Below are 69,595 nucleotides of genomic sequence, written 5' to 3'. Positions count from 1 at the left end.
AGCCTGCAAATGTAACATGACAAAAAATGAAGAAGTGAAAGGGTAAAAACACTCATCCTGAAAGAAAATAGATTTTGACTTCTTCCCAAAACACGGAGTAGTAAACATTTTGTCCACTTGGTGGGGCTTGTGAGCAGAGTTGAACTTGCTCAGCCTCAGTATTCATTTCACAAACATTAGCAATGGTTAGTAGAAACAAAGAAGCCAAAGAGTTTGAGGTGTCAAACAACCCTGCTTTAGGCAGACGTACGTTTTACACTTTCACTTGGTGTTACTTTTACAGGCCGTTTTATACTTATGAACTAAGAAGTAGATCACAGTAAACACTACAAAGCCAGGGAGCAGTCAGTCCTGTTTTCTAACTGCAAAGAAGAAAATAGTTAAGTTTCCTACTAAATAACTCAGACTGTTCCTATTGATGCCAAAATCCAAAACTTTGTGCAGTTTCATGTGACAAAGCAATAGGCAGTTGCTTTCATGCAAGCAATCTGTTTTCTTTGGCCACCTGTGCGATTTGCACAATGGAGTGTGTTTGTGTACACATACAGACATCTTCCTGAGATTCAGGAAGATGTTTATAGTGCTACAATGACTAGGTTTCTACCTACGTGACCACAATAACAAGATGGCAGAGAGGTCGACTTGAATAACACAACCTGCCATCATGCAAACCACACATCGTAAAAACTACCATGCTGGTGAGAAATTCTGTTTATTCAAACCCCTGGTTGGAGTTGTGTTACTGCGTTCCAAAACAACTGAAACTGGCATTTTGTAACGTTTTTGTCAGGAAAAATCTCACAGGTTAGTTTGCAACAGCATTACAAGGAGATACAAAATACATAAATATACATTTGTTTCCTTTGATTTCAATTTTTTCTATTATTATTATTATTATGTTCAGTAAGTCGAGACAAAACAGAGACAAGATAAATGTCACCAAGACTTTCTTGGAAAACAGGGCCCTTCAGTAACAACAGAGCATGTTACAGCTTGCAGGCCAAATCCTCTAAATCCCATAACTTATCTCTAAAATTTTAATGCTTTAGTTCAACAGATTTTAGAATATGTCAATGTAACACTGGTGGCTGAGATATGACAATTCCTGCCTGAGTTCCTTGGCTCTGCCATAGTGAAAACTGTCTTTGGTTATTCTGCAATGAGATGAGTTAAAGATCTTTGGTGGACATTTTTGAAAATGCTTTACAAACACTGCCCATAGTATTATACAGACTGATACATTTAGACTTGATTTACATGTATTTTTAGTCACTTTTTAAAAATGCAAAATATGTTGTTATTCTTCAGTAATATGATGTAGCTACAACTAAGCAAGCTGACTGGAAGATGTATGCTTCAAACAGACTAATAATTTCTAGGAGATAACATAGAATCAGGAGCCATCTACTATCAATATAACAGTGACTGTTTAAACAGTTGCTCCTCTGTCAATGCCCAACATTTATTAATCACTGCCAAATGCAAACAAATTTGACTGATTAATAGTGTTAGACATGTTGAAGCCAAGGCTTCAATATAATCTCCAGCTACATAGCAGAAACTGTTATTGGATTAAACAAAATGGTCACATACAGAAAATAAATAAATAAATAAAAAACATTTGTATGCACTCTCAAAAATGTTTGGTAACCCTAAAAGTATGCCAAAAACTCCAAGATACATGTTTTATTGTGATTTCAAACTCTTACTCTGAGAATAAATAACATTTAACTTCAGCCTTTAATAAAAGGTAGTTATTCAATGGGCAAAATCATGTTTTTTTTTTGTTTTTTTTTACCAAATCACTCAGGGCCACTTCAAACTTACTGGTACCCTTAACCCATAACCAAGTTTATGTAACACTGTTCCCATTTAAACTGTATGATCTGTACATGTATGTTACACAGCAGAAAATGATGGGCCAGGTCACTTCTGGTGTAGCATATTTATTTAGTTTAAACTGTGAACAGAAAGCACAGCGGTTATTGTAGCTGCTCCTAATATCTGCTTTAACCTGTTTTCTCAGCAATGGCGGACTTCTTCAGCCTGCCAGAGCGTCAACCGCTGTTGCATACGGCGCTGAGCGCCCTCTGATGGCGAAATTCATACACTGTTAGTTATAATAAATTCTAACTAGTTTCTGGCTGTAAGTAATATTTTTCATAAAAATAAAATGGGGGGTGGGCAACTATTTTCATGCCTTGTTCTCTTTCATAGTGCCACACATACACAAAAGTTGACAGCTATTACAAAAGTTCCTTATAATTCATTCCAACAACATTCCTATGAAACAGAACTGAACATCTTAAACTCTCAGGGCCAGTTCAAGAAATGTATCCTACTGCAAAGATTTGCATATTCTCCCACAAATAATAAAAGAAGTTCAAGCAATAAGTTTTATTAATTTTATTACAATTTTATTCAGTTTAATTACAAAAAAAAGTGTATTCTGGCAAATCACATATATACACTTTACAGTACACCAGACAATACTTCACAGCAGTGTTCAAACTATTTACTTCATGGCAGACACTACTCAGATTTTTTCTTTGCACCTCTCTTCCCGCAACACTTGCGAGTGCAAAACAAACAGGATTTCAGAGTCACCCACAAAACGGCGACAAAAACAAAAAGTAAAAAGCCGATAACATCCAGGCTGTGGTACTGAAACCAGTTCAAGTCATGTGCAGCCACCCTTAGATGTGATGCTCCCTTGTGTCTCATTACAAACTCAGACCAGAAAACAGCCAGGTCCAAAGGTTCAACAGGGCGGTCCAGATGTATCTGAGACAGCTCCACCATGCGCTCTTTGTATCTACAGAAAAGACATAATAGTTACAACTGGGACGTATAACAGTAAGTTTCAGATTAACCTGTGTGTATTACAGACTCCTTGTTTGTTTGTGAAGCTATGTTGTGAGTTTTATTCAGTGTGATAACTAATTGCTAAGTGTTAAGGAAAAGTATTTTGCAAAGCATGTTCATTTGTCTGAGGTTAATTATTTAGGTTAAGGTTTGCTGATTATTTTGTTTATTCCCAGAGTGAAAGTAAAACCAACATTTAAGTACTGAAGTCCTTAAACATTACAATTTACTAAATTGTTAATACCGAGTACAGTCTGAGACAACTGTAATTTACACTATGTCAGCATAATAGTCCATCCATCCATTTTCTGTACACCCTTGAAACTGGTGGGGTCAGGATGGGTGCTGGTGACTATCTTCAGATAGGCGGGGTACACCCTTGAACAAATAACCATACAAGCACACACTCACACCTAGGGAGAATTTAGAGAGACCAGTTAACCTGACAGTCATGTTTTTGGACTGTGGGAAAAAGCTGGAGTACCCAGAGAGAACCCATGGATGCACAAAGAGAATGTGCAAACTCCATACAGGAAGACCCAGGGCCAGGAACCGAACCCATGACCTTCTTGCTGCAAGGCAACAGTGCTACCAATTGCGCCACTGTGCAGCCCACAGTAGTCTAATTTCTTATACATTCAAAGGGAGGGGGGCAAAGGAAAGGTGGTTTGCCCACAGTGCCAAACGGGCTAGGACCGCCTCTGTTCCTTAGTGCCATACAGTCTGTTGGAGCCTATTAAGGATTAATTTTTTTTTTTTTTGCTAAACTATTAATGTTACAGATCCAAGATTATACAAATGGTAGATCGATTGTTATTTGTTTTGCTTAGACCCTCCTCCTCATCAGTCAGCCTCCTGCTGTGATTAACAATCAGAAGCAGCTGCTGTGATTGATCTGAGTGGTGAAGGAGTGAGGAGTGAAACAGTTTTTCTACCACAAAATTAACGTTTATATTTAAATTTTTTGTATGAGTCAACTCAGAGAATATTTCTGTTATTTTTGAAAGTAAAGAAAATTCTTTTTGAAACCAGAAAACTCTCCGTGAGTGCTTGTTATGTTGAGTGAGTCAAAAACCTCCTTTATTGAAGATCGGAAGAAAAGTCACTTGAATGAATGAAATATGAAAAAAGAACATAATAAAAGGATGGAGGTAGGACATTGAAACAAAGAAGTAGTAAGCAAGATGGAGGTTGGAAGAATGAACTGAAATCATGAACTAAATTAAGGATGACACAAGGAAAACAAAACGGGCAGAAGTAAGGAAGAAAAGTAAGACGAAAGGATTTGGAACTGCAATGGCTGACAATTGTCTGCTTTAGAAAGCCGTTAGTGGAAACCACCCAATAACCAGTAACACCCAAACAGAAGCCAGGTCTTTACATCTCCTGACATTTTGCCCTTGGAAAAATATGAGGATGAATTAACTACTTCTTATGTGATACTGGTGTAAAATGTTGTACTATAAAGTTAAATTCAAACTGTTAAGACATTTTTCATTTGTTTGGGGATTTTCAAAGTCCATTCTCTAATAAGCTGGTGTTGATGACCAGCTATCTTAATCTGCTTTTCTGAAAAAAGAGCAATCTTACTGATGTCTTCTGTTGGAGAGACTCAGATTAATTAGGTTCCAGGCAACACTTCTTTAAAAAATATTCAACTAAATACAAATATCTCTGCATAAAATGTTGTCCATAAACCATTACTCTTCAGTTTTTAGTAAGTTATAGTTGAAGTTTCTTACCCTTTGTCATAGATAACTTTTTTCAGTCCATCTACCAATGTTTCTGTTGTCATGTCAAATATATTGAGCTTCACAGCAACACCACGAGACACCATTCGGTGCACGTTGTCTCGCTGATCTCCAAAGAGTGGAAACATCAACATGGGAACGCCATTACAGATACCTTCATAGACACCATGACTTCCACCATGAGTCATAAAGACTTTAGCTTTGGGGTGAGCTGTAGAGAAAAAGAAACACATTTAGTTCAACTTGTCCCCAAGTACAATACCATGAGATGTTTTTTCATGAATCCATGTGTCATTAAACACACCTAGAAGATCGTTTTGAGGTAACCATTTCATAAGTTTGACGTTCTTGGGTACATCTTTGGGTATTTCACCTGTGTACCTCCAAATCACCTGCAATAAGAATCAGACCATCATTAGCACATGCAAACTGCTTCGGTAATGAATGATCAGCAAAGCAGAGAACAAAGTCCATCAGTTCAACTGGATTCTGTCTGTAGTTTATGCGCAGTGGGTTGAAAAAGAAGGGCAATGTGCTTGTTTTTTTTCTTGTAATCATAAAACTTATCAGTGTCTTTCTAAAGAAGAAAAAAAGCTGCCATATAAAACTTATTGATTGGGAAAGAGCTTTAAAGTGTACATAGATCAAACCAATGAAAATTGATAGGAACCCAGTATTATTTACTGTCGGAAGGCATCAAAGAAATGCTTGGCTTTAGCTTCAGGCATGTTGGACACCCATGAGCCCAGCGTAAAGACAATGAAGCCATCGTCTCCTGAAGCATCCACAAATTCCTCCAGGTCCTGCAAAAATGTTGGAAAAGACAAAAAATAACTGCAAGAAAACTAAAGGAAAAGCAAAATCCAGCGTAAATGCATTACTACATGTTTAAAAACTGTGTCTGTCTTATAAAACCTTAATAGAATTTACATCATTAACACCATGTGCAACTAGCCATTTTGGCTTTATAGCTAGTAAAAGTCATAATGTTTTATGGCCCCAGATCTCCTTCCAAGAACTTTTTTGAACAAAGCCCAGAAATCTGGATTACATTGCTCTCAAAGTGTAGTGCATGAGAAGGTAAACTCATTCTACCACAAACAATTCTTGAAACAATGAACCATATCTGCTGACTTTCATCATGTGTTTCATGCTTTCTGTGACACTTCATTTTTGATCATTTCCCAGGAAATGGTATATTGTACAAAACTTTGTGCAGATTCAAAAAATTTTTATGACAATCTCCATAGCTCATAAAAAGAGTTAACAAGCAAAAACACAATTTTGACTTCCTTAAACTCAAAGATGGTGTTGAACAAATCTGCCTTAAGTGAATCCAGATGGGACACACTCTTTATTTTTTCTCTACACATAAATCGTCATACTCACAGCTGGAAGAGGAGCCGTCTTTGCACAGTTGATCCCACCTATTAGAACCATGTTTGGCATGAGAGGTTTGGGCCAGTCAAAAACAAAGTCATATCTGAGGAGCCAGATAGCTCCTTCACTTATTAGTTCTTTGTACGACATGCCATCTTGGATGCGCTTGCTAACCAGTTCATCAAAGTGTTGGTACATGACCGTGCAGAGGTACGACTCCAAAAAAGACATCATCATGTTTTTAACCCTCTCTGGGAAAGTCATATGGTCTGTGTTACCAGAGAAAGACTTAGGAACGTAGGAAACAGGAGAGGGACACTTGTTAGCTTTAATATCCAGGTCACAGGGAAGCAAACGCATAATATACACAACAGGAATGGAAAAAATATGAGCTAAAATAGAACCACAGGGAAGGAAGGGGTCTGTAAGCATCATATCAAATCCTTCTCTCCCAAGTTTAGTCATCAAAGGCTCATTGTCCAGTAAAGCCTCGCAGCTCACCACCTGTGGAGTTGTAAATATCAACAAACGGTTCACATTCACAAATAAATCTGCTAATCCTGGCTGCTGGTCAAACAGTCCTTCCTTGAACATGTTGAAGTTTTTATCCAGTTCAGCTTGAGTATACGGCACTTTGTAGACCTCCGTCTTGAAGCTGTCCGAACCTTGGATCAACATGCTGCTTTCAGGCACCAGCACCGTGACCTCGTGGCCTCTGCGGCCGAGCTCCTTCACCAGAATCTTCATGCTGAGCCACTGGCTGCCATCCGCAGGGAAAACCAGCACCTTCTCCCCCTGAACGGGCCCCAGACGAAGGCAGCATAGCCAAGCCAGCAGCCCCGTTAGGGGAAACCACACTCTGGTTCTCATTGCCTCCTCGCTGCACTGCAAGCTGAGCTTTGTGTGGGAGCCGGTCCTGCCTGTTGTTGAGGGTTGGCTTTCTGAGTCGGAGTGAGTGTGTGTGTCTAAATTCTGTAGGAAGTGCGGGCTGCATTTTAAGTCAGGGCAAAGCTTTGCAGGGAGAGCGTCAGGATTCAGTGTGTCATCAGTTAATCATTGATATAACTTAACTGTTCACTCTGAAAGTGTTCATCCTTTTAACTAAGCACAGTAAGATTATTTTTAAAGTTTTTTTTTGCATGACTTTCTGCTGCCTTTTTGGTGAAAAGTCATGAAATTATTATGCATTTTAACTTACAAGTCATTGCATGACTGCATGTACTGACTGTAGATTTGAGCAAAGTCCTCTCCTCATTTTACATGTTCCCTCCCTCTGGAAAACAGTCACTTGTACCTCGTAAGCAGGACCACGCAGAAACCTTTGGAGGGGCAGGTGCTCAAAGTTAAAAAGGGGCATGTAGAACAATCTTAAAACAATGTACAATACTAACACATCAAAAATCTAATATTTAATCAGACCATGCTACATCATTGTCATAATGTGAGGACAATGCAAAGCAAATGCAGTCTATGTTTTTCCTGATATGTATAATTTTGCTCTTTCTGCAACATTTACAGGAGGGCTGTTGATCTGAGACTGTAGATTTTAAACAGACCATGAAAGAAGGTCACTGGTTATGAAGTATGTTATGAAATAAGCAAATTTGCTGCCATTTCACTAAATAAACCGTAATAGTACAAAAGGGTATGGCTGTGTAGGAGATTTCCTATGCACCCTGAACGCAACACAGATGTGCAGCTCAGTAACCTCACAGAGAGAAAAGAGCAGCGAAAGAAAGCAGCCGAATGATTGACCGTGTGTGTGTTCATAAACCTGTAAGTTTAACGTCATCATTCATGCAATTATATTTCTGTTAGAGAGGTAATGTACCAGTTTATTTAGTTGTATAGTGTATTTACAGTTTTGCTTTATCTTTATGTTTATGTTGTAATTGTGGTTCTAATTGGTTTGTATTATTCTGCTCGTTTACAAAATCACACACATCTACCTGCTTCATGTACATTCTGGTAATCCTCTATATAAAGAGTAAAAATTGAACTGGACTCCTCCTGATCAGTTCCGCATCCACACAAATCTTATAAGTGTTCTGATCGGACATTCTGAAGCGATTGCTGCCAGCTCAGATCCAGAACTCTTCCCAACACTAATAATATGCAACCTCCATAGCAATTTGGCTGCAGACTGCTTTACAGATCAAACAAGCTCAGAGGGGGTTAACTTTACATAATTTTTCAATGTCAGCACTTCTGAGAGATCTAGAATTGTAAGACAGAGGTATCAAGGCAAAGAAAATTAAGTAGCTGCTGGTAGGCCCCCCACCCCAGCCATTCAGGGGCCCCTATAAATGGTGGAAATTTTAACACAGGTCTAACACTTTAGTACATTTATTGATAATGACAATACTATTAAGTCTTATTTAATGTGCACAGCAGAGATAAAAAAAATAAATTGTACATTTCAGATTTAATTAAACAGCTTACTTTGTAAAAGTGCAAAAAATCATCTTGATAGTTTGTTGTTTGCCATGGCTACATTATGTCGCTTTATGTTTGAACTTGGTTTGTTCACAAATACATTCCAGAAAATAATGCCCAATAATTACTGACTGATTTTAACCTGGGCCCACTCCTACAAACTTCACTAAATCTAAATCTAATCACTGCTAATGATGATGATGTTCTTAATGAGAAGCGGGAGGTGGCTAAAACAGATTCAGAATCCCTTGGTAGCCCCGTATGCTAGTCCGCCGATGCTTTTGGGACATTTGGATTTACATCTCTGGCTTTATGCTGCTATAGTATTTTCGCTGATGTTTTTGCGATATTTTGTAAACTCCAAATGTTATGAGCCGAATCTTTCTTTAGCAGCTGAGGTCCTGCAGTAACTTCTATTCACAGTCGACCCGACACACGTAAAACTTGTATCATTTGCCACCGTCCTCCACATTTACCTCAGTTCTCGCTAGGGGTGTAGTGATACAATAATTTCACGATACGATATGATATACGATATTCTGGTCACAATACGATATGTATCACAATATTTGTTGAGCGATACAATTTGCTACGATTCAGTGCATTTTTACGATTTTCTGAAAGATTTTAGAAGGACAGAGTGATTTTAGTGACATTTTGTGTTCCATAGACTTGAATTTAGTTAACTGAAAACTGATTAAAAGCACCAACTACACAATACCTGACTTTGATTGGACAGTCTAACAGTCTGCAGCTGGACAAAATGAATCAAAGACGCAGTGAGAGAATTAGTTTCTGTCATTTAATTCATGTGGATTTAACATAAAACTCAAAAGTTTAAACGGTAATCCAGGAGCAGAGAGGGGAGATTATCAGCCTCTGTAGACTCTCAATATGCAAATGATTGCACTTATGTTTTTTCTTTTGGACACTGTGGCTGCATTTTGGAGTAAAAATGCAGCCACAAATGCAGTCTTTTGGACTATGGGGAAAAAGGCTTTTCTACCTTGTCTCCCGGAGTTAGCCGTGGCTGTAAAGCTGCTTTCTTCTAACTGCTAAAGTCGTGGCTCCGCCTCACCCCGTAGTGATCGACTCCCTGCAGCTACGCAGCGCCGCTATTCCCCTGCTTGGATCTCTGAGTAGCTGCCTCTCAGACTGCCAGCATCTCATAGTACTCTCAGTCTCTGATACTCTTTGTCTGTTGCTAATAAGAATGATCAATCAGCCATTGTTGTCATGGAAATCCTCACTGGGCCGCGGATTCCGGCTGGGGGTTTTTTCCTCTTCGTCTTCCTGCTCAAAACACAGCGCCACTGCGCGCCCGGATGTTATCAACCCATGTTCATTCTTCAGGTAATCCTTTATATACAGAACAGAAACCGCTAAGCTAAAAACTAATTACGAAGTGAATGCTCCCAGTCAAAATTTGCATTAATTTCGCAATTTCACTGCTTTTGCAGCTGCTCCGTTCGCGCTGCTACTTCTTTCCGCTTCTCTTTTATGGTTACTTGCGCAACTTTACTTCGTTCCTCAGCAACAAAATACAGCCCATTGTTATTTATTGAAGATTTTATATTTCCAAAAACACAGGAATCTGATGTTTCGTTTCGTTTTGTACGTTTGGAAGCTCATTCCCTCTCACATAATCGGAAAAGCCGGGGAATGGTGGCGCTTTTGACATTTCTCTGACATTCGGAAAAATATGGTTTACTAATTTTAGCATAACTCCGATTATACTTGGCCTATTAACACAATTTAAAAACTGGTGTGTAGTTTATAATGTGTGCTTTAATCTCGAGTTGAAAGTTAGACTGAGGGAGGCAGAGTCTCGCTGCTACCGTAACAAACTAGAAGTTAAAAAGAGCTGTCAGGCTATGGACCCCTATGGTTTAACGGATTGATACTCACAGATGAAAAATCGATACTTTCCGAGGGCGGAAAATATCGATATATATCGCCAAATCGATTTATTTATACAGCCCTAGTTCTCGCACACACAAGAGTTAAAGCCTGGATGACGACAGGTGACGATCTGCAGGTGTGCACAATAATCGCCCCTCCAGTGACAGCAGCTCCATGCCTCCATCTTGTGGTGGAACTGAGGAAGTGAAGGAAGATGACAAAAACAACCATACATCATCCAAAGCCCCAGTTCCCAACATTGTTTCATATTTACAGTTCTGAAGTCTGACCTTATGTGTTTCTTACTTTTTTTTTTATTTTTGAAATGTTATACTATGTATTGCATGCTCTACCTTGTTGCTTGTTTTGTTTGACTGCTTTAACTACTTGACAGTTAAGGATCTGATGTAATAAATAAAATGTTTTAAATGCAACATGTCTTTCTGTGTATTTGTAAGGTCAGTTATTTTTTATTTATTTTTTTGTTCCTTTTCGGAAGTCACTTGATTTTTTCATTACTACTTAATACGTATTTTACCAAAGCTAAAAGCCAAATATTTCTTCAAGAGTAAATCAGTGTAAATTTAATGTACTGTGGATATGTATGGGTAAGTTATCAAAATAAAGAACAATAATATAAAATTTGAATAATAAAATGTACATTCACAGGGGACAATCAAAACGACTATAAGCAATAAACACCACATATGTCTCTGACCATAAAAATGGTTTCCTCCAGAAGAAAACTTGTATTTGCTACTCTTTAAAATGGGGAAAAACTAAAAAAAAAAACTAAAAAAAAAAAAGGGGCCAATAAAGGGAGTCAGAGTTGTGCTGGTTTTCATAAATCAGGAAATGGCTTCTCACCTAAGCCTGTGTGTATTTAGTCAGTGCAACAATAAAAACGTTTTGAAAAATGGATCTTGACAAATGTGGCTGGACAATATTCTAGGTAATTTGTTTAAAAAATCTTCACAAATTTGCTACAGGGGAAGCAATAAATGTAAAAGCTTTGTATGATATGTACATGTATGTTACACATCAGAAATTGATGGGCCAGGTCACTTCTGGTGTAGCATATTTATTTAGTTTAAACTGTGAACAGAAAGCACAGCGGTTATTGTAGCTGCTCCTAATATCTGTTTTAACCTGTTTTCTCAGCAATTGCGGACTTCTTCAGCCTGCCAGAGCGTCAACCGCTAAACACAATAATCGAAGAGCGGCACAACAGTAAACACACATACTCACTACTGACGTCACTGTACATCTACTCCAACATAACTTTCATTAACTGAACTCAAACAATACATACATTTAGAAAATATTCTTGCGGCCCCATTGCCGCTGACCAACCGAGCCCACACGAGCGCGGGCCATTAGCATCATTACTTTAGCCTGGTGCTAACTCCGGCTTCACATTCAATTCGACAGTTCAGTTCTGTTGAAGCACTTTTTTTCTGCCAGACGGTACTTATCTTATCAGAAGCTACTAGCATTATAATCTATATATATTATTTATAACTCAGCTTACCTGTGAACAGAAAACACAGCAGTTATTGTAGCTGCTCCTAATATCTGCTATAAGCTGTTTTCTCAGCAATGGTGGACTTCTTCAGCCCGCCAATCAACCGCTGTTGCATACGGCGCTGAGCGCCCTCTGATGGCGAAATTCATACAAAGTTAGACATAAATTCTAACGCTAGTTTCTGTCTGTAAGTAATCTTTATCATAAAAATAAAATAAGGGGCTACTATTTTTATGCCTTGTTCTCTTTCATAGTGCCATATATACACAAAAGTTGACAGCTATTACAAAAGTTCTTTTTAATCCATTCCATCAACATTCCTATGAAACAGAACTAAACATCTTAAAGTCTCAGGGCCAGTTCAAGAAATTTATCCTACTGCAAAGATTTGTATATTCTCCCACAAATAATAAAAGAAGTTCAAGCAATAAGTTTTATTACAATTTTATTCAGTTTAATTACAAAAAAAAGTGTATTCTGGCAAATCACATATATACACTTTACAGTACACCAGACAATACTTCACAGCAGTGTTCAAACTATTTACTTCATGGCAGACACTACTCAGATTTTTTCTTTGCACCTCTCTTCCCGCAACACTTGCGAGTGCAAAACAAACAGGATTTCAGAGTCACCCACAAAACGGCGACAAAAACAAAAAGTAAAAAGCCGATAACATCCAGGCTGTGGTACTGAAACCAGTTCAAGTCATGTGCAGCCACCCTTAGATGTGATGCTCCCTTGTGTCTCATTACAAACTCAGACCAGAAAACAGCCAGGTCCAAAGGTTCAACAGGGCGGTCCAGATGTATCTGAGACAGCTCCACCATGCGCTCTTTGTATCTACAGAAAAGACATAATAGTTACAACTGGGTCGTATAACAGTAAGTTTCAGATTAACCTGTGTGTATTACAGACTCTTTAGTAGTGCCACATGGTGGCTAATTGTCAAAACATGTAGTATGTAGCATACAAAGTCATTAGGAAAAGGACAGCACAAATTAAAAAAAAAACTAGTGTGTTAAAATAATCAGCAAGGGAACTGTGTAATCGAACAAAATTGTAAGTATTTGTGCAGAAAACTCCGTTATGAAATGTCACTGGAATCCACAAAGCAGGACAGCTGAGTACTGTAGACATGCCCACACAGGTCAGGAAGTTTTATCACGCAACAAAGTACAAACAGACAGGATGACTGATTCAGTACCCAATGTTTGGGTAAAAGTATCATACTTTTCTTGAGTTCTCAGTCCTTTACTTTCTTTTAGGCATGAAATATAAAAGTTAATTGTGACTTTGTTTTGAAGAACAAAAGGAAGGTTCACTGAATGAATGACTGAAATAAATAAACAAATAAATAAATAAAAGACACATTTAAAAAAGGAGGTAGGACACAGAGAAAGGAAAGGAGTGCTTTATGAAAGCTAAGAAAGGAAGGAAATCAAGGGAGGACACCAGAAAAGATGGAAACAAATAAGAACCAAGCAAGTGAAACATCTAAAAGAAAGAGATGGAGGATGGAAGAATGAACAAACAGCATGACAGAAATGAAGGAAGAACAAAAAGGGCAGAAGAAAGGGAAAAAAAATAAGAAAGAGGGATGTGGAACTACAATGGCTGACAATTATCTGCTTTAGAAAGCTGTAAGTGGAAACCACCCAATAACCTGTAACACCCAACAGAAGCCAGGTCTTTACATCTCCTGACATTTTGCCCTTGGAAAAATATGAGGATGAATTAACTACTTCCGATGTGATACGGGTGTAAAATGTTTGTACTATAAAGTTAAATTTAAACTGTTAAAACATTTTTCATTTGTTTGGGGATTTTCAAAGTCCATTCTCTAATAAGCTGGTGTTGATGACCAGCTATTTTAATCTGCTTTCTGAAAAAAGAGCAAGCTTACTGATGCCTTCTGATGGAGAGATTCAGTTTATTTAGGTTCCAGGCAACAAATATCTCTGCATAAAATGTTGTTCATAATCCATTACTCATTAGTTTTTAGTAAGTTATAGTTGAAGTTTCTTACCCTTTGTCATAGATAACTTTTTTCAGTCCATCTACCAATGTTTCTGTTGTCATGTCAAATATATTGAGCTTCACAGCAACACCACGAGACACCATTCGGTGCACGTTGTCTCCCTGATCTCCAAAGAGTGGAAACATCAACATGGGAACACCATTACAGATACCTTCATAGATACCATGACTTCCACCATGAGTCATAAAGACTTTAGCTTTGGGGTGAGCTGTCGAGAAAAAGAAACACATTTAGTTCAACTTGTCCCCAAAGACATGAGATGAGATGTTTTTTCATGAATCCATGTGTCATTAAACACACCTAGAAGATCGTTTTGAGGTAACCATTTCATAAGTTTGACGTTCTTGGGTACATCTTTGGGTATTTCACCTGTGTACCTCCAAATCACCTGCAATAAGAATCAGACCATCATAGCACATGCAACCTGCTTCGGTAATGAATGATCAGTTTGGCACGTGGACAGCAAAGTAGAGAACAAAGTCCATCAGTTCAACTGGATTCTGTCTGTAGTTTATGCGCAGTGGGTTGAAAAAGGGCAATGTGCTTATTTTTTTCTCTTGTAATCATAAAACTTATCAGTGTCTTTCTAAAGAAGAAAAAAAGCTGCCATATAAAACTCATTGATTGGGAATGAACTTTAAAGTGTACATAGATCAAACCAATGAAAATTGATAGGAACCCAGTATTATTTACCCTCTGAGGAATTTGTCGGAAGGCATCAAAGAACTGCTTGGCTTTAGCTTCAGGCATGTCGGACACCATTGAGCCCAGCGTAAAGACAATGAAGCCATCGTCTCCTGAAGCATCCACAAATTCCTTCAGGTCCTGCAAAAATGTTGGAAAAGACAAAAACTAACTGCAAGAAAACTAAAGGAAAAGCAAATTCCAGTGTAAATACATTGCATGTGTAAAAACTGCATCTATCTTAATAATATCGTAATAGAATTTACCTCATTAACAGTGTTTGCAACTACATAAAACCATTTAATTCTGCAAGCATAACCGTCTCTGTGCCTATACAAACAAACCTATTGTTTTTGCAAATTACTTGATCCCTGTTGACAAAGCAGGGCCCCACACTTCCTTTCCAAGAACTTTTTTGAAGAAAGCCCAGAAATCTGGATTACACTGCTCTCAAAGTGTAGTGCATGAGAAGGTAAACTCATTCTACCACAAACAATTCTTGAAACAATGAACCATATCTGCTGACTTTCATCATGTGTTTCATGCTTTCTGTGACACTTCATTTTTGATAATTTCCCAGGAAATAGTATATTATACAAAACTTTATGCAGATTCAAACATTTTTTTATGACTGTCTACATAGCTTATAAAAATAGTTAATAAGGAAAAACACTGAAATTAAAATTTTGGTCTTCAAAATTTCACAATTTTGACTTCCTTAAACTCAAAGATGGTGTTGAACAAATCTGCCTTAAGTGAATCCAGATGGGACACACTCTTTATTTTTTCTCTACACATAAATCGTCATACTCACAGCTGGAAGAGGAGCCGTCTTTGCACAGTTGATCCCACCTATTAGAACCATGTTTGGCATGAGAGGTTTGGGCCAGTCAAAAACAAAGTCATATCTGAGGAGCCAGATAGCTCCTTCACTTACTAGTTCTTTGTACGACATGCCATCTTGGATGCGCTTGCTAACCAGCTCATCAAAGTGTTGGTACAAGACTGTGCAGATGTACGACTCCATAAAAGACATCATCATGTTTTTAACCCTCTCTGGGAAGGTCATACGGTCTGTGTTACCAGAGAAAAACTTAGGAACGTAGGAAACAGGAGAGGGACACTTGTTAGCTTTAATATCCAGGTCACAGGGAAGCCCACGCAGAAAGTACACTGCAGGAATGGAAAAAATACGAGCTAAAATAGAACCACAGGGAAGGAAGGGGTCTGTAAGCACCATATCAAATCCCTCTCTCCCAAGTTTAGTCATCAAAGGCTCATTGTCCAGTAAAGCCTCACAGCCCACAGACTGTAGAGATGTAAACTTCACCAAACGGTTCACATTCACAAATAGATCTGCTAATCCTGGCTGCTGGTCAAACAGTCCTTCCCTGAGCTTGTTGAAGTTCTTATCCAGTTCAGCTTGAGTATACGGCACTTTGTAGACCTCCGTCTTGTAGCTGTCAGAACCTTGGATCAACAGGCTGCTTTCAGGCACCAGCACCGTGACCTCGTGGCCTCTGCGGCCGAGCTCCTTCACCAGAATCTTCATGCTGAGCCAGTGGCTGCCATCCACGGGCATAACCAGCACCTTCTCCCCCTGAACGGGCCCCAGACGAAGGCAGCATAGCCAAGCCAGCAGACCCGTCAGAGGAAACCACACCCTGCTTCTCATTGCCTCCTCGCTGCGCTGCAAGCTGAGCTTTGTGTGGGAGCCGGTGCTGGCTGTTGTTGAGGGTTGGCTTTCTGAGTCGGAGTGAGTGTGTGTGTCTAAATTCTGTAGGAAGTGCGGGCTGCATTTTAAGCCAGAGTGTTATGTAATAACAGGAAGACAGAGCAGATTCCCAACGCTTTGCGTGGAAAGCGTCAGCACTCAGTATGTCCTCAGTTAATCATCGTTTTACATGACTTTGCTGTTCACTTTGAAAGTCTTCCTATATCCCTTTAATTAAGCCCATTAAGATGCTTTTTTTGTTTTTTGCATGATTTTCTGCTGCATGTGTGGTAAAAGGCTATGAAATTAATATGTATTATAACTTGCAAGTCATCGCGTGACTGCATGTACTGACTGTAGATCTGAGCAAAGTCCTCTCTGTTTACTTTACATGTTCCCTCCCTCTGGAAAACAGACAAACTCGTGCCTCACAGGCTTTGTAGAAAGAGGTGGCGTGCAAAGCCTGTTGTAATAGGAAACCAATTCCCCTGTGTAAAGAGGAAGTTGATACTATCAAACCAGTAATTCCTGAGATTAGCATTGGTTGCAACTTGTTTTAGTCCACTAAACTGATTTATGTAAGTAACTGATACAGTTTTTAAAGGTGTCCAAAACTCAATCGAATACTAAAAGAGAAAATCTTTGAGTTCTGTTTTTGTGTTTTCATTTCCCTTAATGTCAAAAGTAAGCAGATCTGTTGTGCAAAATATCTTAATATATAATCTAAAGACAAAGCAGGAAGTAGTTCAGCGAATGAACCCTGCGAGAGTTCATTCTTTTACCCCTGCCACCTGCATGAGATTTTTTGGCAGCCGAGCCAATCCTTTTGGGACAGTTTGTACTTTTGAGCGGGACAGACAACTTCTGTTTAAAACTAAGCAAAGCAGTCCATGCAAACTGTACCTTCATCATTAGTTAGTCTTTTCTCCAGTGTTCATATGGTTTCCGTATGTGAGGAATCTCCAAAAGATTAATATCATCCTGGTTGAAATATATTTGCTAAGATATAAAAATACCAATACAGTGTCATGACTTTTTTTTAATCCTTTCATGGAAACAATGCAATTATTGGACATTAACATTCATTTGTTGCTTTCATTTTTTACTTTAAAATTTCTGTTTTCTGACAGGCAATAGATATCTGTCTATATGATCAACAAATAGATTGTAGTGTTTTCGTCAATGTTGTAGTCTTTCTGTTAATGGTGTAGTGGTTTCGTAATTTGTAATTGTGCTTTGTTAATGTTGTAGTGGTCTACGCACCTCAGGGCCGCTGTAGTCCTGACCTCTGAAAACACTGATAACTAGTAGGTATGGACTGGATTTCTGCGATTTACACACAAAACACAATCATGCAGCCACTGGACTGAACTTTGCCTATAGTATTGCAAGAGTTAACAGACACTACCAGCCCTTCTTTTGTTCTTTACTTGAATGTCCTTTCAGTGCAAACAGTCAGTATTATAAAGTGTAGCTGTGTGAACTCAGCCCCACTGTCCTGACCTCTGAAAACACTGATAACTGGTAGGTGTGGACTGGATTTCTGCGATTTACACACAAAACACAATCATGCAGCCACTGGACTGAACTTTGCCTATAGTATTGCAAGAGTCAACTATCAAGTACAAAGTGAATACATATGATACAAATAATCAAGGATAAGATATAATTTAAGTGAATATGTATGGAACCTCTGTAGAAAAGTCTGTGGCCCTTTCCACCTGCATGTACCCTGTGGTGGTTGGTTTGAGAGCCTCTTATTAGACGTATTACATCTGTTATGAAATTTGGAAATCGGTGACAAGAGAAATTCAGGCTTCTTACTGAAATATGCCATGGTGCCGTGTAGCAAGTTCACGTGATGAAATGTGCTGGAAAGTTCCATCTGCAGCTATAAACACTGCAGGGATGAGAAATTGTTGAAAACATTATGCAACGTTTTAGTTAGAAAAATATGAGGCTATTGCTGTATGATCGTCGTCATTCTGAAGCCAAGTCGGATTAAAGAAACATGAAGAAAAACCACAGAACTGTCAAATGTAGTGTCAATATACAGATTCTGCCACATGATGGCGCCAAACAGCAACAAAGCAGAAATTCTCAATTTTTAAAATTTTCTCTTTCTTTTTGGTTTAGAACCATTTTGCTGAGCTTTACAAATGCATATAAGGAATAAGCCAAGAAACTCCGTGATGTGAAACCATTTGTTAGGGTGTTTGAGTTTGCACTGCTGGCTGAGGTCGAGCTCGTGTGAAAGGTTGAGTCAGCCTGACCTGTAAAGTCTGATCGTATTCATGCGCAGTCATACTTATATCAGCAGTTCTGCAAAGACAGATAATCAAATTTGTTGGCTTAAAGATTGTTGTACTTTAGTTATATTAAAGAGTGATAAGACAATGTGTCAAAAGTAACTTTGTGTACTTTAAACCTTTATTCCCTCGAATAGGTTATTTGTCAGATTAAATGTGAGTGAGTGATAAATTGACACTTGTATGGTATTATCATATAACCACAGTTATTGTGCTGGCCTTTGATCGTCTTATCACTGTTTCTACAATAGATCTGGGTCAGTTAGTGCAGAGTGAAAGAAGATTTACTAGATATTTACAGATCTGAACACTGAAATTGTTTTAATTTTGCAGTTTTATACTATGTATTGCATGATCTACCTTCATGCTTGTTTTGTTTGACTGCTTTAACTACTTGATAGTTAAGGCTCTGATGCAATAAATGAAATGTTTAAAATACATCCTGTCTTCCTGCGTATTTATAGGGTCAGTTATTTTTATTATTATTTTTTGTGTGCCTGCCTGGAGGTCATTTGTTTTTTGATTAATACTTCTTAGTAAATATCTTTATCAAAGCTAAAAGACAGATAAGACATTATCTTTCCTAACATAAATTTATTTTGCAATAACTATTTTTTTGGAGAGTAAATCAGTGTAAATCCAATGCACAGTGGTTATGAACGGGTGGTTACATATCAAACTCAAGGAAAATAAAATTTGGGGAAAAAAAAGGACATCTGTTGACAAAAAACTATCAGCAATGAACACCATAAATGTGGCATTTATGAAAGAGTGGCAAGAGGAAAGGTTTTTGCTAAAATGCTTTGTACCAAAAAACATTTAACATTAACCTGAACTTGCAAATATTATGGGGGTAAAAGAAGCAGTGACAGCATCATGCTGTGGGAATGAGGTAAGGCAAGGAAGTTGATCAGAGTTGCTGGTACAGTAGATGGAGCTCATACAGGGGAAACCATGAAAGTAAAAATGCTTAAAACTTTTTAAACTGAAGTTCAGAGACACTCTCAAAACAATCACACACAGTTCAACTAGTCACCAAAGAATACAACCCATCACAAGTTATACCTGTGAAGTAAAACGCTCAAGAGTTATAATTTTGGATCCTCTGTGTAAATCAGTTTTTAATTACACACTTGCTGTAAATGTTTCTGCATGCTGTATATACCGTAACTTATAGCAAAGTTAAAAGTAACTTGAAAATAGCATGCTTTTCATTAAGCTCACATTTCGTCATTAACGATGTTCTTAATGTTTGATGTCCTGTTCTAATCTACAGTGTCATGTTTTCATTAACTTCAGTGGAAAATCTTCAGAAATAATGGAAATGCAAGTCGGTGTGAAGTTACTCTATGGAACATGTTTCACTTTGTAAAAAAAACTTCAATAATCCATTTATTTACCCTGTATAGAGTTCATGTCTGTTGTGTGGTTGTAACCACACGGTGGAGCCAGAATCTAAAAAAATGTCATCGGTCCGGTCTTTGTCCACCGTGGACAGAGTAAAAAGGCTTTTTACCTACATGCAGTTTGAAACCATTTGTTATCTTTTCCTGTATGATCGGAAATGCATCTTCTGTTGCTTCCCAAACGATAAACTTTTACTCACCATCTAAAACAAATATCCCAGTTTAGGGAGATACATTTATAAGGTGAAAACAAAGAAGAACCTTCTAAGTTTTATTCCAAATATGAAGAGCTTCCTTTAATATCGCCATAAATCAGTTTTTACGTGCTTCTCAAGCGATTTTGGAAATGCGACATTCTCCATTGACGCTTTCCTAAAAATTTGAAGTTAATCGCTTCTATTTACTTAAAGGGTTAAAGAGAGAGGGGGGAAAAGAGCGATTAACTGTGACATCAAGCCTCTTACTTATGTCTTTAAAAAGGAGAGAGGGAGACTTCCAGAGGTAAATCTTCAGGTACTGAGACTCTGAGCAGCTGCGCGCCGACCTTGGAGTCTCCAGGCGCGCAGCGCAGGATTTTGCGCACTGGAATCAAGTAGAGCTGAAGGAACGGTCTGCTTGACTGGCCGCAGTCTTGGCACCGGCGGTACGGGACTCATTTGGTAGAATTTCACGGCGCACAGAGACAACTTCTTGCTCAAACCGCTCCGGATTAAAAAGAAGAAAACTGTTCGGCGGGATTTGAAACTTAGACAACTAAGTCGCTGTTTGAAGACGCCTCATTAGAGGAAATTCCAGCATCGTGAGAGACGGGGACGTTTAAAGAGGATTGTAGAACTCTTTGCTGGATTGAACAGGAGGGATTCCAGCGCGAGGTATCTGTAAATTTGCAGAACAGTAAGGACAAGTTCTTTTTTTCTTCTTTTCAACTGTACGAATAAAACCCTCTGTTGCTGAGGTTTTTTGGTAAATCTCTCCACTTTCGTTGCAGGTGATAACAGCGATGTTTCAGCGGCATGCGCGTCTTCTCCTCTCCAAGTCTTTCAGAGAGGATTTAACCGTCGCTCATCTCGAATAAAACTGACGAGTCGCCGAAGATGAGAGCCCTGCAAACATTATTGTTGTTTTTTCTCCTGCACCAGGTGAGTACTGGGGTGACTGAGTAGTTTATTTCTATTCTGTCTCTTGAAGTTGCACTTTGAAACTTAGTCTAGGAAGCCCTCATTGGGTTTAATTGCAATTTATTGAAACTGCATCGAATAGATTTTTGCTAAATAACACTTAACGACGTCAGACCACAGACCTCCTCTTCAGTTTTACAAATTGAGCTGAATTTTACTGACTTGCTCAAGTCTCAGCATTTTCGAAGGAACGTAAAAGAAACTAGAGGAAAACTACACACTTGAGTACCATGCTTTATAGATACTTTATTGTAGTCTTTCACTTGCTACAAAATATCAGACATTAAAGTAAACTCCCTATACCTCACACTGCCATTTCTGTAAAAATAACATATAAATGCTACATATTTATAATTGCTTTCGTAACATTTATTCTGTGGATTTCTTATTTTTCATCAAGCTGACTTTCATGTCCTTTTTCTCTGACTTGCGGCCTGACCTAAAACACCTCCTTTATTTCAGTAAGATTTATTTTTGGTCCCAGCTGTGAGTTGGAACCCTTGTGTGGAACTGGTAACATTTGGTAATTATATTTGCTCCAGCACAAAACAAAATAAGCCAGAGTTTTAAAAAGGACACATTCAAATAAGAGATTAAAGTAAAAAAAAAAAAAAAAAAGGGGTGGGGAAGATTTCTTGTAAAGCTTTTGCTACTTCTTCTTTGTAACTCACATAAGGCTTACGTCAGTGCAAGGAAAATTATTTCGGCTTTGCTAGAAATTCATTGTGCTAAGCTTTTTTTTGATATAATCTTCCTTTAGTGTAATTTTATTTTTATTGCGTTAATCTCTATAAAGAAAGATTGTGATCTTTGGGGAAATTCAAAGGGTTTTCACTACTTTGATGAACATCTGCTGATATGTGTCCTTTCTAGAGATTTCCTAAATATATTGTATTTTTTTTTCTTCATTTTTTTATCATTGTTGGTTTTATCCTGATTATCCCCTTTCCATGATCGGACTTGAAGGCGAAATGCCATCGGATTGAAGAAGTTCTTCACATCTGTGCTCAATCCTCAAAGAGGGCTTCTTTTAAAGATAGCCTTGAACCGTGCAGCTGCAGCTGCAGCAGCAGCAGCAGCAGAAGGCTGTCTGTTCTGTTGTAATCAGCACTGAGCCTGTTGGGAGCTGCGCCTCCAGAGAGAAGTAGGCAGGCCACCTCCCTGGGGAGGCTTCTCTTTATATGCCTCGGTGGCTTTCCTCCCAGGACACCCACAAAACGTCTGACTGGGGAAATTTTAGACTTTATCAATATTACTTCAACTTTGTAGGCTAAAACTGCTGAAATTCACTCAAAACATAAAAGAAACTGAACTTTAAAGATGTTTATGTATAAAGATGATAGAATAGACCAAACAAAACGTAGCCAAAGCTTTAAGAGGATGCAGCAATGCTCAGTTTAAAATACTTAAAATTTTACGTTGCGTCTGGAAAACTAGGAATTCATCCATTTCCTCCCACTCACTTTACGTACACTTCAAGTGGTGAAGAAGTAAGCCCAGCCCCAGCATCTCTGTCAAACCCCAGGGACAAATAAGAGGGTCAAAGCCATCCTGGGAGAATGGGTTCTACCCTGTGACATCTGCTGCACTTATCCCCAGCTCAATGACAACAGGACAATGTAGATGAAGACGAAACTTATTAAAGCCTCTCCGCTGTCTTCCCTCTGCCTGCCCTGTCGTGACTCTACTCCCACAGAGTTTCTCACAGTGGAACGTGTAGCTTTTAAAACTCAGATTAGGATTAGGTATGAAGAGACATTGACAAAGACTTTACCAGCTTGAGACGTTACAGCCAGGATAGCGACTCTGTGGTCGTATTATGTTGGAACAAAGGCTCAACGAGGCCCATGCTGATGGGATCGGTGACAATGTTAACCTCCTGTGTCACCTAAAGGAGATTATATATATATATACACACACACATGCACACACGTCTGTGGTTAAAAGTAAATAAATAAGGTTAGATCAGAGTGAGGAAACGAGCCTGGATGCGTTTTGTTTTCGGAACTGTGACATGCCTGCGGTTCTTCCATCGAACTTTGATGTGCAGTGATTTAAGGGATTACAAGTGATTTCTCAAAGCTTTTGGCAGTAGTTGTGAGCTTTTATTTATTTATCTATCTACGTGTGTTGCATGCAGCGACAGCAGCTCGTGCAGTAATTGGCCCCGGGCGAGCCCCTTTCTTCTGCACCCTTTAACCTTTTAGGGTTTTCATGCTTCTCATGCTTGTCTCAATCGTCGTTACGTTAATGCAAAAATAAAAAATTAAACTGCTGTTTTTTGTTTTCACAAATCAATCAATGTTTTCATGAATCTTAAATTAGATTTTTAACCCCTTGCAGATCATTGTTGCGACAGTCACCTCAAACTGCAAGACTGCATAGTTGCATAAAATTCATGTCTGTTAATGTAATTTCAACACACTGATTATCATGCTGCCATGTGACAGTTTTACCCAATTATGTGAAAGTTAAACTTAAAACGAAATATCTAAATCTTTCTATTTTATGCACTATTTTCACATGAATCTACTTAATTTAGAATCTGTTTGAAAAATAACATTATCTAGTTTCCTATACAACTGTAAATAAATTCAGGCATTAAGAGAAAAACATATTAAGTAGTGTAGAATTATGCAAACCGGTATTATAGATTTCAATGATAAAGTGGGCATGTTACAGAAACACATAACTAAAGAATATAAATTTAAAAAAATAAATAAAATGGTAAAGTAGCCCTTGAATCAAAAGATCATTTCAGTGTACAGAGTGTTCATGCTGCCCCCTGACAAAGTGGCACCCTGGGTACTGAGCCACGTCAAAAATGCCCCTGGCTGTTTGATGATTTATCTCTCCGCCAGGAGATGAAGGAGGACAGCATTCGAACCTAAGGTAGTATTTGCCACTAGTTTATTTAAATAAAAGCAGCTTGTGCTCCTTATTTTCTCTGCAGCGGCAGAGAGAGCGACGCTCCTTTCAAAGTCAGAGTCGGCTCCAGCAAGGACAACACTTTTATCCATGTCTTCGTAACAAAACACAAATTCCACACAAATTCCCTCTCTAAGGACCTTTTAACCCTCTTTCCCTTGCCCATGCTCAATTAGGTTTGGTTTTATTATTTATTTACTGTATATTTAAAGGCAACTTAACACTGGGAAGTGTAATAAAATGTACAGTTGGGGGGATTAGGAGCAGCTCTTTAATCTCACGCTCCTGATAATGCTGCACGGGCTGATTGATTAGTTTTTCAGGAAGCTTATGTCAGAAAAACCTAATCCGTCTTTGGATTGTGCCAGCCTTGTAAGGTTTTCCGCGCTGCCACTTTATCATGGTGGCGAATTACAGAGCTGCTGGGCTGTGATAAGGTCCTCGTCTCTTTTACAGACCCCACCGCCCAACCCTTTTGCACACTTGCACTGCACACAGCCCCCCTTCCTCCCCCTGGACAATAAAAAAAAAATGTGTTTATATTCTTCACATCCCTGCTCTGCCTGGTCTTCACATCAACCTCTCCCAGGATTTGCCTTGTAAGAAAGAGAGCGGGGAGGGGAAAAATGAGAAGAACTTAAGTCTTCAAAAAGCCACCAGAGAAATTGGGTGGAGAGAGAGAAAAAATGTGAGCGAAAACGGGCAAGGCGAGGCCAGTGAAAATTTCTGTGGAAGTGATTAAAACATGGATTTGACGGAGTTGAAGAGGGCATGTATGCATGCGCAGCCTTCCAGGAATCATTTCGGAGCTTACATGGTGCTGATGTGTATCTGTGCACATATTGGGGTCACAATCTTTCCAGCCAGAAGGCTTGACTTGATAATCCCTCATAAACAATACCCGTCTGTGGCATTTGCCATCCTCCGCCCGCATGTTGCTCATCACCTCTGCGAGGGAAAAGGTTGTCGTTTCGGAGGCTTAAATCCCTCAAATGCAGCCCGCAGCCACAACAGGTTGCGCTTTTACTGTATGGATCCCTGCAAGCTGTTCCTTTCTCCATCCTCATTTACAACCAGCGCCGCGATGAATCCTCACTAAAGGTCTCCGAATGAAGAGACAGAAGCTCTGAATGATTGATGGCTGTGACACAATTGCCCTTTGCGCTGACAAAAACGCTAATCTGAAAACTGGAAGGCCCATTAAAGACTTGAGCCAAACAGTTATTAAGACAATGATTATTTTTGTAGCTGCTGCTCTTTTGATGAGAGCCGTCTGGGAATTATTGTGTCATTTATCGTTATCATTAAAAAAAAGAAAACCGGTATTCTGATGAATAATTAGTCTTCTTGATCTCTAACTAGAGATGTTTCCAAGCTCTGATTGAATGAAATAGTTCAGGTGAATATTACTGCTGTATAAATATATAACACACTATAATATAACTGGTAAGCTTTATTGTTAAAGCAGTGTTTGATTTTACGAGGCTCTGTCTGACTAAAAGTCCTGTCATGAATTTTAATTAAATTTATCACCATCACAATAAAAGTCACAAAATATCCTGGCAAAAATTTTAAGGCACATCGTTGACCCCTATTCAGGATGAACTGAAATGCAGATGATTCTTTGTTTGAGCCATTTGTGAGCTGGTGTTCCTGGTGCAGGAAACATTATGTTAAATGTGTTGTTGAGATTTGTGGTCTAGGTCCAAAGCTATGAATTTTTATAGCCGTTGTGCAGCCTCGGGCGACTTAAACCGGGAGCTTCTGCTACCTTATGGCTCCGTCATTACAGCTCCGCAATATCAAAAACAGACAGGATGTTCTGATGTGGAACGACTGCCGTTTAACACACTGTTGACTGGGTTTTTAGTTTTTATTTTTTCAGTCAGGCTGCAACAAAATAAAATTTTCATTTTCGTCATTTACATTGTATACCTTTATCATTTATGTGACCAAAACAAAGTAGTGCATAATTTGAAAGGGGAAGAAAAATAAAAGATTTTCATTTTTTTTTTATTTCCAAATAAAAATCTAAGAAGGTGGCATCCAGTGCAATTAACTGCATTTAGAAGTTAAGCTGTAAAAAAAACAAAAAAAAAAAAAACATCCCCTCTGTAGTTTGCTATGAACAGTATGTAGTCAAATTACAACGTCAAATGACAACTTTCTGGTAGATACATTATACAATGCAATGTAGAGAATTAACACCATGAACATGCCATCCCTACCATGAAATTATGGTGGTGGCAGCATCATTCTGTGGGGGTGTTTTTCTTCAGCAGACAGTGAAACTGGTTGGAACAGATTAAATAAATGCATCTCAATTCTAACAGGACAGCAACATAAAGTAAAACCTAGAATAGAAGGATTTATATCAAAGCATGTGTCTTAGAATGGCTTAGTCAAAGCCCAGAGCAAAAACCAAAAGAAAAACGTTGGTAAAAATTCACAGATGAGCTCAATCAAGTCTGAACTTGAACAGTTTTGTTAAGAAGAATTTGTCACAATTTCTGTAATTAGATTTATAAATCTGGTGGAAACGTACAGTTAAAGTTGCTTCTACAAGGTAAACAGAGCACTTTTCAGATTTGGATTTGTAAAAAATATTGCACAATTTCCTTCCACTTCACAATTATGCAATAGTTTGTTTTGGTCTATCACATAAATTTAAAGAAAACATACAGATGGTTTAGAATGATCAGAATTTTCAGTGAATCATTTAGCAAGGCTCAGTGTGTACCTGTTCAGTCAAGGACTGACAAAAACAGTACGATGTATTTAGATTTTAAAAATTATTTAAAACTAAAGTTAAGGAACACAAGACTAAGAAAACAAGATATTATAAGAGGAAAAGTACTAACCTGTTCAGGCCTAGCAAACCTGGATCTGGGTTCACATATTTTCTTTCTTTAAGATATCGTTTTGCCTGAAAGACAAAAAAAAAAAGAAGTAAAACCAGGTAGCTTTTTTATTGTTGGTCCCAATGTATTTCAGTCTGGATTCCTTTAAATGAAAATATTTGCTTCCTGATCGTCAGCACGACAGAACAGCCTGCCTTGTTATGATTTCTGCAGTGGCTTGCTTTAAAACTACTTTGCTCATCAAAAGAAAGTTGTATGAAACTATGAAAGCTTAGGAGATTAGTAGTTTTCTGAATTTCATAAAAATTCATAGAAATTTGACTCCAATCTCTTCCAGAACTTATTTGTTAGATGTTTTAACTTGGCCCCAATTAGTTACAGAATAGAGGTGTGTAAAAAAAAAAGTGTGAAAAGTTGGAATCTGGACCAATTTTGTCAAAATCCATTCTTTCATTTATAACCGTTCTCTCACTTATTGTGACTCAAACAAGCAAACGGTTTCTCCTTTTTACTGTCTGACGTGTAGAGTTTTTAATTACCACCCGCTTCAGTCCTGTAGCAGGCAATCACACCACATGTCAGAGCTCAGGAAAATGATTGACCTCTTTAATTAAAAAGTGCATGGCTTCCCTGTAAAAAGGCAAGGTGTGACAGCCTCAGAATAAGTACAATAAATCTCCCCCTCTGATTATTCCCACTTTTGCATTTCCTGCTGCCGCTAAGCTTTTGAGGCCTTTCTTTTGCGGCTTGTCATTTTCAGCCCTAACAAAGCTCTGTCAGCTTCCCAGTGTCTTTGTGTATTTCTTGTGATGTACCTGTCTTCAGAGCGTCTCGGAGAGAAAGGAGGCAGCGTCTTGCCAGTTCCTGTTTCTTCTTCAAAGGGAGCTGTTTTCTGTGAAATCAGACGCGGCGCAGTCAGCTTTGAGAATGGAAACATTTGCTCTGTCAAATTTAGCAGATGTACGTTTGAGCAAATCAAGCAAAACGGCCCCCTATTTTTTTTTTTCCTCTCTTTTTTTTCCTTCATTAAAAACTTATCATTTTCGGCACAGTTTTGAAAGGAGCAAAAACGATAAACGGTAGTTGTCACAGAAACACGAATAAGAACGGCTGAAATCTGAAAACCAGCGAAGTAACAATAAAAACACACTTCCTCCTCTCGTATTAACTACAAAGATTTACAAGTGCTTTTACTATTGTTGCAAGGTGTTAAAACTGGCCAAGAGATAATTACACCGAGTCCTAAATGCTTTGCGGTATTATCCCCTTCAATCCCCGCTATCAGAAATCCAGGGGTGTGCGGCAGGTGTCAGGAGCCTACACGCAGAGTTTAGTGCTCTGACCATGTAAGGGGATTATGAAAGTGATGATGCACTGAAAGGTAACGGCTGCCTTAAAGTGAAGTGTCGAGGGCTTTGCCGCTGTCGCATGTGACAAGTGCCGAGATAACGGCGAGTATCCAGATTACCTGGAGGCTCTCTTCTCAGACGCGCCGCTCGCCGACTCCTCCTCTCCTGCCAGGATCTTCGTTAACACTTCCCCAACATCCGACAGCGTCGCCACATTTAAATTTCCAACACTGAGCAACGCTGGGTAACATCTCATTTTCACCCCCAGGGCCTTTCGCAGTTAATTCACAAATGGACGTGAAGCAGAATATCTTAAAAGTGTGTTATAATTAAAATTGTAGTCAGTTGTCATTAAGCTGGATTACTTACATCATCAGCATAGGTATGTTTTTATTTTAATAGCATAGTTGTGGATGCCTGTAAAAAAGTTTTTATTTCAATTTGTTTTGTAGAAATGTATTTACAATCTAGATGCAATGACAAATTTGCTGAAATCTTGACAAATATTGCATTGCAAAATTAATAAATATACATTTATTCAAGAAAATTATGACCATTGCACCATTGTGCACATCAAAAGTAAAACTAAAAGTGACTGGGCACTAAAACATCATAGTGCACACATGAACACATGGCTTCACTTATCCAGAGTCAATGCAAACTTCTTATCCACACAGGGTCCGACCTGCAGTCTGGAAACCTGAGGAATGCAGCAAAAGCTTAATTTGCCACAGTGTCAGAGTGTTATACTGGTATAAGAGAGACATGTCAAAGTCCCTATTATGCCAGTATTATTATTTTACTGATTTAGAAATGCAGAAAGCCATAAATACACCCTAATTTAATATTGTTTGTGAGTATGTGAGAAGCACATCTATGTTTTACTTAGGCAGCTTTATTAATGCAGCAAATTTCAGCAGCAGGCAATACGAGATGTTTTACATGATTAAGACATGAACAGCACATTGCATTTTCTCAAATGCTCACATCAAAATCATCAGAAATATTGGAATAAAGACTAGGATTAGTGAGGATCCCAGATATCATTAATTAACGGCAACTCTAAGCGAATGGGTCAATCAATGTGTTCATCTTTTTTTTTTCTTTTTTAAGTTTCCAGAAGTTTATTCTGGAAACCTATAGTATGCTTTTATGGAGCATAAAATAAATGCTGCTTCTCCACGTTTGGTTCTGATTTTGGAGATACAGAGCAAACTAGAACCAGAACACCTGCATAGTCTGGAAGTTTGATACAACAACAACGGGTCCTTAATATATTTCAGCGCTAACCCATTCAGTGCTTTATAAGCTAAAACAAGTGTTTTGATATATATTTTTTCTGAGATCCAGGGAGCCAGTTTTAAGACTTTGGAACTGGTTTGATGTGCTTCATCATTGGCTGTTCTGATAAGCTAATAATACAAATTTCTGCATGGCTATGTTTTGTTTTCCTCCAGTTTTACTGTGAAGAATCCTCTAGTTATATAAGGGAGTTTCCTTTGGTCGAATGCTTTCCAGCCATTTTGAACAGCATTCTGTGTGACAACTTCTTTGTTAACCAAACAGGAAAACAAATGTGATTTAAAACCACACACCTGCAGAGATTCATCATGTTTCATAGTTGGTGTAAGACCTCGGTTTGGACCAAAGAAAGGTTTTTCCTAATGTAGCTGTTATTCGATTCTGAAAGTTTGATAAGTCCAACTTAGTTCTGAAGATCAAAAACCTTATTTTTCCTGCCTTTGGTTTAAAGTATAGAATAAAACTTAGAACTAGGCCATAAAGTCACTTTCCTTAGGCCGAAGGTGTCCAAAGTCAAGCCTCACGGGTCAGTGCCTGCATGTTTGAGTTCTTTCCCTTGTTCAACACACCTGAATCAAATCACGGTTCATTTGCAGACCTTTGTAGAACTTTGACATGCAGAGAAGATACTTGGATCATTTGAATCAGATGAGTTGGAGCAGAGAGACTCCGGCCCTCTGGGAATGGAGCTGGACGTTAGAGAGCCGGAAAATACATTTCTTTATTCATTAGATTACCAATTTAATTTCCAGGCTTGAAAATGTTACCCTTTTAATAATTATTGCATAGGTTATTTAGTCAGTTAATTAGCATTGTTTATCTTTGTTTGGTGGCAGAGAATGTTTCATTTTCTTAAATAATCATTAATGAGGATTTGTTAATTAAAAATAGATGTAATTTCTGATTCTACTAGTGATTAGCTCTCATCAATCTTTCAAGTTCAAGTGCTGAATAATCTTTGCATTTGCTCTGCATAGACTCTTCTCCTGATACAAACACAGAAGTTTCCCTAATTCTTCTGTTAGTGTATCATGAAAATCCCTCAGCCGAAAGTTAAAGAATTGATTCTTTAGATTGATTTTTAAGGATTCAATAATATCGGCTGATTTACTACAATAATAGAATTTGACACAAGTTAACATCATTACAACACCATTACGTTAGTGAAGGTTACCGTCTCTTCCTTCTTGTTTAGAATATTTTAATATTTTGACTACAACTTAACATCTGTACAACAAAATGACAGAATTTCATTACAGTTTTGAAACTGTGTTTGTATTTGCCAGCAGTTTCAAAACTCATTTTCTGCAACATCAATAAACTCATATCAGCTGTGTTTTCTCACCCGTTCTGTTTTCCGAGAGCCGGTTGACACACACACACACGCACACGCACACACACGCACACACACACACACACACCCCTTCACTGCAGCGCCCCCTCCCTGTCTCTTCTCACTCGCTCACTCATTTGGTGCCGTTTTATTTATGTCACCCGTCTCTTTCACTCTAGCTAAACATCAGTTAGTTACGGTGTGGGGAATATGATGAAAGCACCGACAACAGAAGCAGTTTTAGTTCTTAGCACCTGGTGTTAGAAAGTTTCCTTGAACATTTTTTTTCTATTAGAATTAGAATTTAAACATTATGTGAATTTACTAGCACAACTGAACAAATTTGATCTCAAGTCTCGGCATCTTGCAAGTGTGTTTTAGCTCCTTCATTTTCAAATTTACATTTAATCTGACCAAAGCAGTCTCAAAACACATATTCTAATTTACTGAATATAAGTGCATTCATGCTGCAGTATCAGATGCATTGTAAAGATGATGCTTGAGCACTATTTACCGAGTAATGAGTATCTTTGTTTACTGCTGAAGCCCAAGATACATACAAATTAGTGCGACAGGGTCACAAAGGGAGCAAAAAACACCTGCTGTACTGTTAGCTTTTTATCATTGAGAGTTTCCACAAGCCTATGCATGCAGCGTATTCAGTGCGAGGGGAGAAACTGAGCAATTTGTTCAGTTTAGTGCATCACTTCTTGAAGGGAGTGGCTCTCTAATGATACAGAATGCTTCAGTATGAAGTCGACACCCATTGGGGCAGTCGAGTTTGTCAATGTCCAAATGAGATGAGGCTTGGCATCGTTTGAGTCAGACTGCTCTGACACAGAAGAAAAATACTGAATTCTGTGATTGAGCTAGAGCAGAGCTGCACTGACACTGTAAACATGACTAATGACTCACATTTTAAGATTTATGGTAGCCAGAGGAGGGTTAAGTTACATGCTATAATTTATGCTAATCACAGAACAGCCTTGAGTGACAACAGGAGGGCACAAAAAGCCCTCTGCAGAAAATGCTGCTTGAATACACTTTTTGACACCAGAATAACTCAGCCGGAGCGTACACACTTTTTAAATTCAAAACTTAAGAACGAAATAAGCATACAGAAGGCCTCAATAAAGAATGTGAACCTGACAACCTTTTCAGAAGAGAGTGAGATCAATAACTCTGGAAGATACAGAAACAGAATTTTGCTCAGGCCTGCTTGCTCATGTTGATGGTTGACTCAATTTTTAAAGGGCACATATAGTCATTTTTTACAACTTTTCCTTTCAGTTATGTTCAGACATGCAGCTCTCGACACTTATATTCGAGAAATATGTAAAAGAAAAAGAAAAAAGTCAGCACACGGCAGGAGGGAACAATGCTGAAAGTGTAACGTGGTCGACGACTTTATGTGCAGAAAATCAGACTTTTTCTGAAACCACTAAGAAAAAACTTAGTGGTTTCAAAGTCTTCATTTTCAATGTGTACACTTGAACAAATGATTTGATGGGCATCAAAATAATCAATTTTTAATGAACATTTTTAACCCTTACTTTCTGAAAAAATAAACTACAATAATAAAGCCTCCAGTTTCTAGTTTTATATTTTATGCATCGTCTTTTCCAGGATGTACTGGTTCAAACCGACGCTTAAGCCTCAGTGAAGAAAAAAATAAGGAATTTCAATAAAGTTAGCGTTAGGTGCGAAATTCATTTAAATGTTGATAAAGGCTGAGAATGAGGTGCAAGAATGGAAAGGTGAGGCATGATCTGCTGTGTTTGAGGTGTTAGGAGAAGTGGCACTCTTTACTAAAACGAGTCTTCAAGAGATTCTTGAAGGTGGAGTGAGGCGTAGCTGCTCAGAAAGGAACATGTAGCATCACTGGGAACCACAAATAAAGCCAGTCTGGACTGCCTGGTGGGTACGGGCATACAGTCAATTTATATTCCTGAGACAAACACTTTGGTTAAAAAGGAGCATATGACTGAGTATGAAAAGTAGAGTGTTGTAATAAGGCACTATTTGAATTACAGGTACCTATTAGCAGTGGATGTTTTGCCTTTTAAGGGCCTTGTACTTTTGGTTTGGTTCTCAAACCCCAGATGAGCTGCTAAGTTCTGGTTGATGTTCTTATTAGTTTTGTGTGTCTAAATTTACTTGGACACAAAATCTCCACAATCAAGCAAAACCATATGTGCAGTTATTTTTTTTAAAGTCAACATACACGTCTTTTTTTTTATATATAATTTATTTTTAATCACATCACTGTGTTTTGTATTAAATTATACCCCTCTCATCATTTATAACACGTTACATGGTAGTTGCCATACAGCTGGCTTAATAAGGCCCTAAGCAGAATGTATTATATTTTATTTGTATAATATATTTTTATATTATCCATATTTTGTCACGTTTGCATGTTGCATTTAACAACTATTTTTACAGTTGCAAATTAATGACTTAAACTGACTGTATGACACAATATGTTCTGAGAGTAGTAGTGTGAAGAACCAGCACCCAACAGAAGGATTTAAAGGGCTCTGTTGGAAACCCAGTCTGCTTGACTGAAGCTGTGAAGTCATTAAAATCCTGGCAGCATACAGATGGGTCGTAAATGATGCTCCTGTTCTGACCAGCATTGATAGTCTGATCTGTGCAAACATGTCAGGGCAAAAGTCCAAATAAATATCACTACAATGGTTTATTTTATATTAGTGTGTCCTACAGTATAACAGTGTCAATGTCCAGTTGACATTAGTATACCCAGTACATATTGTTTAGCTCTAAAAGGTTGTGGGGAGGTGACATACTGTTATACATCCAAACACGACTGCAGTTAAATGCTTTCTCATTCTCATTATTATGGCTAGACAAGGCTGGGGAGATGTTATAAGATTGATTTATTGATTTAACATGTAATAAAAGCATGTTCCTACTTAATAAACTTTATGGAAAGACCAATTTTGTCTTATACTTCAAATATTTAGGTTATAAAATATAACATTTGCCCTTTAAATACCAAGTCTTAATGTAATTTATACACTGTGAAGGTTTTACTAATATGTACATAACATTTCTAAAACTGTCCTAATTGATTTCATATTTCATTTGGGTCAGCAGGGAACCTAAACAACCATAAAATCTGGCACCACCTAAGGCTAACACTGATATTTTACACAAGTTAGACACAGATCAGATGTAAACAAATCAAGTCTGATTTAACATTACAATATTGATCTCAAATTGATCGCATATCAGTATGAATTAGGATTTATAGGTTGAGTGCAGACACTAAGCTGTCTCATTCTCAGAGGTCAGGTGGTAATGGCCTGACGGATCATACTGGAGGGCAGCAGATATGGTGCATGCTCACGCACACGCTGACGGTAGCCGTCTGTGATTGGTAAGGCGCCCCCCGGTGTGGATTTGCTGTTGCGATCCACCACAGTGCTGAAGCACCTGCCATGTATTTCCCCGGCCGTCCTCTGATTAAAAGTGATGGCTCTGGAGCGTGAGGCTGTTCCAGCGATCAGAGCACCAATCTATTCTTCGGCGGGGTGGAGGCTCTTTGCTCAGTGCTCCCAAAGCGCCTCAGGGGCCTCCTCTGCTGGAGCCAGCTCTGGATGTGAATCATTACAAATTATATGCCCCGTAACATCAGCAAGAAGATGGCACGGGAAGGTGGGAGATTGTGGTGGTTTTAATGTCAGCTGAGCCGTTTGTCATGTCGGATGCTTGAAAGCAAGATGCTGCAGTCAGTCTGTGGCCTGATGCTAACAGCACCGTCCTGAGCAGCTGACAGGTGTTGTGTTTCGGTGGTGCTGGAAAGGGTATTACCACAGGCGATGGTGAAGGTGGTGCAGTTTTACTGAAGTGTCCAGGTTTTTACAATGCAGAAACACATCAAGTTAATGAAGCTTTGGACACAGAAAATTAGCAGAGAAATGAATTGCACTACCTAAGTGAGGTCAATTTGCACAGATCAATCCATGAAGAACAGCGGGGTGCATGATTGGGACTACTGTGCTTGCACTGATGAGCAGGTTAATTGCCCATTTTGTTTATTGTGAGAAATTCCTGAAACCAATTTCCCCTAGACACATATCCCCGCCTTATGTGCGGGGAAAAAAAAAATCCAGTATGAAAAATTCAAACTGATTATTTTTGTTACAGAGGCAGCATCTTAATTAAAAAAAAGCAGTTTCTTGCATACCAATCACAGGCCAAACTGTTAACTGGGCCACACATTTTTGTGGCTGCCATCACAAGCAGCACCACCGCTTCTCCCGTTGGCCTACACCCATCACAGCCAAGCGCAATGTAGCCAGCTTCTTGTTGCAAATACACATTAATGGCATCTTTTCACATGATGCAGAGGCCAGATGTCACTGGCCTCTTAATAACTTTCTAGAGGCTAGTTCTGGTCGCTGTGGCAATTACCTTTATGTCAGGGCTCTAAAAGATATGTCTACCCACGGGACAAACAGGCAGCCAGCTCCTTAATGCTTATTACAGACAAACGTCAGAGCTGATTCATCCCGACTCGCTGTGCGAATCTTTGGTGCTCAGGCAACTGTGTGAATTTTAGTGCTTAGGTCTCTAAATCAAACGTGAACAGAACAGCTTTCAAATTTAACAAAACAAATCAAAAGCGAACAGAAAACGGTTTTCGAATTTAACAAAAACACATTCTATGCATTCTGCATTTGCTTTTTTTTATTCAGTAGGAAATGCCTGACTAACACAGAAAATGCAGCAGAAATGTTTAAAAGTAATATGCACCCTCTAAACATTTAATATGATACACATTTCATAGAATTATGTTAGGATTTATGCAGTGTTATCTATTTTTGTTCGATGCAAACAGTGGGAGCACTTTAAAACACTCTGTATAAGCATTATCTTGAAGATAATCTAAAACCAAAGCTGCACTAAACAAACTCTTGTTCAGCTGAGGATGCACTTCTGACCAACATGAAATAATTTAAAATAGACCTACTACAATAAGTGCTTGTGAAGATGAAAGCCTGTTGATGCAACTGGAATTGAGCAATAAACATGTATTTTTCTTCATCTAATACAACAAGAGAGTCCCTGGCTTTGAAAGTCGTCTCTGAATGTTAAGGAAGATTTGTTTCACCTTTCCGTGTACAAATGCTCCACATTTTTTCCTGTTTCTGTTCTTGTTTGCTGTAGATGCCACTTTCTCTGAAAGTTAAAGAAATAGCATTTTGTAAATTAATAAATCCAAATTGGCTATCGGGGTGTTAATGTGCATTTTTATCTTTTGGTTAAAGTCCATTAATGAACTTTCTGTTTTTGGTTTACGGCTGAAGCCCTGGTACTTTTTAGCATAGCTCATCAATGGTTAATTTTGTATTACCATAAATGCATAAAAATTGCAACTAACTTATGAAATGTACCGAGCCTATCTCAAGCATTTTCTTATTAAAATTTATTTTATAAATTTTATTTATAAAATAAAATTTTATTTTATTTTATAAAATAAAATTTTATAAAATTTTATTTTATAAAATAAAATTTGTAAATACTGAGAAATCTATAATCCTTAATATTGACTGAGATGATAAAATAGCCACTTTTCTTGGTGACCATTCAGAAGCTGTGAATCAGATACCAGCTTCAGTCTCATTAATGAAAAGCATATGAAAATCTTTTCTTATACTACTTCTATAGTGCAGACCACTGAGGGATGCACACTTCCCACTGACTGTGCAAATTAGCTATAGAAAACAAATTTGGCTCGTAACACCAAGATAACTGTTTTTTTTTACCCTCCCATCCCCCCTTTTAACATTCTGAAAGTTTTTTTGTTAAAAGAAACTGGATTCACAATTATTTAAAGACCTATCAGTGCCTATGAAACCAAAGTAACTGAGTTTATTTATTCTTCTTTTTTAAGTTGTTCAGAGTTTCTAGAAATGCTTAATTAACAGACCCTGACCTACTCTCTCCCGGTGGTATAAATATAACGTGACACAGAGGCCCATTTCTCATAGCCACGGGCCATAAGGCTGTACAAGGACTTGTGCTTTTGCTGCACACCACACTCACTCAGTGGGGAGATTAAGATTGAGATGAAACAATTTCCTAAGCTCACAGTTAGGAAACTGCTCCAAACCAAGTCTCCATAGCAACCTATCTTCATGCCAAATGTTTGTATGGGAGGGATACAAGAAGGCCTTTTCTGTCCTAATATCATGAACTTAAACATGCTTGCTAAACCTAGCTGAAACTTTAATTGGGACTTTGGTCCAATACAACTTAGACCTGCTGATCAGAAAGAAGTAGGTGAATAGGCATGACAATTTATTACAATTCACACATAGCATTAAAGTCCATCCAAATGACTGGATTGCAGTTATTCACTGCACATACAAAGTCACATCACAAAGTGGGCTGTCAGCTCAGCAATCAGTGGGTCCACTGATGTTTTGGTAGCATCATAAACAGTCAGTCATTACTTTATTTGTTAGACATCAGCATTGCTGACATTTGTCTGAGTCGATTCTTTTTTTTTTAAGTACCTCAAAAACAACAAGTAAACAGCAACAAAGGTGAAATTAATTTACACACACTTAGTCCTTATGCACAGTAATTACATATTTTTTTATATATTTTCTTTCACCGATTTCAAATCTAGCAAATAAAATCTCAATTCTCAGTTTTCAGTCTATAATTTGTTTTTATGCAAGAGTCTGAGTCAAGTTTGCCATAGTCAGGTCAAATCAGTGGGTGTCAAACTAATGCAAATACAATTGTTTTAGGCAACCTCTGACTATGAGGATAATAAAACTGTCCTTAATACATCCATATAACATTTACAACTGTACTTAGTGCTACCTGGACACGATAAGATTAGTCAGAATTCATTTTAATCTTAGTATAAGCTGAAGTCCCAATGCAGAGGAGCTCCCACCCCACAACTGTTGCGATGACACGCTGAAGGGGAGTGTGAAAAAGAGGGGAGGTTCTTAAAGAGACAGACCCTAACTCCATAGGTGGAGCGAAAGTCTTAAGGGAGTTTGCTCCAGTTGGGCTGCTGCCACTAAAAAGGCTGGGTCACCCCAGTGCTTTAGCCTTGGAGCATCTAATAAAAGTTAACGTTATTATGGCCCGAGAGATTTATAAACAACAACTTAAAAATTCAGATAAATGAAATGAGGCATGGCTTTAAAAACAATCAATAAAACTTTAAAACCAATTTTAAATGGACAGGAATCAAACAAATGCTCTCACGTCTGGAGGTGTTGGTTAAAAGACTGGCAGTTGCATTGTGGACACATTGAAGTCGTACCAAGAAGACTGAGGGACACCAATACAAAGTCCATTACAGTAATCAAGTCTAGAGTTAAATGTGTGAATGGCCAAGTCGATTTAAAAAAGATTTAAGTTTGGTCAGTAGATGCAGATGGGAAAAGCTGGATTTTGCCATAAAATGGCCTTATGTGACCAGAGAAAACAGGGCAATGAAACAGATATAAATATTAACTTAAAGCTCTTGATTTTTCTACATTTTATTTTAAGCTTTTGTACAGTTTTGACAGGGATTGCCAACAAAACCAGAGGATGCAGTAGCTGAGTGTGTCTGATGAATCTGTTGTTTTTTTTAACAGAGAATCAACATGCGTGCCACCTGATGCTAAATATTACCTTTAAATGCTTGCTAAGGATTCACAATGTGTTTGTGGCTCCGGTATAACAATGAATGCAAAAGAGAAAGCCTTTGCTGGTATGCATGTTTCCATGTGTTTCTGTTAGACGTACAGGGAAAGAAAGAAACCAAACCAGAGACAGATATCCACCACCTCTTTGCCTCGTACTGCTGAAATGAAGTCTGCAGTTATTATCATAATAATGTCTTGTTTCAAGTCGCCCTGAAATGCCTCTAGCACGCCTGCACCGATTAAGAAATCTTAATTAAGCTTTTGTAGATTCTCCTTCATCAGACCTTGCCTCGTTTTTTTTTTTTTTGTTTTTTTTTTAACAAACACTCGTATTCTTTTCGTCAGACACTCTCACCTAAATGAACAAGGTGTTAGCAGAGAAAGTGAGAGAGGAAGAGAAAGCAAAGCCTGTGTTTTCGGCACACGCTTTCAAGTTTCCCGTGCTTCATCTCTCCCGAGGCATTTAAGTATTAGATATCCCTGCGCTGATCCGCTTGTTGTCACAGCAATTTCCCCAGTTGCTCATCATACTTAAAACTCCTCTCTCATTTCCATTATAATTATCCAAGACAAAGCTCACCTGAGATTCGCAGCGAAAGACAATTTAGTTTCACCTCTGGAGCAGCGCAGCACGTAATGGATAAAACAGTTTGAGGTTGCTGGCGAAAACGAGAGTCACCTCTCCGTTTTGTTTGCAGGGGTGAGGAAACGTTCCTATTGGGAGTACACAGATTTCACGACCGGGCTCGAGTTTTATTTTGGTGTCGTTAGAGTCCAATCAAATTAACAACAGGGCTCACTTGAGGTATTACTGAAAGAGGGGCATCCGCTGGGAATATTGCCACTGGTGGCTGGTTGATTAAACGGCCGTGGCCGTCGTGAACTACACAGAGGAACATTATTACAGAGTTGCCTCATTCATCCGTGTTTACAGGGAGCAACTGTCTTAATTAAGCATTGTGCAGGCTGATGGATTGGCCAGTCTCACTGTCTGTAGCAGACGTATTGATTTCACATTCCATACCCAAATAGCCAAGTCGTTTTCCTCCCCTTTAGGCGTTAAGGTGCCACCGCAGCGTGGGACATTAGGAGCATTTAAAAGAAGCTGTAATTATAAAACATGCGGCCCTATTACGTGTCAGATGGAGAGGTTTGTAATGTGACTGCGACAAAACAAATTGAACCAGACGACCTACTTTGTTAGCTTTGTACACATGTGTTTCAGTTAGGCTTACAGCAAAATTATAATTAGTCTGGGAGTAGTGCACAGCGTCTTCAGTGAGGATTCAAACAGCCGCTGCCGTGTGCTCTCAACATCTGCTTCTCTCAGTGATCCCTACAACAGGGCCTGGGGAGAGAGAGCACTACTAATTACTAATAAAACTAGCTAAGCCTATTGCTGTGAATTACTGCAGCTTTATCTGAAGTGGACCAGAAATCACTCCCGAAGCAAGAACAGGGTTGGAGAGATGCGAGGAGGGATCGCAGTGTCTGGATTAGCACAAAGCTTGGTGTATGTTGTGATGCCTCTACAAAGGAGTGTTTTCGTGCCGGACATTAGTGCGAGATTCAAAATTCTGGCCGACTTGAATCATCTTGAAACACCTTGACTCAAAGGCTCAGGATTTAAAGAATATTTATACAGACATACTGTCGGACTTTTTTGAGAAAATTCAACATATGAGTGAATAAAATGAATGGTTCCTACTATTATGTGAATATAATTGGACTCCCTACAGTGGCTTGAGTTTTTGCTATGTATACATTTTTTTTATATCAGGTTTTAAAATACTGAGAAATTAAAGAGATCTAAAGACAAAGTGTACAAAAAACATTGCATTTTGGGGGGAAATGTGAGAAAATGCACTTTTTAGTGAGGAAAATTTCCCGGATCCCATATTTATTCTCACAATTGAAGCATATTCACAAGAGCTGCAAACATGTCTCCTCATCTGAACTGCTTCATCTCAGAAGCACAGCACAAGACACAACAGGAAATGTCCAAAAATCCTTAAATATCACGAAAGTACATTCCTGTACAAACAAAAAAGATTTTATACCTTCAACTTTTAGGCAAGGTGTGCAAGGAGAAAATCTTTGCTCCCCAAGACATTAAGGCCAGACTAAAGTTTGCCAGAAAGAAAGTAGACAAACACCAAGACTTCTGGGATAATGTTCTTTTTACAAATGAGTTGAAAACTGACCAGAAGACCCTCAGGGTACCCGAGTGTCAGGGAAAAAAATTAAGCTGAAGTAGAACTGGATCCTTCAACATGAGAATAACCAAAATCACACTGTTAAATCCACAACAGATTGGCTTAAATATAAAACTGGAAAGCCCTTAAAGAGCCAAAGCAAAGCTTAGACCTTGATCTCATTGAAATGTTTAACATTTGATGGCTGAAAGTGACGAGTCTGGCAACTCTTCATCAGACTAATGTCAGAGACTGGTAAATGGCTATAAATAGTGACATATCACTGAGGTGTAACCTACAGTCACGGTTCTTCTGCTTATACTGATCAGTTTGGGTTAAAGATAAGCTGTAATCCCCTCAAAGAAAGTCAGGGGTCGCCATGCAGTACTAAGATTTGTATCTAATATAGAATGCAAAAAAAAACCTGTTTCAGCATATTAAAACTAACATTTAATGAGAAACTGATTATGGATTATTTGGGCAGATTGATTATTGCTTCCTCTAAATCTGTAACAAACTCTTGTGAAGTTATGCTTAGAAGTGGTTTTCATCTCACTTAAAATTGTTTTTTCTCTCTACCTCTCCTTTCGTGTTCTGTAAAGGTCGCATGCAGGAAAGTCCATGGAGGCGCCACAGAACTCATCGAGTGGAGGGACAGTGATAACGAACAGAAGATTTCTCCCACGGGGGTGAGACCACGGATTCTCAACCCCCTGCGTTTGTTTGCCAAGGGCTCCCCTGAGCTCAAGAGCAACATGAGGGAAATGACATATTTACAGAACATGGAGGACTTTTGGGACTGGTTATCTAACCAGACAGATGTTCAGGGTGCACAGGCCAGAACTAAACGCAGACCCATCGTGAAGACTGGCAAGTTCAAAAAGATGTTTGGGTGGGGGGACTTCCACTCAAACATCAAGACAGTCAAGCTCAACCTACTGATCACAGGAAAGATCGTGGACCACGGGAACGGCACGTTTAGCGTTTACTTCCGCCACAACTCCACCGGAATGGGGAACGTCTCCGTGAGCCTGGTGCCACCTTCCAAAGTCGTGGAGTTCGAGATCGCCCAGCAGTCGACACTGGAGACCAAAGACACCAAGTCGTTCAACTGTCGCATTGAATACGAGAAGACGGACCGCAACAAGAAGACCGCCCTGTGCGGCTTTGACCCGTCCAAGGTGTGCTATCAGGAGCACACACAGAGCCACGTGTCATGGCTGTGCTCAAAACCCTTCAAGGTCATATGCATCTACATTGCCTTTTATAGTGTGGACTATAAACTGGTGCAGAAGGTATGCCCTGACTACAACTACCACAGCGACACACCTTACTCCTCCACAGGATGACCTAGCTCTTAGCTTGCAGCAGCCTTAGTTTCATCTCCAACCGATGTAAATGTCAAACTCTAAAGTCTCTGTCCACAAAACAACCCTGAACACCCGAGTCTGCTGAAAGAAAGTCAACTCGATCAGGGCAAACACACTTCAAATATTTGGATAAAACCTCTGTAAATATAGCAGTTGTATCCAGAAAAGAAAAAAAAAAAAAACCACAGACAGTTTGGTCTTTTGAGACTTGGTTTTAGGGGTTTGACAAAGTAAAAGGCAGCGCTAACTCCCAACCCTGCGTAAATCCTCATCACAACAGCACATGTTCGCTGATGTAATTAGTGTGTCGTCCAGATGTTTTCTTCAAGGCTAGACCATGGGCAAAATGTTGCACCAATTAAAAGTGCAAACCTGGAATCTGGCAGTGCTGGAGCCAAAAACTGTGTCACCTAATTGAGATAGTCATCATTTAACATATGACAAGATTTTGATCCATCTTAAAAAAATTATCTAAAGAAACAGTTATTTAAAAAGGCATATAATAATGAAATGTTAATGTAAGAATACTGTATTAAAAAACAGAGAATGGATAAAAAGTTTGACTTTGAACTAGAGCGGATATCCATTTGTGCATTTGGAAAACTCAAAAAGGATAGTCTTTTATTTCAAAATTTTTCAATAAGTGTCTTGAAGATTTGAATAATTATTAATATTTAGGAACATCTTTTGCTAAATTTCTCATATGTATTAATATGATCAAAATGACTAATTCAACTTATTTCAGTGTACACATGACAAAATACACAGATCGATTTACAGATTTCTGGAGGTTTATAATACATATAATGCCCTGCAAACATTCTCATACTGCTTGACGTTTTCCACATTCAGCAGCCTTGGATCAATTCCTTCTAGAACCTTCTTTCAATGCAGTAGCAGCTGCAGGTCTTTTGGAGCGTCTACAAGCTTTGCAAATCTAGAATTCTTTTTTCTGTGCTTAGAGCATTTCTGGACCTTGACTGAGGATTTCTAACATGAAATTGCTGTGATCCACGTCATTTGACTGTAGATCTGATTATATGTTTATGGCACTTGTCCTTCTAGAAGGTGAACCTCCACCCAAGCCTCGTGTTTTTTTCAGCATTAACCAATATTCATCTCCATCCATCTTCCCGTCAACTCTGAGCAGCTTCCCCACAGCATGACGATGCCACCACCTTGTTAAATAGTGTTATTTAGGTTTCTGTCAAGATGACATTTTGCATGTAGATCACAGCATATTTTTTTGTTGTATAGCCCAAAAGAGCTTCTGTCAAACTGTGCATGGAACCTCTTAAGGTTTTATTTCAAAAACGGCTTTCTTCTAATTGCTCCTCCATAAAGGCCAAATTTGTGAAGCTAATAATAATAATAAATCCATTTCCTTTATGTGGTTAACCTTAAAGTGGGCTTGTGGTCGTCAATCCATCACACAAAGATAACCCTGCATGCATACATTCACTTCTGAGGGCAGTTTAGAGCAAACAAATAACCCTATATGCATAGTTTTAGACTGCAGGAGGAACCCAGAGTATCCATGCAAAACCCACACACAGCTGCACCAGTGTTCAGCCGAATACTAATACTAATAGTTTTAATGCTTTTAACATATTCTCACTCCTGAGCTGTGGATCTCTGAAACCAGTTGCTATGTTACCACTGGTCTGTCCTACTGTTTATGTAGCATCTGAAGCAAATTGGTTGCGCTGGATTTTTTTTTTTTTTAGGGGTATTGGAGTAAAGGAGACCAAATATAGATGCAGACAATAATTTTCAGAATTCTTTTTAAAAACAAAATACAGTTTCTTTCCTACGTTAGTTATGCACTGCTTTTTTAAGATGCTACTGCACTTAAAATCTCTATAAAATACACAAATATGTGTCTTTACAATGTGAGAAAATGTGGAAAACTCCAAGGGGTATAAATACTTTTGCCAGGCACTATTATGTATTTCAGTTCTCCTGTGTTGATTGCCGCAATTATCCCAAGGCATGTGTGTGCTAAACCAGTCTGAAATCCAACATCTGTGTTTGCAGGATGCACTTTGAGGCAGCAGCCTGCCGAGCGAGCCATGCAGTGGATTAATGTGTCAGGAGAGGAGGGGAGGGAGACGCAATAATTGCAGGACAGGTGGATTTAGTGAGTCTGGCAGACAATTATCAGCACTTTGTTATGGTCCTGCTACCAGCCCTGACATTACCTGTCTTTAATAGGCTTTAATTAGCCTGGGAATTTCTATTCGCCAAGAGGAGAGAGACTGAAAAAGGAAGGAAAATGGGCAGAAGTTGGGAAAAAAAAAAAAAAAAAAAAAACTTGTCTCTGATTTCAAGAAGTGGGAATATATTTGAGAAAAAAAAATTTGGCTTTTTCCCAAATGTACAGCAAGCCTAAGCTGGCAGACTTAAAGTGGAAAAGAAGCAGTTTAGCAGTACATGGTGTAATGTGCTTTGACATTGCAATCACCCAGACAGTTTTAAAAGGTTTCGTTGAAAAGCACCATCACACGGAAAGCCGTAGATTGCATTGCTTGCACACATCCCGGGTTTTAGGTTAGGGCATGTGCCACAGATGACACTGCAATTATTTCAGTCGATGCTACTTCATGGTCCCATCATCTGTAAATGATCCTGTCACCTTGTTGGTGAGGTGAGTTGTATGATAAATCAGAGTCAATCTACAGTGAAATGATATTTTTAGTTTTACTCCTCGTGTCGATGCTGTGTACTATTTGTAACTACAACCAGACGTGTTTAATTATGGCTTCAACGTAAATGATGTCAGTTTATTTCAGTTTTTTTCCTTAGGGATATTTCACAATGTGTACCCCTCCTCATTTCTGGTGTTTTATCATGATTACCATGTACATAAATGTTTGAATTATTGCCAAATGTTACATATTGCTTTATTTCCCCCATTTCTGTGTTTTACATTGTTCCTGTTTTGATTACCTGCTCGGGTAAACTTGCTTAAAGATTTCTCCTGTAAAATAGGGATAAAAAAAAATGTCAGTGTGTAGTGTGATTGCACATGTTCATTTTCACAGGAAGTTCATTTTGTTAACATTTAATGGTTGAAGATCACTTTAAATCTTTATGACATTAAACCTTATAAGAAATTGGCTCCCCAGCATCTTGTCACAGAGTCTGCCCCGGTCTGTTGGTGCTCAGAGTTGTCTCGTTTCATTCCTGAAAGGCCTTCTCAACAGGATAAACACACCATTTTTAAGAGGTACATTTCGGTGTAGCTTTTTAATGGGCAATAAATCTGTGTCCACAGGCGTGGATGATACCAGAGGTACACCTCAGGGAGCACATCCATTTTGCTGCGGCCATCAGGGACAGGGGTCTTTTCATTCGCTTCCATTACTCTTATCTGATCAGGATGAGGCACCTACTCCTTCAGCATCAAGTCACACTAGGCTCCCCCCGCTGCACTCGTCCAAATCCCTTAAAACCATGCCGATATGTATTTCTGTTTTCATACTTTACCTCTCACAGTATTGGCGTTTAGACTGCACACTTATGAGACCATAAAATTAGTTTGCATAATTTATAGCTTCATTTAAATACCACTAACACGTGGAGGTGTAGTGACACCGATCGCAAAGTTTGTTCTAAACCACAAAACAGTAACTGAACATTTGGCCAACTTCGCCAAGCCACTGCCAGAGATAAAATAGATTTTTAGTGCCTAATGCTACAGAGAGAAGGGAGATATAGTGTGGGCCAAAGAATGTCAAAAAAAAAAACGTGTAAAAAAGTATGACATTGTTATTTAAAGCTGGGATTTGTATGTTGTTTGTCAAGCCTCAGGAGTTTTTTTTCTTTCCTCCAGGAGGCTAAATGAACTCACAGCAGACAGTTCATACATTTAGCAAGGTAAATAAAGCAACTGATGCATTGTATCATGTGTCGCTACACATAGCTAACGCAGGTGAACCCACATCAGTGAAATGTGTGAATGGAAAATCTACCAACAAGTTTACAGAAATAATAGCAATAATGTAGTTTGAGGGAGATGGATGCAGTTCATTCTCTCTCAGAGAGGGGGCTAGCTTTGTTGCTCTTTGACAACCATTTCACACTTAGAAAACCCCCGCTCCAAACCAAAGGAAAAAAACGATTTCAGATGAAAGTGATGACTCAGAAATTAGGTTTTGTTAAAAGATCATAATACATAATATCTTACCTGTAGTAGATAACTCTCCTGGTGTCTTCTTAGTGTAGTAAAAATCCAGATTGGTCCTGGACGCTAATCATAAACGTATGAAAAAAAAAATAGCGGCGGAAAATGGAAAAATATTGCAGCGAATAATTGCCATTAAATATTCACTAAACTTTTTTCACTGGGATGTTTCACTCAGGAAGAACATTGAAGATGCACTGCCTCCAACCTCCAATTCCGCCATATCAAAAACCGCAAAAATCAGGAGTAAGAGACAATATGGAAAAGTTACAAACCCAGTTCTGATTTCCTGCTTCGGGCCTTTTGCTGCATGGGTTCCCCTTCTTACTCCGCCCTTCTTCCAGTCCAGTTACTAATAAATAAAGGCCGCCAGTGCCCCGAAGCTACATTTGAGTTGTTTTAAAAAGGCACAAGCGCACTTTGGTTCCGGCTATCCTTAAATTAGCCATTACCTTCAGCCGGCAGAACCGACTGATTTGGATTCATAGCCAAAGAAAAGCAAAAAAACGAATACAGCCAACCTTTCTTTCAGTGGAAAGAACGTTAACTTGATGGTTGCCAGCGGTCAGTATCCAACACTCCCCACAAACAGGGTAAGTCACAAAAGGTCACTGGTAAAGAATGTGCAATGTGTGATAGAAAAAGATGTATAACCAACTGTAATAATCCAAGCCTGGAAAGGATCGTAAAGCTAAGAACATTCATGGTCCAAAAAAAAGAAAGCTTCAAATGTGAACATTTTAGAATTAAAAGTCATTTTCTACATTGGCATCATGAAATATAGAACTGTAACTTTATTTTGGGTTTTCATCAGCAGTAAGCAGAAAGCATTAAAATCAACATGAAATTCTTACCTTGGATTAAATTACTGAACTAAGTTTACTTTTGAGTGACATTCTAATTTAGTGAGATGCATTTGTAAACATACACACCAAAAATGATCAACAGCAGGTAGGTTCAGCACTTGAGAAATACTGAAAGATCCCTTTAGGTTTCTCCTGGCGTGGCATCATCCAGTGCATATTTGCTGCCATCGAAATGACAGGAGAATTTTTCAATTTTGACAGCACAACTGCAGGCTTCTCTTTCAAGCACTGCAGTTAGTGGAGGAAAGCGAAGGAGAAAGATAAAAGGTTGGAGAGGCATCCCGAAGCCGAGATGGTATCAGGCCTTTTCGAAGGATCTGTGCTGAGAGGGGCGGACGTGGATCAGCAAGCCGCTGATGAAGACGTCTCTTCTAGCAGGAAAGAGCGGCCGCACATCCACTTTAATTAGAGCTGGGGCCTCGCATTCACATAAAACAAGAGGGAAAAAGTCTTTTATGTGTTTTTTTTTTTTTTTAAAGGTGGTGGTGGGGGGGAGTTGTTAACATTTACAATGGGACTTTAACAGTGCAGTCTCTGAGCATTTCCTTTTGATTAGTCCGGTTAAGCGGTTTTGTAATTATAATTGAAAAAGACATGCAGCAGAAAAAAAAAAAGAAAAGAAAAATCACCGCAATATAACATCCACATCCATTAACAAAACCATAAAAAGAAACGGTAGATAATCATCACTCTTCTTCTATAAGCTGAGATCTGTGGTAAAACAGACTAACATTCAATTGAGCACAGAAAAAAAAAAAAAGTAATGAAGCCGAGTCACTTCAGACTGCTGGAAAATGTTTTAATGGGTTAATGCAGGCATTCTTGCAGACAACAACTTCATAATTTTTTCCAAAGTTTTCAACGTGGCGTTGATTGACGAGTAATATCATCGAAAAATGATGCTACTCTCACTTTACAAAATCCTCCGAAGTGTCTGTCACACCACACTACATACAAGACGGACTGAATAACCATGACAATACCCCCCTATTGAAACACAGAATAACATCACCAGTAGAAGTGATGCTCAGCATCCTACAGATATCCAAGCATGTTAGAGGAACCTTTTACTCAATTCATGTACTTCTGCACAGATGTCGAATAATTGCAGAAAATAAGCTGTTAAAAGCAAAACTGGAACTTTTGACACTTTCTTTTGACAATAAAACAACCATGCATTAGTCTCTCCACTTTTAGTTCACCACAATATACTGAGCATATATATTTGAAAGTTGGCAATACTAAAAAGGAACAAATTTTCTTCTTTTTTTTTTTTAGTAAGAGTTCACAGATGTATGATCTGGAATATGTAATTTGAATGGGAGACGGAGGACATATTTCCATAAATGTCCAATGTTTTCGTAGATTTGGGCCAAACAGACACTTTTCCATCTTACATGGATTGACACTTGCCTTCAAAATAGCAGATTACTACCCCCCTCCCCCTGACAAATACACAATAGAACACACTTTCTTGTACATTGGTCTTCTAAAGATGGTTCAATTGTCATTTACATAGAAATGGTGCCATCAATATGGGGCATACGCATATTTTCAAAAAGTGTAAAGAACTGACCTTGCACTGAGTGTTCATGCTTTTTAATGTCTAGTCACAAAACGGGCTAAACATTACAAATATATAATATTTCCCATTTAGTTAAACCTTTGTTACGTTCCTATAGAACTCCATATCAAAATGACTATACATGGGAACTAGTGCAACCTGGAGGAGGCCTGGTCTTTGTGACAAGGCAGGCACGGAGTAAAATAGACGAAGTGCTCTTGAGCAGCTCCAGAGCAATGGCAGATATATTAAGGCCATTTTGAAAATTACAGGAAAAAAAAAAATGTAGAAGAGAACTTGGCTTGCTGCCCGCGCTAAACAGAGTTCAGCCGGGGCAGCAAAGCAAGCAACACCGATTGAATCAATTGTTTTTCAATCCACAGATGTCAAACTTCCATGTGCCAGCCTCCCCCCTCAATGTCTCTGGTCAGAAAGCTCCACTCCTCTTTATTCAAGTGTGTTCAGTTTTGGTGGAAATAAAAGAGTGGCACACTCACTAGTCCTTTTCTTTGTAAAAACCTCCATGCTTCACACCCTTCTTTATAGTCCAGGAGCAAAGTCGGGCAGTCAGGACTGTTTTAGGCGCTTCCTCGGAAGACCAAAGGGTGGGCACTGTGCGGAAGCCAGGGCACGGAAGGCTTCGGCTACCAAGTGAGGATGGGACTGGATCATTGACTTCCAGCCTGCGGTCTCCATTATATCTGTGGCGTGACTGTAAGCACAGGCAAAGTGAAGTTAACACCAAGACGCCATGATCGGCACATTAAAAAGCAATAAACATAAATGAGATTGTAATGCAGGAGAGCGCTGACTCAGCAGCTGCATCTTCATCCAGAAAAGGACCAGAAGTGCTTTTCGTCACAAAGATAAACAGAAAATTAATTCTAAGAGACGCATCAAAAAAAAATAATAAAAGAATAGACGGTTTCAGCCTGGCCGTGATCAGTGATTGATTAGCAAACACACCCTAAAATAATGCTAACACATCGTCATAGCAACACTAATCTTTTGTGTGAATGTCGCTATTGAGAGAAGAAAACTTAAAAGGTGTCTACTTTCATTATCACTTAAGTGTTTGGAAATTAAATCAAAGGAAGGTTCTTTTGAAAGAAAACCATTTTATCAAACTGTGAAAAGTGTTAAAGGACACTTGAGGCGGATGATGTGAATTCTGAACTAAGTGTGGTAAAAACTGCTTTGAGTGTTTTGAGATCTGTGTTTTGAAATGTATTTAGAAATGCTGGCAGCCTTTTCTAAATTTCAGTTAAGTGCTCTAAATTCTCTTGTGAATCCATCCAGCTGTCATTAATGCTAGCTCCGCTAACTGGTAAGGCAGTTTAAAAGTGCCAAATACACCTTAAATGTCATCATTATTTCAAGAAAGTAAAATCCTCTTTATAAAGACTGATTTATCGATCGGTGGGGTGTCACCTCAGCACCTCAAAGCTTTACAAGAACCAGCAAAAGAAAAAAGAGCCATAAAATTCTGCTCTATCCAGGACCCACCACTGCATGCATAAAACAACCAAAATAAAGTTCTTCATTTCAAGGTGTCCTGAAACACTGCACTACATCATCGAAAAGAAAAACTTGCTTCCTTTCTTTAAAAAATAAAACAAATATTCCTTTTTGCGGGGTTTATCCAAGTATGAGTCTATTAATAACTTGGATCCAAAGATAAGGGGCTTCAAACTGAAAAGGCAAACAGCACTCTGTCTGCCTAAGCTAAAACAATGAATTCTAATGCATCTGGTAGGGGGAAGAGATAAGAGCGTGTTATTAATCTTGTGTCACATATATCAGCTAATTACATACTTGCTATTCCAGTTCTTTCCATCTTTACAGCCCAGCTGTCTCAGGACACTGCACCTATGGCAAGGAGATAAAAAGGTAAGCATTCAAGGCTGGTAAACAGAAATGGCAGCAGGAATTTATCACTTTGCCTTTTTTTTTTTTTTTTTTTGCAATACTTGCCTGTTGATAAAATCTATGGCTTGTGCTTTGAGTTGCTCGGCACTGTGCAAGTCAGCCAAGATGAGGGTGTCGGCCACATTCTCCACTGAAAGGCTGTTGCACAAGGCCTCCTCACACATGACCTTTAAACGCTCCAGAGCATACTGGAGAGGGGGCAAAGGGGGGAAACAGGATACAGCCGTGATCGAAAGGTTAGGAAATACATTCAGTTGGTTTGGGGATTTTATTATTTGAGACTGTCCGCAAATCTGTTTTCAGGTTAAAATGTGCGTAGTGCACCTACGATCATTACAAAAAGCTTGATTATACTTCTAATATTAGTAAAAAAAAAAAATGAATCTTTTATTAATGAAATGACTGGTTCTGCCTTTTCATCAGCTGCAGTTATAATATAAATGCAAACAAGTCTAAAACCTTTTTATTGTCTCCAGGAACACACCTTTCCATCATATGACAGATACAGCTAAATCACATGTTGCCTGTATCCCGTGTGCTTACAACCACCGGTTGTATTCTGCCAGTAGGCTCCACATGTTGTTGTTACATGTGTAATGTGTCTCACAAATGTGCCGCATTTCCCCTGCGTTTCCTGTCTCTGTTACAATGAAACTGACAGAGATGAAAGAAGAGGTGCCGACTCCCAGAGCGCTCAAAGAGGCGTGTCCACAAAAACGCAGCATCATCAAAACTAATCAGGCAGCAACAAATCATTACAATAACATTTAATATGACACAAGAGGTGCCTGTGCTACAAAAACATGTCAATAACATTTAATAATGCAATGCTTTGAGCAGAAGGCAGAAGATAGAAAGAATGCCTCCTGCTCAAAATGATCAGGAGTGTGCAATATTTAAAGGGGGATAGTACACATGATGTATTTTGCCTTATTTTCAACAGGAAACATGCTAAATTTCAGAATAAAATCATCCATTTGAACTAATTCAACATGGGAAGACAACTAAACATGACTACAGAGTTGTCAAGTTGCTTTATTTTCTAACTGTAGAATTAGTTTTTGTTTAAAAACTTAGCATTGCTGTATTAGTTTCTGAGAGACTAATGTTTTTCCAACTAGATGTGAGGCAGTGACTTTCAGATGCTGCTCAAGGGAGTTACACAACCCTTCCTCTGTGTTCACAGGACAGCAAACAGTTTCAGAAACTGACAAACATTTTTGATTTTACAAATATCACGTTAAATTGAATCTAAGAATTTGCTATAACACAAAAATTACAATTTGATATACTAAAAGGATGACTTTCTTGTCAACTTGCTTTTTACATGGCCTGCCACACTTTCTGACAACTCCTGGTGGAATTATAAAAATTCCTAACTGTAGTGGAATCATTTCTAATTGAAAGTTTTAGAAAAATTTGACCTTTAATTTGAAGTCTTTATAACGGATTCATTTCTAAAATTTAAACTAACTTTTAATAAATTCATCAGTAGTCTAAGAGCTTGGTGTTTTCCTGGCATGGGCTATGAATAACTTCCCTAGGGCACTTTTTCCAAAAATCCCTTTTTCTGAATGCTCCTGAACACAACCATGTAAACATTTAACAGGACAAGACTATGCATCATCTTACTGGACAGCTGGAATGGCAGTCTGAGATGTGAATATTTTCCACATGAAATAAATACTTTTTTATTGTTATATTATGCTGCTATAAAAATATATAAGAATTTATTTTTAGGATCTTCTGCAGGGATGCGCAAATGTGTAATATGCATTCCAGGGTCAAATCCATATATTGTAGGTGTTGACCCATTGCATTAGAGTAATAATCTCAGCAGTCGTCAGTAAATCCAATGGGATATTCTAACCTATTTTACATTTCTAGTGGAGCATATGAGAGTTCATAATTATGCTCAGGACTATATAATGCAAAATGTACTGTTTTATTAATAAAGATTTATTTAAACTAGCTACTTTGTTTAAAGTAGAATCCTGACATAAAGACGTCTTTAGAATAAGAGGCGAAATGTTTTCAAGCAACCAGTCGTCCTGTTTCCTTCCACTTAAGCACTTAGATTTTCAGTCACCCACTTCCTGGGTAACTGAGAAACTACACAAGTGTTCTTTGTGAAAATAAAAATACATCATTCAGATATAATTACCGTATGTTTTTCAAATTATTAACTGATAACCATCTAGAAATTGTGAGGATTGGCCATACTAGGGATTCCAATTAAGAAAAAGTTAAAGGAAGATAATGATCGGATACAAATGGAGCTGACAAAGCTAACCTTCCACAGGTACTTACTTTATCAGCAGCTGCCAGCAAATTGTCTGCCATTTTTTCCAAGTTTGGCGCCTTCCCTGTATAAATGAAGCCCATCATTTCCCTAAAGACATCTGGATCCACATCACTGATGTCAACTCGATTCTGCAGATGAAACAAAAGGTTTGTTTACTGTCAGTGGTGGGAAGTAACAAAGTGCCAGTACTTTGTTACTGTACTTAAGTACAATTTTCGTGTATCTGTACTTTACTTAAGTAGATTTAATAATGGATACTTTCTACATTTACTCCACTACATTTTACAGTAAGTATCTGAACTTTCTACTTCACTACATTTCTACAAAACTGTCGTGTTACTCGTTACATCCAAGTCGCGTTGCGCTTTTTGTCCGTTAAAATGTGAAGTTCAGGGTCTTAAGGTGGCGCCGTAAAATCTAAGCAATAACGTGACTTAGTGTCTGTTGTCACCCATCGCCTCCACCTTTACTCGCATGCGGAGCTCCAGACATGCGCGGTGGTTTCCTCTGACCGGGAGAAGATGTCTGTCTGATCGTCAGTAATATAATAGCGCTGCATAAATCATAAGATATGGCGACATGTAAAATCAGCAGCGCTTCGCTTTCACAGACGGTGGGGACTTCGTCCAACTTTTAGCATCACTTGGAAGGAAAGCTTAAAGAAAGGTAAGATCTGTGGACATGATGCTAGCAAAGCTAGCTGTACTGACTGAGACACATGTAGCATCTGCGATGTAAAAAAGTTGTCACTCATGCGCTGAATTATTGTGTAGAGGTGTTGACTGAGGTGTCGCATATATGGGACAACGCTGTCACCAAAGTGACCGATTCTTCTGGACAGATCTTTACTGATTACATTTATTTCAGCTCCAAGTATTTAATATCCATGTGTTTTATGGGAATGTGGATCTTTCAGATCAATTTGTGAAGCAATTTTGAAGGTAAAACTTAATTTTTTTTGTGTCACATAGCGCAGGGTGCTGGTGTTGACTTGGTCTTGGGTAGGTGGTCTTGACTACGACTCTGCTACTGGCTCCTTGGTTGCATGTCCTCCCTCACCCACCTTCTTTCCATCCCCTTTCTGTTGGATTTCTTTCAAAATAAAAGCCACTAGTGGCAAAAAAAGTGAAGTTCATGCTATGTTAGGACAGGAGACAAGATGTTTCCATCCCTGAAATTATGATGCATAGAATCACATATCCAAGTCTAATCTATGTTACAGAGAGTAAACACAATAAAAACATGCTTTATCTGTGGCATTGTTCATTAAAATGGCACATTGCTAATGTGTTAAAATTAAATACGATCGATTCACTTAATGATATTGTATTAGCGATTCAGCAAGTACTTTTATTTTTAATACTTAAGTATTTTTAGAAGCCAGTACTTTTTTACTTTTACTTAAGTACACATGTTAATGTGGTAGGTTTACTTTTACTTGAGTACATTTTTGTCTGTGTATTTGTACTTTTACTTAAGTAAATTTTTTGAGCACTTTCTCCACCACTGTTTACTGCACATAAAATTATGATGTCATGGATTACAGTGCTTTGCAAAACTTTTTACACCCTTAAATTTTTTTTCCCACAATCTGAACACAAAGTTGATACACATTTGTTAAGCAATAGAAAAAAAGAAATATTTTTTCAAAAGAATATTTAAAAAAAACAACATGGTTTTTTTGAAGACAGAAGAGAAAGACAGAAAATGAATAAAACAAAGTGTTCTGATCAGATAAGACCAGACCGAGATGTTTTTGGCTCACATGAAGAGCATTATTAGAGTCAGAAACCTAAACAACATGAGCACAACATTTTGAAAGAAAAACAAATGGCCCAGTCAAAGTTAAGAGCTAAATTCAATTGAGAATATGGGGAAATACTTTAAAATAGCTTTTTTACAGTGAATCCTCATCAAACATGCTTTCTGCAGGCAAGGTTTTATTTAAATGCAACAGACTAAATAGGGCTAGCAACATGTGCATGCCTCGCTTTCACTGTCTTCAGGGCTTTTTTTTCTTCCACAAATAATGAACCGTTTCTTTTGAAGGATCACATAAAATGTTTTGGGGGCACTTCAGTCAAAACAAACTGAAGTTTGAGGGTATAACTAGACAAAACACAAAAAACTCTAAAAAGTGTGAAAAGAGGCACTGTAGAGCTAATACCTTTTGGTGGGATTTTGTCCCCAAATGTAAGAACATTTGGGGAAACGGCTTCCTGATTGCTAACACAGCTGCAGCATTTTGGCAATCAAGAACCAGTTTGTGTATTGAGGACACAGAAGAAGAAGTAAGTTGGTGCTCTTACCTTTTTACTTTCCTCCATTTCATGTTCAAACATTGCATTAAAGACCGGAGACCTCGCTGTTAAAGTAAACACAGAAATGAATAAATAAACCTGCATGCAAAAAGGATTAGTCAATGCTTCAGTACACTTAAAGGTTTCTCTTTTTACTCCAACAATATCACATGCCTATTTTGCACATCTTTAAACATTTTCACTCATCTTCTCTCCTTTGAACAGATTCGGTTGGTAATACCTCAAGCCAGAGTTTCCTCCTGTACTAAAACTCAAATGATGTTGCTCACTTGTTAGTCACTCTGGATTAAGGCCCGTGTCCAATGAGCAGAGAAAATCTACATTTAACGTTCAGAGCGCCAAAGAAAAAAAAAAAAAAAAAGAAAAAACTGCAGCGTAATTCCCATAATAGTCACGTTGTAAGCACTTTTTCCTTGAACACTTCACCAGCCACCATGTCTAATCGAGATAAGTGCAGAGAGCCAGCCTCTCAATCTCCCGGATCCTCCAGTCATCTGGGTCAAGCAGAGCCAAGCAGGAGCGAAGTTGTGGATTAGCAACCACTGCAGAACTGGGCCACAACAAATCAAGTCCAGCGCACAGAGCCTCCTTAGCCTCTCAGGTGCTTATGGCTCTCTATGAGAGGTCATCCACAAGAAGCATTGATGTCCTTTTTTTTTTTTAAGTGCCTCTTGTGACGCTGCGCTCCTGAATGTTGCGTGTCAGTTCTGATGGGGGATGAAAATGTCCTACCTGCAAGGATGGATTTGTGGGCTTTGAACTCTTGGCCTCCCACGTAGAGGCTGCAGTCTGTGAAGCGTGAACACTCCCACAGGTTCCCAAGGTCATCAGACAGCTGACATTCTGGTACTTTCAGCATGTTCATGTTAGACTGACCCGAAATGTTGACAGAGTCCTGGACGACACTTACCTGTACACGCATAATAGAAGAAGCAGCAATGTGAAGCATTTGGATATTTATTTATATTTCAATTACTTCTTTGAAACCAAAGAACAAAAGACCAAACTCAGCAGTAGATTAAGAAACAGAGCATCTTAGAACAAAAAATTAGTCAACTTCTTACAAGGCTGTACAAATGTACTTATGTGCCTTTTACTTATTCACATTTTCTACATTTACAACCACAAACTCCAGAATTTTTCTTTGTACTTTACATAATAATCCAACACAAAGTTATGCATAATTGTCAAGTGGAAGAAATAAGATACATGGTTTTCAAAACTTCTTACCAATAAAAATCTACACTATGATAAGCTTTTTTATTTAACTTTGCTGATACAGTTTGTTGTAAAACAATATGACTATGTTTTCATCTAAACCACAAGTATTAAACTGCAATTCTCAAGGGCCAGTGCTCTGCACTTCTTAGGAGGATCACATAAAATGCTTAAACACATCAGATTTAAATAATCAATCGTCAAAAGAACTCTAAAATATTTAGCCACATGATGAGAAGGCAGCTGAGCCATTTGATTCAGGCGTGCTGGACTAGATGCGTCTAAAAGTTTTTCTTCTTTGTTTCTGTGGAGGAAGCAGATCCCCACACAGTGTTGTGCCGTCACCATGATGTGTAACCGTGGTAACAGGTTTCCAGGTAAACACATAGCATTTTGAATATAAGCCAAAAAGTTAGATCTTGGTCTCATCTGATCAAAGGATGTTCTCCCACTATGTACTTAGTTTATTTAGGATCCACATCTAGCTGCAGCTATGGTGCCTTTACGCTTACAGTGGTCCAGACATCACCAAAACAATTTTTAGAAATTAAACAAAAACAAAAAACAACATTGAAGACAATATGGCACAATACGTGTGATATTATGTCAAACACATAATTAACTGTAACGTAATATAGTATGTGTGTATTTTTGATAATACAGGAATTGTGCCAAACGGGACTTTATCTCAGTCAAAGAGGCTGAGTAATAAAAAGCATGCCGCACCTTTTAGATTTTATTCCACAGACTCTGTAGTGGTCTATCAGTTGAAAAGATATTCCAGTTTGTGGTTGTAACATGACAAAAAGTGAAAAGGTTTGAAACGCAGGGATACCTTTGCAAAGCAGTGTACATATAATTTATGACAAGTCTTACTCTCTTTATAGAAAGTTGCGGTTTTTCACCTATCATGGCAGCATTAAAGCAGCTGCACTGACATCAAAGCGCACTGACACCTCATTTAGCTTGTCCCTCGAAAGAACATTTTCCAACATACTCACTCTTCTTGACATTCTGAATTTAATTATTTTGAAAACAAGCATCAATTTAAATGTAAGATGTGAGAAACATTTAGCTCTGTAGAAGTAAAATGTCATTCAATGCAAATTTAAACTGTGAGCCATAATTCAGCATCTCTCAGAAGTAAACCAGCCATGACATAATTCTGCTACTCTTTCCATTAAAAAGGCGAGGCACTGGATGGAAAAATCAACACACACTTTTTTGTGTCTTCACAACACTCTGAAGAAATTTTAACCAGAAAAAAAAAAACAAGAGCAAATCCACTTAATTATTTGTAAAGATAAAACAGAACAAGGAAATAGTTCAATCACATTTAGTAATTATTGACATGCGGCTTTGTTTTAATGGATTTAAAGTCACAACAGCAAAACAACTTAATATACCATTTATTAAAAAAAAGCAAATAGAATCACATTTACCTCACAGAAAAGTGTGAGCTTGTCATCAGGTAAGAGACCATTAGCTTCATCAAGGAGGAAATCTCTCCTTATAAATTTTTTGAAGCCCCAGTCTTTGCCTTGGACAAACCTATACGCTCTTTGGCTCTCTATAAACAGAAACATAATGTCAAGTTTTACAACATTCTTCAAACCTGCAGCTTAATAAAAAACAACAAAAATAAATGTAAAGTTTGTATGAAAATATCTGTAATTGTTACTACTCACCCATTGCTTTTGTTTCCTCTCTTTTAGCATTCAACAAAGAAAACTTAAACTTTGCTCTGACTTCACTTTTTGGACAACTAACAAGAAGTAAATACAGTGATAGATAATCTTTGCTTTCATCATCAAGTCCCTTTGGATTAACTCTCAGACACCTGGCACACAACAAAATAATGAAAATTAGCATGAATATATGTGTGCAATAACGTTTTTTATGGCCACAGAAACCTTGGACTGAAATTTAGAGTGAAATACTTTCATACTAACCATTTCATTTTGTCATTAGGGCCAGAAGAGAAGGTTGAGCTCTTCAACACCTCTCCCATTTCTTCTCTGCAAAAACTAAAGTTGTTTATGGTCCACATGTAGGAAAACTTCACTACTTTGACCTGAAAACCAATAAAAATCAAACAGTTTAGGTTTTTTTATTATTTAAAAATTACTTGATTTTAACAAATATTATGGATTGGAAGTTAATCAATTCAAATAATTGCTTTATTTTACTGACAGATCCAGTTTCAATTCAAAAATATATTGTCCAATCAATCCAAAACAGGCTCAAAGTCAATAACACGAACTCCAATTCGATCCCAGTTATAAAGAAGTTTTATGTCAAATGACAAACAGCATTTTTACAGCAACCCTTCGTGTAGTTTAAGGTTGACAATATAGAGTTGAGATGATAGATTTTAAAGACTGAAACAATACCAGAATTTAGAAATTCACTAACACTTGAAATAATCCTCACATTAAAGTCCATAACACATCCTTACAAACTGCAGCAATGTTATCACCACTCAGGCTTTAATACAAGTTTCAAGCCCATGCTTAGTACCGGTTCTTTCCATTTTCACAGCCAAAACACAGGACACACACCTGCGAGTCAGTATGACAGAAACAACAACTCTACTTGAACAAAGAGCGGCTGATCTAAGGGGCGAACTGTGACTAGCTTGTTTATGAAAACTAAAGTCATTGCATATTCATTCAAAGGAAAACTATAAAAGCAGAGCTCCAACACTGATCTGAAGCTCAATCAAAGGTTTAATAACATATGCTTCCATATTACCGTTTGATAATATCAAGAGTCACATCATTCATATTGGACGCTGCGCTGTATTAGAAAGTAACAACCATTTCCAGCTACATTTATTAACAGCCACCTTTACATTCATTACCAATCATTTTAATGTGGTAAAATAATTGGTAAGTTTTTTTGGACACTTCATAAAATAGACCTTTTGAGGTCAATTTGTTACCATGTAGAAATGCTGGTAACAGGGTTGAAATGCAAGTCAGCACTGGTAAGTCGCATTTCTTTTTTTTTTTAAATCATAAAATAGTGTTTTTAAATTTGAAGGAGACGTCAATGGGTGCTGGTCATTCTGCCCCTTTGCTATTTTTGTTGCTTTTGATACAAAACAGATCCATCTGCCTCCAGACGCAGACAAAACTTTTTGTGCTCTCTTTAACAACTGATGATTACCAGTAATTCTTAAATTACATTTAAGGATTATAAGAAATATGGTCATATGACTCCATTAAATAGTACTTGCATGCTCAAAACTATTATAGTTTGACCAGGGGCATTAATCTGTCAAATGTCATTAATCAGTCGACCCCAATGTACATGGGCACAGAACTGTTTCTTTAATTTTAGTAGGTTTAAATTGAATTGAAAAAAAGTATTCTGTAGTGGCTTTCCAATTAAATCAAAAAACAACAACAACAAAAAACAATTATAGTCATTTCCCAAGTCAATTAAAAACATGGAATAGAGCCAGAACTGGAAGCATGAGGGCATTTTACAGAACTTGGGATAAGATGCCTTTTTAAAATAAAGTTTAGTATGTTGGTTTGTCCCCTACCTTCTGCAATATAACGAAATGAATTTTATACGATTTCTCATCAACGTAAAGTACAGTTAAAGATAAATATCCATAGAGCATTCAGGGTGTCCTATATTATGAGCTAATTTCATGCCAACAATACAAGCTGCCCTATTAAATCTAAATGTATGCGTTTCAAAACAGGACTAAATAATTTCTCATCAATATAATGCCCAAAAGAGATAATTTAGTAAATGAATTTATTTCTGTACCTGTGTGTAACACCAGCTCTCTGCCACAGGTCCACTTGACATCTCCCCAGGAGGAGGAGGGGTGGGAACCCGTGACATCACTGGCTCGGATGTACCACTCACTGACGTCCTTAAAGCTCTGACAGTTTCAAGAAAAAAGAAAACACAGTGTTATTTCTGGAAAAATTACCACCAGCTATGATCTCAACATTTTCTAATATTAGTGGAAAATGCCTGGCAAAATACCCACTTACTGGAATTAAAAGTATTTAACAAGTTACATTTGATTGGAAAGTTATTCTGCTTAAAACGTAAACAAAACCCAGACAAGATCCATCTTCTGTAAAAACAACGCCACAGATATTTTGGTTGTTGAAAGACAAAATACTGCCTCCATTTCTACGTTCGTCGCTATTTGAAAAAAATATCTTTGGAGTTGGAAACAATTCATTTCACAATTCAACACTCAATAGACATGTTTCAGATTCTAGCATCTCTTGATAACTGAAACATTTTTCCTTTATTTACTGTACAGACTTATAATATGTAGTGTGACAATGGCATCATGACAATGTTTATTGTTCCTGTGTTTATCAAAAGTGAATTAATTAATTTAGTTATAGTTAATTCATTAAAATCAATTATTTTCCTGTATTACTTGAATTAGTTACTGCAAAACTTGCTGGTTCTGTAATACCAATGGAAACCCCAATGGAAATGACCATATAAATAAAATACATTGAACTGTACAATATTTTTTTATATTGTAAATTTACCCTGACAGTTTTTTTTTTCTTAATTTTCTTTTACATGAATGTTTCAGTTAGTTTTTACCTTATTGCTGGCACATCAGAATTTGCACACTGAGACATAAAGGACATTCCTACCCTACTCTAGAACAAATTGCTGCAATTATATCAATTGTATTTTATAATAAATCCAAATTTCTAAATTATAGTAAATCAAACACATAGTAATTCTGTTTTTGTCACTTATAGACACTAAGTTAAAGTGTTTAGTTATTATCAACACTTAGCATTATTCCAACGTCAGGACATCAATGACCATGAAGAAACAAGAAATTAGTCTCTGTTCTGTGTGTGAACTGCTGCTGCTCTAATTAAGATTTAACAGCTCTTTCCACATGAAAACTGAAAATGAAATTCCACTTAGTTCAGCTTAAATATGCCACACCCAACTCTTCAAATTACCTCCAAAATCACATGAATTTTAAGCCCCATTTCACTGATATGAGTTTCTGAAACATCTGACTGTCAATGTTTTACTAATCACTGCCATTTATGTTTATGATGCTTGCTGTGATAACTTATTGACTATATAGTCTAATGTTTACATCATAAAAGTCATTGTCCAGTCACTGCTAATAAGCTACAGCAAGGCTTTAAAAATTAACGGCTTCAAAACTACAAATTGTACACCATGCAATTTCTATATCAAAGTCACTGTAATGAGACGCGACCTGGAGAGAAAGTCCTGGAGTTTTCTGCAGCTGTACATCGGAAATAACCCTCCCTCATCTGCTACCGTGTGCTGCTAATCCAAAAACTTAAAGAATGGTACTTCACATTTCCCATGCTTACAAGAAGCTACCAGAGCAGAAAGCTCAGCTAATTATTCAGCAAACTTAAAATACATTTTATACTCAATGAGTACTTTGGAACTATTAAGAAATTTAGCAGGTCGTCATTCTGTTTCTTTGCTTCAGTGTATGTATCAAAGTCAGTTTATATAAATGATCCCTTATATATATATATATATATATATATATATATATATATATATATATATATATATTTATATATATATATATATATATATATTTATATATATATATATATATATATTTATATATATATATATATATATATTATATATATATATATATATATATATATATATATATATATATATATATATATATATATATATATATATATATATATATATATAAATAAATTTATCAATATTTTTCATTATTTTTGCACAAGTCCAGTCCAAATATTTATCACTTTTGTGTTTTAAATTTAAATAATTTATTCATGTTGCACATTTCTGTGTTAGGGATTATGTGAAATATTGTGGTATTTTTACTCAAAGTTATCATGTGGAAATCTCAGCATGATACCTTTATGCCTAGTGTTTAACTTGAGGAGCTCCTTTAGTGATTATAGATTTCATGTTTAAGTTTACATTTACTGATTAAATAAATCTACATATATGCATTTTTAAATGCAAGAATATATGCAATACCAAGCAAAGCAGAACATTTGAAATAGGATTTGCCAAACAGTAATGAGATCTCATACTGAGAACACATGTATTAGCATGCATAGGCTTGCTACTCAAAATCTGTTTCGAGTATGTTGCAGTACCTGTACCCCTCTCACTCTTAGCTTACCTACAAAATCTGAGTCATGCAACATAAGGAATGAATGAAAAACGTTTGCATCACCTTTTGAATTCTTGAAAGATGTAAAATATGGAGTTTTTCCCTCTATGTATTTATAGAGTCCTTCATTGTCCCATCTTCCTGTAAGAAATAAACAAATATAGATTAGGGCAAGCAAATTATCAAATTAATGCTGTATAAAAAAAACTAGACTGTCAACAAATCATAGCATTATCTATGAAAAAAGCCACCAAGATCAAAACGAACTAAAAACTTACACCATTAAAATGTATTCCCCCCATTAAGTTGAACGTTAAGTTCAGAATTACTGCAACAATATTAAATCTGGACATAGGCTCACAACAGGAAAATCTGTTCTACACTACGAGTTATAGAGAATTGAAATAAACTGGAATATTTCATCTTATGGTAAACATAGTTTTGAAAAAGAAAAAAGCTTTTGTGAAATCAATTTGATGAACTCAAGAATTCACCAGAAACTACTGTTTGGCTAACACGTTAGCTAGAGTTTTGCAATAACGCCAAAAATGCAACAGAGGATGCAAAGCGGACAAACATTTTTTCTAGCATCGTTGCATTATCTTCAACTGCTGTTACTAAAGTTGCGGAACAAAGCTCACAATTCTCGATATTCAGGATGTAAAACGAGTGCGACAAAAGATGAAAAGAGAACTGTTAGCGAACACGGGTTTCAGTTAGAACAGTCATTTCCGATCGTCATCTACATGGCTTCACTGTTCAGTTATTACACATTTAACCCTGCTTAAGAGTTGTTCAAAAACGATATTCATAACTAGACAGAGAGAAAACATGATGTAATAAACGGTACATATTTGGCTAACCCAAGCTAATGTTTCCACTAGCAAGATTAACTTCACTTTAGCCTTCACAGTGCAAATGTAGCGAATTTATCTGCTCACGAACCATCTGTAAGCTTCACTTTGCTATGTTACTCCTCGCTTGTAACACAATCAAATCAGGGATGCGTCAAGTTAAATCAGGAAGATGATGTTTGGACTCCGCAGTAGCCGGTGAAAACAAAGGCCCTACACTGAACCCAATGACAGGATGCTAACCAGAAGCTAATGTAAATCCTCACGCTCTGTTACTGGAAGTAAAAACAACATCGGCTAACTAGCAGCTAGCGAAAGGCTAATCCTTCTCCCTCCTGTCTGCTTACAAAAAGTTTAAAAAGACGTCGTAATGACGTACCTTTTAATTTTATACTCCCATATATATCGAATAAAACATATAGCTTTGTGTTTTAATCGCTCCTTCCACCGTGCGGCACTTTGGACTCTTTTTCATTCAGTCTCTTCACAAGGTTTTCTTTGTCCAATTTATCTGTGCTAGCTTACAGTTGTCTAGCTGGCTTGTAGCTTCTCGGGCTAGAAAATATAGGACATTGCGCATGCGCGAAGTTTAGGTAACGTTCACAGACTGGATTCCTCTAATGTGGATGCATAAAAGCGGCTCTTTTACTATTCAGATCAGAACATTTAGTTCAATAATTTAGTGTAGCTTCTAGCTTTTAAAATTAAACAAAGTCTTGATATTTGTCCAGAAGATACATACATTTGAATAGGGTAACTGTTAAATTAAATAAAAATAAATAAATGAAATACCCCTTTATTCAACACAATATGACCATTTGAGCATCATAATGGATGATCCCATTATGATGGGAAAAACTCTTATATTTCTCTGATGATCTGCTATGATCAGCAGATCATCAGAGAAATATGAGTTTGTTTTTTTAAACAAGTCTGATCCTTAGATTTAAATAAGTGATTCCCACTTTTGGTAGGACCTATTACTAACATTTTTGTGCTGGACACCACACCACACGATCCATTTAGCAGTCTGAAGTCAGAACCTCAGCCAAAGCAGGATCAAACCTTTGTGTGGCAAGTGATCAGGATGTTATGCCTGATTTTTGTAAAGAGTGTGTGCTTTGAATACATTCAAATCAAAAGCTTGGGCTATTTTCAGCACTAACAAAAAAACAGTAGCCAATATTATTTTCATGTCAAAATATGACATTTTATTAACAAAAAAAGAATAATCAAAAATACTTAAAATAATATTTTAATTTATAAAAAGGACTTGCCTGTATCAGACATTTTCGTATTCAACACTTTGAGGAAGAAAGTCAACAATGAATGTATACTTCCTAACAAATATATGTAAAAGTACTGTTTTTCAAACAAAGAAATATTACAGGTTGAAACAAAGGGAATTTGCCTTATATGCATAAGACATATGATCCTTGAAGTCCCATATGATCCTTGAAGTCCCTTTGCTCTTGCTAATTAATTCCAAAAATTAGCTAGAGCAAAACAACTAAGCGACATCCTATAGCTCTTTTTGTGTGGACAATTTGCTTTATGTGCATAAGGCAAATCTACAAAAAGATTCCAAACTGATTTACAGGAAATTGGTAATTTATTTACATCGAAACGTACATTTCACCACACTTCATCAAAAAAGCCATACTATGTGGTTTTGCTGACTCAAATCCGTTCAGCTAGCACTATCACTTGCTGAAAACATCCCCTCCCCCACCGACTGAAAATAAGTTGGTGGTTTGTGCCTTGCAACTAGATACTGTTACTATAACTGAGGAGTAGATCTTTCAAAATTAAATTCTTGTCTTGTCTATTTTCATCATACAATCTCTGCATTCAAAGCATGTTGCATTTATTCCTGTTTTTGACTTAATATGTCTCCAAAAATGCATTGCCAACAATTGTAAAATCAAATAAACAATTCATTATTGGTGGTATGAAAAAGCAGGTTTAGCTGATTTAATTCCAAAAATTAGCAAGAGCAAAACAACTAAGTGACATCCTATTGCTCTTTTTGTGTGGACATAGATCACACAAGTTTTACTCCTAAGTATTGCAGCTTTTTTGCAGTTTATTTATGATTTTTTTGAAATGACCAAATATCAATGGTCTCATACGTCTATTTTAGTCTTGAAGTGTGAATATCAATCTCAAGTAATCCCCAGGGACAACCAGAAAACTGACATACAAATATTTTATGGTCAGAACACAGAGTGAACAAGCCACAAAACTAACAAAATGTCAAGTAAAGCTGTCGCATCAGTCTGCAGGACCATTTTTAGGAGCCATGAATTGGAAACTGCTGGAGCACCAGAGTCACTTTACAAACTAAAGTGAGTTTAATATCATCTTAAGGGTTGCCAACCAAAAAAGAAGCTCTTCCTCTGAAATCAACAATGTCAAGCTTGACTGAAATTTGCAGCTACTCACACGGACAACCCAGATGTTTTCTGAAGAAACGTCAGATTGAACAATAGTGGATCCGGGACGTTAAGAGTTGAAGTCCCATATAATTCTGGGTGGTTGAGGTGGGGCGAAATGAAGTGCAGGTGAACTGCAGGGAGTCCAGCAGGGGGTCTGGGATGTCCCTCAGACGCTCCAACACCATTATCACAAAAGATTCCATGATCACAGACACCAGAACAGCCTTGTAATTATCTAACCGGTGATGGTGCATTTGTTGGAGACCAGGATAATGGTGAAGCAGAGGGGAACCTCACTCGGCTCCAGAGACTCTGTGACGATCTGAGTTAAACAGGCAGGGTAATCAGGCAGGGTTTTTATAGGGTTTATGTTGCAGACAGCAACCCTCGTTCACATTTACACTTTACTTTTAGTTCGAAAGCTCATGAAGAAGTGTTCAACCAATGAGTGTTGGTCTGTTAAACATTAATAAATAAAGAAATGTGGAAGTAATATTCTCCATACGTGGCCCAATTCCTGTGATTCATGTGCCACTTTCTGCTTTCTCTGGTGTGTCAAACACAATACTGCTTCTTGTAAGCCTCTCTCTGAAACAATATCCCATAAAGGCTTCTTGTGAGTCTGTGATAACCAATTCCCTCTCAGAAGGATGGACTGCAGAGAGAGCAATAAATGACTATCTCTGCTCCAGTTCTGATTCATGTGCAAAGTATGGCACACCCTTCAAGCTTTTTTTTGTTGATGTATGCTTAAACATTTTTGCTGTCAAATATTGGGGAGTAAAATGTCACATTTTGCTGACCACATCAAATGCCTTTAATGCCACAGCAGTGGTGCACTGACCTATCTTGAAGTAGAAACGTTTGTTGATATGATCACATTTTAAGGAGATAGGGAGGATATAGGAATTCTTATCACACATTTACATCAGTTTGATTTTAGAATTGCAAAATGGTGCAAAACGGAGTGGGTCCATAAATGTTCAGTTCTATTAAAACCCTTAACATTTTTCAGATGAGGCATATCCTTGTGCATTTTGGTGCTTAACTTGTCAATATAAAATAGTAATTTTTGTTTCTTTGTTGTTGTTTTTTTCATGAGAGTTAAATTACAATGGAGTTATCACCACTTAGTTGGTTATCAGCCTTTATTCATCATGAAATATTGTTGGGTTGGATTATCAGATAAAGCAGCATCTCTTGATAGTCCACATAGTTCAAGATCTTGGATCACATTTGTCTTCAGCACTCTTTACAATTTTTAATGAATGGGATGCTAAAATGTTACGATGCTAAGATGCCCATGGGATTGAAGAAGGGTGATTTTGTGTCTGGGAATCCATTTATGCCCAGATTATGAAACAGACCCGCGGCATCACAGATCCCCCAACATATTTCACAGCAGGCATGAGTTATTTTTACAATGTTCGCCCTTTGTTTCACAACAAACCCATCTGAAGTTTTTTCTTGTTGAAAAGTTCAATCCTACTCTATTCACACAATGTGCAATATCAAAAGTTGTACAGGACTTGAGTATGTCACAATTCAATTTGGTAAAATTCTGATAAGCAAAAGGAGGAGAATCATATGTTGATTGCTGTAGCAGTCATGCTGCACAATTTAAAATCATCTCTGACTCTGACTGTTTGGAACAAAGTCTATGGATGTGACAGAGCTAAATTTGCAGTTGGCACCTCATATTAAGACAAATGAATTCAGCTCACTTTGTTCCATTAAAGTATTAAGATGTTAAACAAACTTCATATTGTTTGCATATGTGATGATGGGACAAAAAAAATATATATATATATATATATATATATATATATATATATATATATATATATATATATATATATATATATATATATATATATATATATATATCTCGCCCATTTGGAGAGAGAGAGAGAGAGAGGGGTGAGAGAGATGTAGCAATACCAAGTGACCACAACATCAGGAAAAAGGAGCATGAGAAACTGGAGAAATACCAGGGCCTCAGAGAGGAACTGGAGAAGGCCTGGAAGGTGAAGACCACAGTGGTGCCTGTGGTCATCGGGGCCCTCGGGGCAGTCACCCCCAAACTGGAGCAGTGGCTCAAACAGATCCCAGGAACAACATCAGACATCTCAGTCCAGAAATGAGCAGTTCTAGGCACAGCCAAGATACTGCGCAGAACCCTCAAGCTCCCAGGCCTCTGGTAGAGGACCCGAGCTCAGAGGATGAAAGAGAGAGACCACCCACGGAGGGTGAGAGGGGAATTTTTTTTTTTTTATTTATATATATTTATTTATTTATTTATTCTCCCTGGTATGACTGACTATGACAATTAACAAATTATAGAATACATTTAAATAATGCTTATGTTACATTTATTTTGTAGGAATGTTTGGAGGTATTATTATTTTTGTTAAAAATAATAACTATGGTCACCATAGTGCAGTGGTAGTGCAAGTGCACCATATACAGAGGTTATGTGCTCTTCGGGGCTCTGGGTCGTTTACCGCATGTCTTCTCCTTCTCTCTCTCTGCCCTTCTTCATGTCCAGCTACTAAGAATAAATAAGGCCATTGGTGCCACACAAAACCTTAAATCAAAACAAGTATTATTTCATTTGGGATATATATCTATTTTTTCCTTTCTTTTTTTTTGCTGAAATTATTTAAAGAAATATTAGATTTTTCTCAAATTTACAGAGTGAGATCTTATTATAAACATAGCAGATCAATTCATTTGGATGCTTAATTAATTAACAAATAATTGTCAAGGGTGTTTCAGTTCTGATTCTGCTTCTTTCCAGAACAAAATCTGAATCTTACATTTTTTGTACACCAGATTAAGATACGCAAGGTAAGCAGCAACACTTTGATATTATTTTAAATAATTGATTCCCCACAATGTAACACAGGGTTAAATAAAGGAAGAACATTATTTTTTTTTAATTACAAGTTAGATTTTGAAATTATTAGCTCTGAATAACTCTTTTGTGTTATTTAATGTATTCATCAGGTATAAATAGTCCTCTGCATGAATACACATTGAGCAATGAGTTTGACTTTTTTTTTTTTACCTCATACGTACAATACTCTAATTAAGAGAATCAAAAACCAACCCCGATATTGTTCCTGACAAGCATTGAGGGCCTTAAGTGATGGAGACTGATCCAGACAGAAGTTATGAGCATGAAGAAAGGCTGCCGTGACAAAGCGAACCCCGGTGACCTCATCAGAACATGGCCATACAGGGAAAACTGATTTAGACATTAGTCACACTTTCTTCCACCGTCTTCGAAATACAGCGATAAGCCTAAACAATAGGAGTTAGAAGAAAAGCTGAAAAAGCCACTGTCATCTAATTTGATCAAATCTAAGTAATATCCTATAGGTGAATGACTAAATATTCATTAGATTGATATGAAAAATAGCCAGCGATAAAATATGATGAGTAGTTCTTGAGAAAGTTCTTTGTGAAGTAATTTAAATTTTCTCTGAAATAATCAAAAGCATGAATACATCATTTTTT

General features: G+C 37.7%; 3 protein-coding genes and 1 pseudogene across 5 annotated transcripts; 1 reads left to right on the top strand and 3 right to left on the bottom strand.

The window, feature by feature from the left end:
- Positions 1-2,391: 2,391 nt before the first annotated feature.
- Positions 2,392-6,881, bottom strand: LOC106929660 (UDP-glucuronosyltransferase-like; annotated as a pseudogene). Its single transcript, XR_015761834.1, has 5 exons — positions 6,006-6,881; positions 5,301-5,419; positions 4,921-5,045; positions 4,608-4,827; positions 2,392-2,815 (listed from the first exon to the last, which is right to left on the bottom strand). The product of XR_015761834.1 is annotated as a UDP-glucuronosyltransferase-like (transcript).
- A 5,406-nt stretch (positions 6,882-12,287) lies between these two features.
- LOC106929663 (UDP-glucuronosyltransferase-like) lies at positions 12,288-16,369 on the bottom strand. Its single transcript, XM_015006748.2, has 5 exons — positions 15,399-16,369; positions 14,594-14,725; positions 14,201-14,288; positions 13,889-14,108; positions 12,288-12,702 (listed from the first exon to the last, which is right to left on the bottom strand). Exons 1-5 carry the CDS (start codon positions 16,257-16,259, stop codon positions 12,420-12,422), a joined length of 1,584 nt encoding a protein of 527 aa, XP_014862234.2. The 5' UTR covers positions 16,260-16,369; the 3' UTR covers positions 12,288-12,419.
- A 4,171-nt stretch (positions 16,370-20,540) lies between these two features.
- Positions 20,541-45,344, top strand: nxph2a (neurexophilin 2a). Its single transcript, XM_015006749.2, has 3 exons — positions 20,541-20,907; positions 21,002-21,152; positions 41,450-45,344. Exons 2-3 carry the CDS (start codon positions 21,108-21,110, stop codon positions 42,194-42,196), a joined length of 792 nt encoding a protein of 263 aa, XP_014862235.1. The 5' UTR covers positions 20,541-20,907; positions 21,002-21,107; the 3' UTR covers positions 42,197-45,344.
- Positions 45,345-48,054: 2,710 nt separating this feature from the next.
- spopla (speckle type BTB/POZ protein like a) lies at positions 48,055-64,200 on the bottom strand. 2 transcript variants are annotated; one of them, XM_088002115.1, is made up of 12 exons: positions 64,015-64,200; positions 62,845-62,922; positions 60,393-60,510; positions 58,559-58,680; positions 58,295-58,446; positions 58,049-58,176; positions 56,121-56,298; positions 55,377-55,432; positions 53,073-53,195; positions 50,808-50,950; positions 50,649-50,702; positions 48,055-49,545 (listed from the first exon to the last, which is right to left on the bottom strand). In XM_088002115.1, exons 3-12 carry the CDS (start codon positions 60,468-60,470, stop codon positions 49,401-49,403), a joined length of 1,179 nt encoding a protein of 392 aa, XP_087858241.1. In that variant the 5' UTR covers positions 60,471-60,510; positions 62,845-62,922; positions 64,015-64,200; the 3' UTR covers positions 48,055-49,400. The 2 variants fall into 2 exon arrangements, with proteins under 2 accessions (XP_087858241.1, XP_087858246.1); XM_088002120.1 differs by lacking the exon at positions 64,015-64,200 and adding an exon at positions 63,727-63,935.
- Positions 64,201-69,595: the final 5,395 nt, after the last annotated feature.

The sequence above is a fragment of the Poecilia mexicana genome, unplaced genomic scaffold, assembly GCF_051168715.1.
Source record: "Poecilia mexicana isolate PSO_F unplaced genomic scaffold, ASM5116871v1 scaffold_2, whole genome shotgun sequence".
Taxonomy (NCBI): Eukaryota; Metazoa; Chordata; class Actinopteri; order Cyprinodontiformes; family Poeciliidae; genus Poecilia; species Poecilia mexicana.
The sequence above is the reverse complement of the archived record's forward strand: the minus strand, read 5'-3'. Positions and strand labels throughout refer to the sequence as shown.

Coding starts and splice junctions, on each gene's coding strand:
- nxph2a (XM_015006749.2), top strand. CDS start 21,108: ATGAGAGCCCTGCAAACATTATTGTTGTTTTTTCTCCTGCACCAG. Junction 21,153..41,449: donor TGTTTTTTCTCCTGCACCAG/GTGAGTACTGGG, acceptor TGTTCTGTAAAG/GTCGCATGCAGGAAAGTCCA.
- LOC106929663 (XM_015006748.2), bottom strand. CDS start 16,259: ATGAGAAGCAGGGTGTGGTTTCCTCTGACGGGTCTGCTGGCTTGGCTA. Junction 14,289..14,593: donor TCCGACAAATTCCTCAGAGG/GTAAATAATACT, acceptor TTCTTATTGCAG/GTGATTTGGAGGTACACAGG. Junction 12,703..13,888: donor AAAGTTATCTATGACAAAGG/GTAAGAAACTTC, acceptor TCTTTTCTGTAG/ATACAAAGAGCGCATGGTGG.
- spopla (XM_088002115.1), bottom strand. CDS start 60,470: ATGTCACGGGTTCCCACCCCTCCTCCTCCTGGGGAGATGTCAAGTGGA. Junction 50,703..50,807: donor GCCATAGATTTTATCAACAG/GCAAGTATTGCA, acceptor TCCTTGCCATAG/GTGCAGTGTCCTGAGACAGC. Junction 49,546..50,648: donor GGAAAGAACTGGAATAGCAA/GTATGTAATTAG, acceptor CTGTGCTTACAG/TCACGCCACAGATATAATGG.